Genomic DNA, 72089 nt, shown 5'->3' with positions numbered 1-72089 from the left:
TACCTTAATAAATGAGTATGCTTGTGCCAAGCTTAAATAACTTAGTACAGGGAAATATCAAAACCTACATAGGTCTCATTTGGAAATTGAAAGCATTTAAGATTTTAAACTGCAGGATAAGTGTTTTGTAATACACATGTTGAGTTAAAAGATAGTGGGGCAGTTTTGATTTAGTAGCTACAGCAAGTTCCACTTCAGGTCAGCAGGACAAAGGATGGAGTTACACAGCAGAATGTACAATCCATATAGCCTGCACAGTGGGCACGAAGACTCCTGGATGAGCTAACAGCTCTCTTCTTCCTACTTTCCAGTCACTTACTATTGTTTCCTGGTGGCCAGACCCAGCTGAGACAGGAACCAAAGTAATTCAACTTTCAGGTCAGCCTTCTGTCACACAAAGTAAAGCAAGGAAAGGAGAAGGAATGCTTGGAAGACAGGCAGAAGGAGACAGATGACATCTGAACAATACAGACATGGTGGTTGAAGTTACAGAGCCGTGCAAATAACTTATGAATGGTATCTTAGTACATGGTTGAGCCTCTTCTGTTTTGTATTCCTGTTTATAGACCAGGAAATGTAAGGTAAATGAAAATAAATAATTTATTAAAAATCATATTTCAGTATATAACAGGCCTCATTTAAAAGATAGGTTTAAAGCAGGGCATGGAGGCGCATGCCTTTAATCCTAGTACTCAGGAGGCAGAGGTAGGAGAATCGCTGTGAGTTCGAGGCCACCCTGAGGCTCCATAGTGAATTCCAGGTCAGCCTGGGCTAGAGTGAGACCCTACCTCGAAAAACCAAAAAAAAAAAAAAAAAAACCAAAAACAAACAAACATAGGTTTAGTTGGGCATGGTGGCCCATGCCTTTAATCCCAGTACTTGGAAGGCAGAGGATCACTGTGAGTTTGAGGCCCCTCTGGGGTGCATAGTCAATATTCCAGGCCAGCCTGAGCTAGAGTGAAACCCTACTTTGAAAAGCCAAAATAATAATAATAATAATAATAATAATAATAATAATAATAATAATAAGAGATCAGTTTATGTATCAACCACAATCCAACTTGTATGCATTCACTATAAAGCCATAATTATGTTTACCATGTGAAGCAACAAAAATATGATAAAAAAGTAATCCTGTTTTAAACATTTTATCTAACTGAAAAACTTTATTTTTACTAAAAATAAAATATATTGTATTATATATATTGTATTATATATTATATTATATATATATTATTATAATAATATAATATATTATTATAATATATATTATAATATATTTTTATTATATTATAATATATTATATATAATATTATAATTATTATATATATTATATACATTATATATAATATATTGTATTATAAATTAATATATTGTATATTAAATAGTTCAGTTTGTGACCCTTTCTTGGAGTTAAATGTGATTTGTCCAGCTACAGTAAAAAAGTCTCTGACTGTAGAGATGGCTTAGCAATTAAAGAGCTCACCTGCAAAGCCTAAAGACCCAGGTTCAATTCCTCAGTACCCACATAAGCCAGATGCACAAGGTTATGCATGCATCTGGAATTTTTTTTGCAGCAGCTAGAGGCCCTGGTAACCCATTCTCTCTCTCCCACCCTCTTTGTTTCTATCTATCTGCCTCTTTCCCTCTGTCATAAATAAATAATTAAAATATTTTTAAATTTTTTTTCTTACCATATTAGCTTATATGTGCACACATTTCTAATTATTTTCTAAGACACTTTCAAGGTCTCTGTCACAACAATATGTGTAGAATAACTGCCTATTTCTCTTTATATTCTAATTCAAAAATATGTCAATAATAAAATAAGCAATGAGAAAAATACATTGATAGCAAATTAATATTTATGCTTATTAGAAAAAACTTATCAGGATTATAATTGAAGTAGGTTGAGAAAAATATTAGAACAATTATTTATATTTAATTTTGCCTAAAATTTGAAAGAATCGGTTTATTTCTAACATATATTCTAGTACTTTAATCTTCTCTGCAGGTAGAGATACTTATATCAGTTCAATATCCTTACTATATCCCAGTACTCTTAAAACATCTGGGTCATCCTGACCTGTTGGAGGCATCATTTTTTCTTTTATGTTTGTCATGAGTACTTTCTAAATACTGAAATCCTTATGTTTCCATGTAAATACCTTAATAATAAATACCACAGTATGCAAAGCACATGAGTACATTCCAAATAACCTCCATGTTCTTGTGCATATTATTATAGTAGAGAAGACATGGCCAAAATAGGTGGAAGCCTTCACTACCTAATAATTATTTTATAATATAAAACACCAACTTTACCATGGCAGACAAGAAATAAGGTAAATATGAGTAAAGATTTTACTCTCTTTTATTTCCCTATGCAAACTCTGTTTTTGACTCCACAGAAATAATTCTTCATGCCAGAAGATGGAAAATCTCTCATCCTCATGAGTGGTCAACATGGCCATCATACTAAAAGCAATATGCAGATTCAAGTGCAATCCCAATTAAAATTCTAGTGCTGTTATTCCCAGAAATTGAAAACATAATCATATGGAAGCACAGACACCCACGATAGCAAAAAAAGTCCTCAGAAAAAAGAAAAAGGATCCCCATAACTGATTTTAAGCTATACTGCTGAGCCACAGAACAAATCCAAACAAAAAGTAATCAAAGCATCTAATCTAGCACAAGAACAAACATGTCTATCTATGGAAGAGAATAGAGGATGCAAGTATCAGTATATGTCACTACTGCCAATCGAGAGGCGTCTTACAAAGTGGGAAACAAAACCTTTGCCAGGTGTTCTTCTGAGAACATTTGTTATCTACAGTTCACAACTTAAAAAAAAAAATCTAAACACTAAGAAAAAGAACAACCCAATAAAAAAGCAGGCTGGGAAACTAAACAGGGAATTCTCAAAAGAAGAAATAAAAATGACTAATAAATATCATAAAAGGTGTTCAAAATCTGTCAAAGAAGTGCAGATTAAAATGACTTTGAAATTTCATTTCATGCAAGCTAGAATGCCTGCTATCCAGAAACCAAATGACAAAAACATTAGACAGGCTGTGGAGAAAGTTGTTGAGGGTAAAAAATGGGGTAAACAAATGTAGAGGTTCCTCAAAAAGCTAAAAATAGAACTACATGACCCAACTATACTACTCCTGGACATAAACCCTAAGATTCTGCACTCAATTTCAGAGGGCTTGCTCAGCCTTGTTTATTTCTTCCCTGGTCAGAACAGCTAAGAAATGGAACCAACTCTCAACAACTGATGAATAGATTTTGAAGATGTAACATATACATAAAGGAGTTATCTTCACTTGTAAAGAGAAATGAAATTTGCAAGAGAATTGATAGACATGAAACGGATCACATTGAGTCAAGTAACCCAGGCTCAGTAAGGCAAGTGCAACACATTCCCTCTCATATGTAGACCTTAGCCCTAGATTTCTAGATTAGTGACTCTCAGGTGGAGGGAGTATCAGTAGAGGCCATGGAGCTAGAAACGGGCTATGTGGGGTGGGGTTTGTGAGGGTCATAGTAGAACACACGGAATATGAAAGTAAATGGGGCTAATAGTGGGAGGGAGAGATTCCAGGTGTGACAAGGATAAGGGTACAGGGAGAGAAGAGGGTGGTGGGAGGATGAGCCCAAACTAAGAACATATGAGTAAGCCATAGGGAACCCTATTACTTGGTAATCCAATTTAAAACATACATTGAAAAAAGAAGAATACTTTTCAAGCAAGCAAACACCAAGCCATTTCCCCAGCAAAAATAAATAAACAAATAAAACCAACTTGAACAAAGGTTCTCCTGCATAACTGGATAAAGTTGTTCCAAGATGCCACAGGTTATTAATAATTTCAGTGCCAGAGGTGAGTTTTTGGTCAGGAAGGCTACAGAGGCCCTTAAAATAATATAATCTAGTACCATTACTCTTGCTTGCCAACCAAAACTAGATGGTCAAGTCCCTATTTCTGAAGACACCACCCACATTGGTTATAGGATGTAGAGAAACCAGTCTGGAACTGAGCTAGTAGCTTCCTCCCTGCTAGGTAGCTTTCTTCCTGCCAGAAGGTGATATCTAAACCACTGGGAGAGAAAAGGCACCAAGATTCCTACCCAAAGCTGTATCCTGTGTATTTCAATAGCTGCCAGGCAAGATATGCCCACTATGTTATAATAGCATGAATTGTAAGGTAGTAACCAAGTGCTGTCTGATTGAATTTGAGGCTCAATCCACAAGATTCATGCCTGGTACTACCTAGGGGAAATTGACTGCTGTGGTTATGTTAAAAGAAGCCTATGTCAAATTGTGTTCTAAATATCTATGAAGCTTCTATCACAGAATATTCTTCCTGCAATGGTCTGATATTAATGCATAACTGGCAAAATTGAGAATAAGTAACTATTGTGTCCTCAGCCCTAAAAATAATTCTTTCCAAGGCACAGAGAACCTCACAGAAGAAGGGGTAGAAAGAATGTAAGAGCAGGAAGAGGGCAAGAAAGGCTGGAGAAGATGGCTTAGTGGTTAAGGCATTTGCCTGCAAAGCCAAAGGACCCCAGTTTGATTCCCCAGATCCCATGTAAGGCAGATGCACAAGGTGGCACATGCATCTGGAGTTCGTTTGCAGTGGCTAGAGGCCCTGGCACGTCCATTCTTTCTTTCTCTCTCTCTCTTTTTCTCAAATAAAATATATATATATATATTTCAAAAAAGAAAGAAAGAGGACAAGGAGGCCTATAGAATGCTATCTTCTGGATTCAACATACTATGACACTCATGAACTCCTGCAGCTGTGGTTTCCGGCATAAGACTGAGCCTGTCATTATTTCATCATGAATAGGGGTGGGGGTTCAGAAGACTCCATACCTCCTAAGGTAGCTAATGGCAGCTAATGGTTTCTGTGGGAATGGTAATCATGTTCTTTAATGATACAGCCACTGGTAAGTTGCCCATTCTCTAGTAAATAACCTCCCACCTATGATCATGAAGGCTACACTAATTTAAGTAATAGGCCAAAAAAAAGGATGAAAATAGGAAGAAGCTTAATTGAGCAAAAGAAGAGTTTTAGTGGAAGGGAAGGGGGTAAAAGAATGGGGAACTAAGATCAAAATACATTGTATACATGTATGGAAGTATCAACAATAAATTTTTTTTTTCACCATAAACAAGTTCCATAATAAGTCAGAACTACCAACATTTTTCTTTCCTTTTTTTTTTTTTTTTTTTTTTTTTTTTAACAAAGGAAGTCACATCAAACTAAACTAAACCTTTCTTTTTTGTTGAGGTATAGTTTTTCAGTTTATTTTTTCTCTGACAGAAAAAAAAAAAAAAAACCCAGAATTTTGCAATAGTTGGTTTACTACAACTAAATGCCTCTCAAGATAATCTAAATTTTTAGCCTGACAACCATCATCCTCTTCTCGGGGCCTAGCGAACCGAGAAGTGACTGTTCATAAAGCTGGTGGTGGCCCTAGAGCTCGACAGTCTCCACTTCCAAGTGAAAGGCTTCAGACATTGAGTTAAAGCTGGAGCCAAGAGAACAGACTTCAGGTCTCATCTGTATGATAAGTTTTTAAGGAAGGAAGGTCCAGATTTCCTTTCCATCCCTAAAGATCAGCCCCCACTACTTTCTGTCAGTTTCTCCTGGTGGCATATTTTTTTCCTCATCATAGGATGGTGGAGGTAGTTCCTTGTTCTCTGCATCTTGTCACCCTGAATGCAAAACAACCGTCACTGTTGTTTCAGTAGCTCATTAGTTTGTCTGTATTTGCATGTCTGTTGTCTGACTGGAGCCAGTTTATGCTAGTTCTGTCTTAAAATAGCTTCTGTTGAGAGAAAATATAATTCATGCTGTAAACTCTCAATTTTCTCATGAATCTTTCATGGTAGAATCTTGTTTCAAAGGAAGATATTGGCCTCTTTTGTGTAAGTTAAAGAATAATGAAATGTTCACTTTTGCTTTCAGACTTTTTTTCCCATGTGTTTTACACAGAGCTAATTTTTTAAATTTATTTATTTATTTATTTATTTATTTATTTATTTATTTCTTTGAGAGCGACAGACACAGAGAGAAAGACAGATAGAGGGAGAGAGAGAGAATGGGCTCGCCAGGGCTTCCAGCCTCTGCAAACGAACTCCAGACGCATGTGCCCCCTTATGCATCTGGCTAACGTGGGACCTGGGGAACCGAGCCTCGAACCGGGGTCCTTAGGTTTCACAGGCAAGCGCTTAACCACTAAGCCATCTCTCCAGCCCCACAGAGCTAATTTTTATACATGTCTCACTAGCCTTAGCCTGAAGTCTAATAAGATGTGTTGGCCTTGTAAGAATCCAGCCAGTTAGCAGAACTGCTATATCAGGTTGATCTTCACATGAATCAACAGATCACATTTGTTTTGATATCAACCCATATAAATAAATTAGGAAGAATTATTTAGTTTTCTTCCAAGTGTAGTGGTGATGTTCAAGTATGATATTCCTTTTAAAGGGTTGCACCTTCAAAGATTTTTGGTGGGGTCAGTCAATTTTGGCATTTATCATTTGACTGCCTTTTATAAAGAACTAGTTTATCTTTGTAATAGCACAAAAATGTAATTCATAATTGTGAACCCTATGACTAAGTCAGTGTCTTCAGATCTAACTGACCTAAAAATATTGATACTTCAATATTTCACTTATTCCCAGGGGGGGGGAAAAAAACCTTTGTAAAAGGGAGGAGGATTTTTGCATATATTTTTACTCCTTAAATAAAAACACTTATACTATTATAATAACTATGATATATTTCTTTGTGGTTTTTGTGATTTTACATAAAACAGTTTTCTATTTTTACTCAGATAAAAATATTTGTGCATAAAATATAAAAATAGTAAAGGAGAAAAATAAAACCATTATACAGTAAAAAAAAAAAAAAGTTTTAACTCTTCAGAACAGTTGCCAAGAAAAGAGAAAATTATTTGTCTTAAGTTGTATTTTCTCTTTGGGACGTTTTTCTGTCATTTGCTATAATTCCCATTCAAATGTAATATCATGCCCCTGGTACATGGTACTTAATCTCTTTGCCTGGCAATGTCAAGTGTTCCTTACATTTTTGGTTATTTAGTTCTAAAATGTATCTCTCATCCTCTTTTTCTTAAGACAATCCTAGATTACTCCCAAAGCTAATACAACAGCTTTACATAAATGGGTTGGGGGTGGTGCTGGGTAGATGGTTCAGTTGTCAAAGTGCTTACTCTACTACCCTGCTGACTACAGTTCCTATCACTCACAGAACATGAAACACATAAATGCACATTTATCTGTAATTCCAATATGCCTATGGCAATGGGAGGCAGAATCAAGAGAATCCTGAAATTTATGAGGCTAGCTAGTCTATCCTTCTCAGTGGCCAAAAAAACAACAAAGAGAAATCTTTTTTAAAAAATAAAATTGATGTAAGGGTCTTTATTTTAGATAACATGACAAGCATTCCCAGTGACAGAAGATGATCAAAGTGACTTTCTGTGTGTTTTTTTAATTAGCTTAAAATTGCTAATTAGTGGCATATGCCATGCCCTGTCCTGGAATTCTTAGGTAGAATCTTTTAACTAATATACAAGGCTTGCATCTACTATTTAGCTAGATGCAAATCTTTGGATTCCCCTGAATGTTATAAGTTCACCACTGGAATCTTGTCTGAAACAAGGGAGAAAAACAGACCAATGCGCCAAGGTCCTGACCTCCATATGTGTGTTGTGGCATATGTGTATCCAGGTATACACACATACCACTCTTTCTCTCTCTCTTACACATACACACACACAAATAAAGGAATAAAAAGTATTCATGAGTAAGTACTAAGAAATAGAGTAAAAACTCTATTACATAAATTCATTGGAAATTCTGACAACTTCAGAGTTCAGTATATAACACTAAGTTCTGCTCATACTGTGCTCATAATTAATAGGTTTCTCTTTTATAAAGATATTTTTATTTATTTACTTAAGAGAAACAGACAGAAAGACAGAGACAGAGCATGTGTATGTGTATATGGACATGCTAGGGCCTCTTATAGCTACAAATGAACTCCAGATATATGTGCTGCTTTGTGCACCTGGATTTATAGACATTTCCATGTATATTACATCTGTCCTAGTATTATTCTTTCAGAGATTAATCTTATAAGACAAAGAATAGACTGGGTAAGCAGGAGTTTGTCATCCACTGTTTGTGACAGAGTCACCCAAGAAGAGCTGTTTCTGAGTGGCAGCTCAAGGCTGCACATCCATCATTCCAACAGGCAGCAGGCTGTGTCATAAGGAAGACCACAGAGAAGCAAGGAGGATACAGGGGCTGTCATTTTCTAGAGCAAAATTTGGGAAAATAATTGTGGCATATGCCTATACAGGAAATACTCAAGTAGTATTTAATTTTGTAAATGTAAAAGGTCTGAATGGCCTTTGGGTGAGCACTCAAAGGACAGATACACATGAGATTTTCTCATCTCTCTTACTTTACTACAGGATATATTTGTGCTTGCCATGGCCCTCCAACTTCTCCCAACACACACACACACACACACACACACACACACACACACACACACACACAAAGCACTGTTTACAATTTGTACAATGACAACTAGTCAGAGATCAACAATGTAAAAATGCAAACTAAGTATAAGGACAAATGGGAAGAAATAAAGTGTTTAAAATGGCAATGAGTTGTAGAAGGTGGTAGTGACTGCTAGAAATTTGTGTGTGGTCAAAATATGTGTGCAAAACATCTAAAATTAAAAGCTATGCATTTTGGACAGACTTCAATAACATTGGAATTCCACCCTCCTATTTCTACCCCTTTGTAGGCACAAGCACAAGGGAAAAAAAACTCTGTCTCTCTTTTTCTTTTTTCTCGCTGATTTAATCATAAGATCATGGGCTTTTATTTTTCTTTTTTCTAAACTGAGCAAGAAATGTCAGAATGACTTGGAGCAAGGAAGCAAATCCTTTTGCTCAAGATTGTTGACTGTGATCTCTCTACATATTTTAAATCAAAATGTTCATAGTTCTGAATGGATAGTTCCACTTCTCTTAAATCATTGACAGGATGGTGCCAATAAGAAAACAAAGGCCTTTGCAGAAATTGTAATTTACTTTAGGAAATGCTTTCAAGTAGTGATGGGCACAGGATGTGCAGTAATGACCTCGCTGCTAGAGCCATTTGGGGAGAATGGTATTTGAGATGAGCTCTGTAACCACAGGATCAGAATTATGCCTTGCTGGAACTTTACTTGGTTGATTTCCTTCCAAAGCCTCCCCAGGAGGTGTCACCTGTGCAAAGGGCTTTGTAAGTTTAAATTGTTTACATGGTTTGTTTAAACATCTTAAAGAAAGTTAATTGCCTTTGGGAGAAAACAAAAGTTGTATTCATGAATGATGTGGCAGCAAAGTAGATTAGTATTTGCCCAAGAGGTGAAGAGGACTTTTGGATCAAAGCAGGTCACTTGAAATCACCTGGCTACAAATCAATTTACCCCTGTGTTGTTTTGTTATCCCAAGTAATAAAAGCTAATGTGTTTATGTGGTTTTGAGAGAGGCCAAAGTCTGTGGATGATGACCTTGAACCATGAAAAAGGTACCAGGACTTATTTTTAATTATGCAAATTGTAAAACTAAACAGAATTTCTAAGTGATTTCTTTCTAGTTCAGAATAAATCTCTGAAACCATGAAAAGGTAGAGTACACTGAATAACAAGTCCTTCCTCTCCTATGCAGGAGGACTATGCAGTAACTGTGCATTAAGAGATAGCCTGCATTACAATATAGAAGGAACCCTGGATCTTGATCAGAAATATTCTTATCTTTCACAGAATTGTTTGTGGGGAAGCTTTTTTTGCCAGAAGTCAACAACAGAGACAAAAATAACTTGAATGTCACTTGAAATTTCTCAACTAATACAATTAATTCCAGTAGGTTAGAAGAGAAGGTGAGAATACAGAAAATTTTTGAAAGCAAATAAATTGACAGGAGTGGTGATTCAGCACTCATCTGTGTCTTAGTTAGAGAACACCAAAGTTTTAGAAAAGTCAGTGGGACTTGAGCAACTCTAAGCCCTCCCTTTCAGAAGGCAGGAGACAGTCAGGACAAAGGGCATGACTTAAAGGTAAAGACTGCCCATTTCTTGTCACTAACACAAATATGTTCACATAATCACTCAGAGTATATTTCCAGATGATATATGTTCTGTGTTGGTAAAACAATGGATGAATAATGTTTAGAGCCATCTCTAATGAAGCATAGAAGCCTAACCTAGGGCATCTTGTGATCACAGGGTTCAATCCCACTTCAAAGTTTTGAGGAACCACACTGACACTTCCTTCTGAAGTGCTTGTAGAAGGCTAATTTTGAAACTTTGTCTGAATATGTTGTATAGACATGTGACACTGTAATGTTTTCAATAATTGTATCAGTCCATATTACCAATATCTCTTATTTGAGTTAATACAATTTAGCTTTTGTGATTTGAGTAAAAATAATGAGTTGGTCATAGTCATCTTGGAACTTCAAAGAATGGGATAAGGAATACTGCATATGTTTTTGTGTACATGGCCTGGAATTGTTAACTAAAGTTGATGCATATTCAGTGTCAACAACAGCTTTCTTATACATTGCTGACTATTACTACTAGAAGGTTTTATGAATTTAGTCACACTTCTAGAAATTCACAGACATGTGGTATCTGAATGGAAGAGTCTGATTGTAACTCAGAACAGGTAATAGCTTGCACTCAACCCTTCCCCACAAAAGGACCAATGAGCTGAATTTGACAAATTTTCACTTCAATAGCTCGGCAGTTCCTATGATACCAAGGTGTCCTCAGTGTAAGAAGTACATACATTGTGCAAATAGGAGCATCATCCATGTATAAAACATCTGTAGCATGCCTAAGAGGACTGAACTATAACAACAGTTATTTCAGGTATTTTTACTTTGATACTCAAAAATTAATGTCCATTGCAGGCTATCTTGCTGGTTTTCATTTTGTTCATTGATGATAGATGGAAGAAATGCAAAAACATAAAGAGGGGTAGTTGTGCCGTATGTAAAAAGAAAAAGGAGGAGTGGAGGAGGAAGGGGGAGAAAAGGAAGAGATAAAGAAGAGAAGGGAGAACTAGTAGTACTAAAGTTTATATGTATAAATGTCTGGGTTTGAGGGCACCAAACAGAGTAAAAATTGTGTTTTTCAGAAGCTTTCCTAAAGCAAGAAATCATTTACAAAAAGTTAGTAAGATGTCATCCTCCAAGGAAAAGGAGCTAAAAATACAAGTATGAGTAAAGAAGATGCCAAACAATAATCTCAGCTGGAGCCTGACTTTTAAGCAGACCAGATCCCATAAGGTACCTCAAGGAAGAGGGGGCAGAATGAATCTAAGAACCACAGGATAGGAAAGTATATTGTGAGGCATTGTCCCTCTCACAGAAGATGAAATGGTGCATTCATGGCCCCACAGTGAATACGAGTAACTACTCTGGAGACCCGCAGTGGAATGGGGGCAAAAAAGAATATAACCTGATGGGAATATAAAACAACATGCAATGTGTTCATACAATAAAGTTCTCAACAAAAAGATCCTTGCTGAGTCATAGGTGTGGTGGCCTAAGACCCTTTGTGAAATTTTGAGTTCTGATCACAGGACTATATACTGAAAACTGGCCAGCAAAACACTTCTGGACCAAAGAGAAGAAAGTGCACATCGGAACCTCAGAGAACTCAGGAAAATGAAAACCTGGTCAAACCCACAGTGTGCAATGGGACTCCAAGCAGCACACACCACATGCAGAACAATCGGGTGTGTGGCTAGCATTCCTAACTTGAGTTAGGGGTGTGAAACGGCATCTGTGACCTGTGATATGAAGGGCCGTCCTCTGACAGAAGCAGTGCCTTTGACCCAGTCTCACTAAAGACTGCTCAGGGATGTGACAGGTGTCTGGGATCCTTGGAAGAAATGCTGAGAGATTCAAGGCCTAAACTAGCAAATAGAAAAGACGGCATTCATATTCTATACACTTAGCTCTTTCCCTTCACGTTATTTTTCTTCCTGTGTGTAACACCTGTGGCAGTTTCAATGAAAAATGTTCATCGGAGACTCATGTGTTTAATCTGTATTTAACTCATCTCCGGTTGGTGGCGCTGTTGGAGAAGATTGTGAAAACTTTGGGCGTGGCCTTTCTGGAGGAAGTATGCTATTCTGGGCAATAGGCGTTGAGGATTTTATGTTTTAGCTCCACTTGCTCCCTCCGCCCACACTTCTAATGTGGTTATATGAAACAATTTCTCTTGTCATGAAAGGATTGATATAAGTATATCCAAAGAAATCACAGAGAATGCAAGAAATTCCTGAATTAATAGAACACAAAGAGCTAAATGAAATAAGAAAGTTATCACAGGGCATGAAAGTAGAATGCAATTAAGAGATAGGAACTGCTGGGCGTGGTGGTGCACGCCTTTAATCCCAGCACTCGGGAGGCAGAGGTAGGAGGATTGCCGTGAGTTCAAGGCCACCCTGAGACTACAGAGTTAATTCCAGGTCAGCCTGGACCAGAGTGAGACCCTACCTTGAAAAACCAAAAAAAAAAAAAGAGAGAGAAAGAGATAGGAACAGCAGGGAAAACCGAAATAGTGGACAAGAAAAATTCTATAAGTAAAATAAAAGTGGAAATCTTCATGAATAGAATGGAACAGGGGAAGATAGAGTATAAGGGCTCTACGATAAGAGAGGAATTGGGACATTCATAAAATGGCAAAGATAAACTAATAATAAGAACATTCATGATCATGGGACATGGGATTGAGGAATAATGGGCAAAGGAGAAGGAAGGTGAGAAAGGTAAGAAGAAATTTCATGATTAAGGCATAGAAAACATTTTCAATAAAATCATAGCATAAAATTTCCAAATTAAGGGAAAGTGATGCCCATCTAAGTGCAAGAGGCATTTACAATACCAAACAGACAAGCTAAAAATTAAATACTTCCCAATATCTTATACCAAAAACTAAATATAAATAAAAGAGAAAATATGTCTAAAATAAAAGGAAAGGCCAGGAGATGACTCAGTGGGTAAAGTGCTTCCCAGAAACCAGGAAGATCTGATTTAAGCTCCCAAACACTGATGTAAAATGCCAAGTGTGGAATTGTTCCTGTAATCCAAATACTGAGGAGGCAAAAAATACATGTCCCTAGACCTTGCTTGATAGCTTGTCTAAATGAATTGCTGAGCACTAGGTTCAGTGTATGAACTCTTTTTGAAAGGATAAATTAGAGAATAATTGAGGAAGACACCCAGCATTGACTTCGGGTCTCCACATGCATGTGCACATATGCGCAAATGTGTTAGCATACAAATATGAACATACATACAATGCACATTCACACCACACATACATGCATACACAGATTCACAAAAAACTGCAAAAGACAAATGCCAAGTCATATATGAATCCCCCAGATAGGCAAAGCTATCCTGAGCACAAGGAATAATCTTGGAGATATCACCATAGCTGATTTTAAGTTATAGTAGACTGATAGAAGCAAATACATTATGGTTCAGGCACAAAATCATACACATAGATTATGGAACAGAATGAAGGACAAAAATGTAAAGCACAAGTAGCTACAGCTATCTGGTATTTTAAGAGATATCAAAAACAAAGATTGGAGAAAAGAAAGCCTTTTCATCAAATGATGCTGAATAAACTTCATGTCTACACACAGAGGAATTGAACTAGACCCTCCTCTCTCTCGTTTCACAAAACAAGCCTCCAAATCCATTGAAAATATCAGTGGAAGATCTGAAAGTCTGCATTTCTACAGGAAAAATTAGATGAAACCCTCCAATACATAGGAATAGCCAAGGACTCTCTCAATAGGATTGAAGTCATTCAGGACATAATGCCAAGCGCTGATAAATGGGACCTGATGAAATCCAGTCTTTGGTGTAGCAAAGGAAACAGTTACACAAGTAAAGAGACAAACTACATAATGGGAGAAAAGTATTTGCCATCTACACATATGACCAAAAATTAATACATGGAACATGAAAAAACTGTAAGAACTAAACAAGAAACCAAACAACCCAGTCAATAACTGAGATAAAGAAATGAGCAGATGGTTCATAAAAGATGAAATACAAATGGCGAATAAACACGTGGAAATGTTCAACCTAATTAACCATCTGAGAAATGTAAATTAAAACTACATTTCTGGGGTGGAGAGATGGCTCAGTCATTAAGGCACTTGCCTGCAAAGCCTAATGGTCCAGGTTCAATCCCCTAGTACCCATGTAAAGTCAGATGCACAGATGTGCATGCATCTGGAATTCCTTTGCAGCAGCTCTCTCTCTTTTCTGTCTTTAAAAAAATATTTTGACTTTATTTATTTATTTATTTGAAAGAGAGAGAGGCAGGTAGAGAAAGAGAAAATGGGTGTACGAGGACCTCCAGCCACTACAAATGAACTCCTGACACATGTGCCACTTTGTGTGTCTGGCTTGCATGGGTCCTGGGGAATCAAATCTGGGTCCCTTGGCTTTGCAGGCAAGCTCCTTAACCAGTAAGCCATCTCTTTAGCCATGTCTCTCTTTTCTTTATCCTTCTCCGCTTGCAAATAAATAAATAAAAATATTTAAAAACTGTATTGTAGCTATATCTTACCCCAGTCAGAAGAGTAGTCATTAAGAAAGCAATAACAAATGCTGGTGAGGATTTGGACAAAAGGCACCCTTATATTCTGTTGTTGGGATCCTAAACTAGTTCAACCATAATGGAAATCAGTAAGGATGCTATTCAAACAAATAAAAAATATATCTACCATACAATTCAATTATACCACTTCTGGTATTTCCCCTAAAAATCTGCAAGGCAACATATCACAAAGATACTTTCACAGTAATGTTTACTACAGCACTGATCACAATGGCTAAGTATGGAACCAACCTAGGTCCAACAATAGGTAAATGGATGAATACAATGTGGTAGGTATACATGATAGATTTTTTTCCCCAGACATAAAAGGAAACAAAGTTTAGCTAGAGAGATGGTGCTGTGGTTATGGTGTTTGCCTGCCAAGCCAGAGGACCCAGCTTCTGTTACCCAGGGCCCACACAAGGCAGATAAACAAAGTGGTGCATGCATCTGGCGCTCATTTCCAGCAGCTAAAGGCCTTGCCTCTCCCATTCTTTCTCTGTCTTTTTCTATATATCTTTCTCTCTCTCTAGCTTCCTCTTTCTCTTTCTCAAATAAAACAAATAAATAAATGAGTTTAAAAGCAAAAGAGAACAAAGTTATGTCATTTGTAGGTGAATGCAAGTAACTAACTGGAGATAAACATATCAATCCAATTTCAGAAAGGCAAATGTGCTTTCTGTCATATGTGGCTCCTAGATTTTATACAGTTATAAAAGATATAAAAATATATGACATGAAATAGAAGTGAAAGGAAACTGAGTGAGGAGGAGTGAGTATATACTTGTATGAAAATGTCCTTATGAAACATAATACCATGTACAATGAAAATTTTCAAAAAAAAGAAACAAGGATAGATATGTGAGTTTTTTACAGGGTTTTATAGAGACTTTCATTTTTGAAAATTGAATTGAATTGGGAGTGGGAAGATCACTCAATTTGTTCTCAAGCACACTGATTCAATTTCATAATTCTTAGCACCCATTTACAGACTCAAAATGGCACATGCATCCTGGGGTGTCCAAGACAATGAGAAGAAGAAGCCAGGAGAATCCAGAAGATTGCAAGCAGCACTGACACAGAGATCTTGCCCCAAAAGGTGGAATGAGAGGAGAAATGAAACACCCCAAGGTAGTTCTCTGACTTCTACATGCAAGCTGTGGCATATACACAGAAAGAGGAAGAAAGAGAGAGAGAGAGAGAGAGAGAGAGAGAGAGAGAGAGAGAGAGAGAGAGAGAGAGAAAAGAAGAAGAAGAAGAAGAAGGAGGAGGAGGAGGAGGAGGAGGAGGAGGAGGAGAAGGAGGGGGAGGAGGAGGAGGAGGAGGAGGAGGAGAAGTAAAATAACAAACATATAAAAATATTTTTAAATTAGATGGAATAAAGAAAGAGAAGTAAACAGTATTGGGGATGAAGCTCAGTTGGCAGAGTACTTGCCTTGTTCATGTGTTCAATCTCTAGGTGAATCAGAATTTCAAGGTTATACTTGGAAAGTTGGAAGTCAGTCTGGAATACATGAGACACTGTTTTAAAGAAATTGAATATGTATATGTAAATAAACTAACAAGCTAGTGAAAGTGGGTGTCTTTTTCTTGTCCCAAGTCTTAGAGGAAACTTTCTGCTTTTCTGTATTCAGTGTAATGGTAGCAGCTGTCTTATTACACATGATGTTCATTATGCTGATGTATGTACTTTCTTTACCTCAGTCAGTGCTGGATTTTATCAAGTGTCCTTTCTGTATCTTTGAAATGATCATATGGTTTTGTCCTCCATTCTGTGATGTTACATATTATGTATTCTTTTTGGTTTACATGTTGAACTATTCTTGATAGTGAATAATCTTTTTCTTTTTCTTAATTTTTTTTGTTTTAGTTTTATTTATTTGAGACCAACAGACAGACAGAGAGAGAAAGAGGCAGATAAATAGAGAATGGGCATTCCAGAACCTTCACCCACTGCAAATTAACTCCAGATTCATTCGCCCCCTTGTGCATCTGGCTTATGTAGGACCTAGGGAATCAAGCTGTGAACTGGGGTCCTTAGGCTTCACAGGTAAGCGCTTACTGGTTAACCCATCTCTCCAGCCCAGTGAATAATCTTTTCCATGTGCTCTTAGATTCAATTTCCTAGTATTTTCATAAGGATTTTAAAATCTATATTCAGCAAAGACAGTGGCATGTATTTTGCTGATATGCTATTTTATGGTGTTAAAATTGGGTAACATTGGCTTTCTAGAGTGTCCTTGGACAAATTTATTCATCTCCTTCTAGTTTTTTTTTTTTTTTTTTTTTTTTTTTTTTGTAATTAAAGAGAATTGCTATTTTCTGTAAATGTTTGTTAAAGCTCATTAGTGAAACCATCTGTCCCTGGGCTTTTCTTTTCTGGGAGAAGTATTTTACTGATTCAATATTACTACAATTTATTCATTCATTAAAGCTTTCTGTTTATCCATGACCCAATTTAGTATATGTCCAGGAATTTGTCCATTTATGTTAAGGCATCATATTTATTGGGGCACAGTACTTCAGGATAACCTCTTATGACTCTTCATGTTTTTGCAGCTTCAGTTGCAATGTCTTATTTCTAGTGTTTGATATATATATTTTTTAAATTTTTAAATTTTTTTTATAATTAGTTTTGTATTCAGCAAATACAGTAAGTTTGGTACCATTATTAGGCTCATCCATGACCTACCCCCTCCCCTTGGCTCCTCCTTGTTGAGGTATATGGGTCATGCATTGTGGAGTTAGCCCACAGTTATGGGTAGGATAAATGTCTCTGCATATCATGACCCAAAATGTAGCTCTGACATTCTTTCTGCCCCCTCTTCCGCAAAATATCCCTGAGCCATGTTGGGTTCATTTTTGGTCTGCTTCACTGTTGTGTTAGGGGCCTCTGGGTTTCTGGCCCTGATTTGGTAGGAGGTGATTTTTCTCTGTATTGATCTCCTTCCCCCTTGTGCTGAGATCTGGTTCACCAGGAAAACAGCACCCTTGCTTGTTTTGCCAATTTTCCTTAGTTTCAGCCAGGGCCCTTTTGAGGTACGATGGGGTAGCTCTCTCCATAGGCTCTAAATCTATCTGAAAAAGAGAAGCAGATTCTCCAAAGGACAGTAAGTTAGCACCAGGACAAATGAGATAACCCTTACTTTTTTTTTATAGAGAATTTAATAGGTGTAGGCCCTTTTGTTTCCCACGATTGATGGTAGCTTGATAATGGAGAGTGGGCTTGTGTTTGGATATGGTTCTGACTTGTTTCCCAGCTCCAGCTATGGGTCCCATACCACTGAGGGGATCAGTTAACCAAATCAAGAGCAGCTGGTTTTCCCACCATGGCTGTGTGACACTATTGCACTTGTGTCAGCATCACAACAGGTTATTTACTGCTCAGTAGGTTAGACCATGAGTTGCTTGGATAGATATTGGTCATTATCTCCCAGTCTCCCATGTAGCACCTTCTGGCACTAGACACGCTGACTGGCGACTGACTCTCTTCCAGCTTCCAGCCATGCCATTCCATTTTCTGTTTTGACCACATAATGTGCCTTCAGCAGTAGGATCTTACCACTAACCTTCAGTGGGTCATCAGTAATCGGACAGAAATCTGTCTTTCTTTTAGGAAACCATGTAGGTCTCTCTGATCAAAAGCTCATTGTGGATGATAGCCACATGCTGGTACTGGGAGTTACAGGTCAGTGCCCACTAAGAGAAGGAGGAAAAAGATAACTAATATACAAGAGTTAGAGAGGAGAGAGAGAGAGTGAGGGAAGCTATAAAAGATTTAGGTTAGACTTGATCCTACCCTCTCCAGTGTCTTGTGGTTCAGGTGTTCCCTCTAAGGGCCTGGTGAAGGTTCAGCCATTTGGTCTGCCTTTTAGGAAGTAGAATTTTATGGTACCATTGCCGTTTAGGTCTAGATTTGTGTTTCCCACCCCTCTGTAGCCCTCGCCCCCCTCCCCACCCATCCTATTGTTTAGTCCATGAGATGCTTGCTGGGTATGTTAGGCATCTTGGGTAGATTCGGGTTAGGTGCTGTAGATGCGTGAGACTATGTGGCATTTTCATTTTTCTGTGATTGGGTAAGTTCACTGAGAATTATCTGTTCTAGGTTCAAACATTTTTCCTCAAATTTCATTGTTTCATTTCTTTTTACTGCTTTATAGAATTCCATTGTGTAGATATACCACATCTTAGTTATCCATTCTTGTAGTGATGGACATCTGGGTTGATTCCAGCTCTTAGCTATGACAAATTGAGCTGCTACAAACATGATTGAACAAATCCATCTGGCCTGTGGTTTGAAGGGTTTAGTGTAGATGCCCAGAAGGGGAATAACTTGGTCTGTTGATATCTCTATAGTCAGCTTTTTCAGGAGTCTCCATATTGCTTTCCAAAGTGGTTGTACCATCTTACATTCCCACTAACATCCTCATCCACATCTTCTCCAGCATTTATTTTCATTTGATTTTTTAATGTTTCCTATCCTTATTGGGGTAAGTTGGAACCTCATAGTTGTTTTAATTTGCATTTCCCTGATGATTAGGGATGATGAACATTTTCTTAGGTGTGTGTTTGCCATTTGTATTTCTTCCTATGTGAACTGCCTGTTCAGCTCTTTGCCCCACTTGGTGAGTGGGGTGTTTGACTTTATACTGTTTAGATTTTTGAGTTCTTTGTAGATTCTAGAGATTAGGCCACTGTCAGTTGGATAACCCACAAATATTTTTTCCAATTCTGTGGGTAATCTATTGGCTTTGCTTACTGTATGCTTGTCTGTAAAGAAACTCTTCATTTTCATGTGATTCCATTGGTTAAGTGACTGTTTAAGATCGTGAGCTACTGGGGTTTTGTTCAGGAAGTCTTGTTCCATTCCTATATCATGGAAAGTACTTCCTAAATTTTCTTCCCGTAGTAGTCGAGTTTCTGGTCTTATATTGAGGTCTTTTATCCATTTGGAATTGAATGTAGTGCATGGCGAAATGTGTGAATTAAGTTTCATTTTCCTACATATGGTTATCCAGTTTGTCCAGCACCATTTGTTGAAGATACTGTCTTTTTTCCAGCGTATATTGTTAGGGCCTTTGTCGAATATCTAGTAGCTATCGTTGCTTCACCCAAAGTCCCGGTCAAGTCTATTCCATTGGTCTGTACTCCTGTTTTTATGCCAGTACTATGCTGTTTTTATTACTATGGCTTTGTAATATAGCTTTAGATCAAGTATGGTGATGCCTCCAGAGGTATTTCTTTTGCTGAGGATATGTTTGGATATGTGAGGCCTTGTGCTTCCCCATATGAAATTTGAGATCATTATTTCTATCTCTGAAGAACACTGTAGTGATTTTAATTGGAATTGCATTAAATCTATATATTGCCTTTGGTAGAATTGCCATCTTCACAATGTTAATTCTGCCTATCCAGGAGCATAGGAAGTCTTTCCATTTTCTCAAGTACTCCTTAATTTCATTTTTGAGTGTTTTTATGTTTTCACTGTATAGATATTTCACTTTATTGATTAATGTTATTCCAAGGTATTTTTGTTGCTGTTGTTGCTATTGAAAATGGGACTCTGTCCCTTATTTCTTTCTCTGTATCTTTGTCACTTGCATAGGGAAAGGCTACGGAGTTTTGTGCATTGATTTTGTATCCTGCTACTTTGCTATAGGAGTTAATCACTTCCAGGAGTTTTGGGATGGAGTTTCTCGGGTCTCTTACATATACAATCATGTTATCAGCAAATACAGCTAACTTAACTTCTTCCTTTCCAAATTGTATCCCTTTTATTTCCTTCTCCTGTCTTATTGCTTTAGGTAGGACTTCCAGTACTATACTGAAGAGCAGTGGTGAGAGTGGACAACCCTGTTTTGTCCTGTTCCTGATATCAGTGGGAATTCCTCCAGTCTCTCTCCATTAAGTATTATTTGGGCCTTTGGAGGTTTGTATATTGCCTTTATTATGTTAAGATATGAACCAACCATGCCAATTCTTTCCAATGTTTTGATCATGAAGTGATGTTGTATCTTCTCAATGGCCTTTTCTGCAACTATTGAAATGATCATGTGGTTTGTATGTTTAACCTTGTTTATGTGATGTATTACATTGAAAGATTTCCGTATGTTGAATCACCCCTGTGTTCCTGGGATGAATCCCACTTGGTCAAGGTGGATAATGTTTTTGATGTGTTGTCGGATTCAGTTTGCAAGGATTTTGTTCAGGATCTTTGCAACTAAGTTCATCAGGGAAATAGGCCAGTAGTTGTCTTTTCTTGTGGCATCTCTGCCTGGTTTTGGAATTAGGGTTATACTAGCTTCATAAAAGGAGTTGGGTAGCTTTCCCTGTTCTCCAATTGTATGGCACAGTTTGAGGAAGATTGGTTTGAATTCTTTCATGAAGGTTTGATAGAATTCAGCTGAGAAGCCATCTGGTCCTGGACTCATCTTTTGGGGAAGGTTTTTTTTATTACTTTTTCAATCTCCATGAGTGTGATGGGTGCATTGAGGTGATTAATCTGCTCTGAGTTTAGCTTTGATAGATGTATGGGTCCAGGAATTTGCCCATCTCCTCCACATTATCCCGTTTTGTGGAGTAGAGGTTTTTGAAATAAGTCCTGATGATTCTCCCAATTTCACTGATGTCTGTTGTGATCTCTCCTTTTTCATTTTGAATTTTGTTGATTTGAAGCTTCTCTTTTTTTCTTGATCAAATTGGCCAGGGGTTTGTCAATATTTTATTTTTTTCAAAGAACCAGCTCTTTGTTTTGCCAATTGTCTTAATTGTTTCCTTGGTTTCCATTTCATTAATTCCTGCTCTGATTTTAATTATTTCTTTCCTTCTGGGGCTCTTTGGATTGGATTTTTCTTGCTTTTTCAGTGCCTTTAGGTGGATGGTTAGGTTATTGATTTGGGATCTGTCTTTTTTATGAAGGCATTGAGTGCTATGATTTTTCCCCTGAGGACTGCCTTCATTGTGTCCCATAAGTTTTGACACGATGTGTTCTCATTGTCATTCAATTCTAGAAATTTTTCAATTTCATTTTTAAACTTCATCCACTATCCATTTGTTGTTTAAAAGTGTGCTGTTCAATTTCTGAGTGCCTTTTGGATTCTTGGTGGGTCTTTTGTTGTTGACTTCTAGCAATATAGCATTGTGATCTGATATCATGCAGGGAATTATGTCACTCTTTCTAAATATGTGGAGGCAGTCTTTGTGACCCAGTATATGGTCTATTTTAGAGAATGTTCCCTGGGCTGCTAAGAAGAATGTGTAGTCTGTGGATTTGGGATGGAAAGTTCTGTAGATGTCCATTAGGTCTAAGTGTTCTGTGGTTTTGTTTAGCTCTCTTACTTCTCTGTTGAGTTTCTGTTTGGATGATCTGTCTATTACTGATAATGGTATATTGAATTCCCCAGCTATGATGTTGTTGGTGCTTATTTCAGTTTCATTGTCAAGTCGGTTTTGTTTTATGAACTGTAGTGCCCCTGTGTTTGGTGTGTACAGATTTATGATTGTAATAGCTTCTTGATGGATCAAGATAGATCATTCCCTTGAGAAGTAGGAAGTGGCCTTCTGTGTCTTTTTAATTAATTTTTTAATTATTTTTGGTTTGAAGTCTATCTTATCTGATAATAATAAAGCTATGCCTGCTTGTTTCTTATTTCCATTTGCTTGGAATATTGTTTTCCACCCTTTCACCCTGAGGAGGTGTTTGTCTTTAGTGGTGAGGTGAATTTCTTGAAGACAACAGATTGAGGGGTCTAATTTTTTGATCCATCCTGTTAGTTTGTGTCTCTTGATGGGTGAATTAAGTCCATTAATATTTAGAGTAATGACATTGCAATTTAATTTGATCCCTGCCATATTGTGATGGCATTTGTGGCTTGGTGTTTTCATACACTTTGAAGTTTTTTGTGCCTACTCTGAGTTTGGTTATTGTGATCTGCTTCCTGTAGGCATTGAGTTTGATTATTTGTTTCTTCTCTGTGGAGAATTTCCTGAAATAGTCTCTGTAGGTTTGGTTTTGCGTTCATATAATTATAAAGCTGAGTTTTTTCATGGAAAGTTTTTCTTTCACCATCTATTATGAGGGATACTTTTGCTGGGTAGAGTAGTTTGGGTAGGAAGCCATATGTTCTTAGTCTTTGCAGTGTTTCATTGTAGGCCCTTCTAGCTTTCATGGTTTCCATTGAGAAGTCTGGAGTAATTCTGATGGGGTTACCTTTGAAAGTAGTGTGCTGTTTCTCCCTAGCTGCTTGTAAGATTTTCTCTTTGGTGTCAATGTTTAGAGTCTTAATGACAACATGTATTGAAGAGTTTGTCCTTTGGTCCAGTGTGTTTGGAGTTCTGTTGGCTTCTTTTATCTTGATGGGCCTTTCTTTTAAGAGACTGGGGAAGTTTTCTTCCATTATTTTGTTAAATATGTTCTCCATGCCTTTGGTCTGAATTTCTTCCCCTTCTGGTATTCCAATGATCCTGATATTAGGGTGTTTAAGTGTATCCCACAATTCCCTCATGTTTTGTTCACAGAAACTTTTGAACTTCCTGAAATTTTTGAACTCTCGAACTGTTTCTTCCATCTTGTCTTTGAGATCAGAGTTTCTATCCTCCACATGGCTGACTATATTCTTTAGAGCTTCTAGAGAGTTTTTGGACTTGTTCAATTAGGTTTGCATTTTCTATTACTTTTCTATGCATAATTTCCTTCTCTGTGTCAAGCTCCCTTTTCACATCATTTTCTAATTTTCTTGATGATTCTTGGAATTCATCCTTGCATTTCTTTATGTCTTCATTTTGCATGGCCAGCTGATTTTTGAGGTCTTTTTTTTCACTCTCCCTCAAATCTCTTAACTGTCTTTGAACTCCTTCTATTTTCTTATCTATTAGGTCTATTTTAGTGATGGCAGCATCCACACGATTATCGGTCCTTTGTTGCTTTTCTGCAAGTCCTACCAATAGCTTGGTCAGGGTTGCATTGCTCATAGCTTCATTTTGGTGTTTTGATTATAATGACTCTTCTATGTTTTGATTAGAGATGTAGGACTGGGTGATCTAACTGGATTTTCTTGCATTTGATTTTTTTTTGTGTTATTTCTTTTGTGATATGGTCTTCCCATCACAGTGTATGGGCATGTAGGTGGGTGTATCAGCCTGGGCTCAAGCACAGTGGTAATCTGAGGCAGCCTGGGGCAGTTGCCAAGCAGTCTGGGCTTTGGCTGTCATTTGCCAAAATCGCCTGATCTACTGCCTGACCGGGGAGCCAAAGTTGCCTGAGCTCTCAAGTGATAATGCCCCAAAGCTGCCTGCACTTGAGCTAGGAGGGACACTGAGGCACCAAGCACTGAAGCAGCCTAAACTCTGGTGTGGGAACAATGGGATGCTAAAGCAGTCTGCATTCCCCTGCCACAGGACAATGGCAGACGGCTGGTGAGGCAGACAGGTAGGGGATGGCATCGGAGCTGGTGCAAGCGACAGTCACAGTCTGAGCTTGCATGGCAGATGCTGTGCACCTGCACTTGATGAACATGCAGCAGTAGGAGCAGTAAGTGAGCAAGTGGGGGGAGCAGTCTAGGCTTCCACCAGCAGGGATTGATCGGTGTGCAGGGTGCAGTGGATATGGGGGGTACTTGGGGGGAGGAGTGGGCTACCCACCCCACAAGGGAATCAGTGATTCCTTGTTTTTGCCTGGACTCGCTGAACATTTGGTGGCCAGAGCAGTAAGTGGGCAAGTGGGCAGAGCAGTCTAAGCTTCCACCAGCAGGGATCGATCAGCACTTGGCGATGCCTTGGATACAGCGGCTACTTGGGGGGAGGGTGGGCTACCTGCCAGCGAGGGTATTAGCAATTGCCTTTTATTCACCCCCCCACCGTGCCCTCCCACTGGCAATCTATTAGAGATTGCTCTCCCCTAATAGACCCAGTGAACCCTTAATGTCTTGCCTTTCTTTCCCCAGGATCTACAGTGCAACTAGGCGGTTGCCATCTTGGCTGGAAGTCCCAGTGCTTGATATTTTTATGTACTTGAATCTCCTCCCTGTTTTTCTTAGTGGATCTATTATGTTTATCTTTTTAGAAAACAAGCTCTTTGTTATGTTGATATTTTCTAATCATTTTTCTCACTCCCTTATGTCAGTTCTGATTTTTAACTATTTCTTTCCTCTTAAATTTTAGGTTTGCATGTTTACTGCTGCTCAACTTATAATAGCTGGGAAATGGAACCAGCCTAGATGTCCCTCAACTGATGAGTGGATAATGAAGATGTGGCACATTTATACAACGGAGTTCTACTCAGCGGTAAAGAAAAATGAAGTTATGAAATTTGCAGAAAAATGGATGGACCTGGAAAGGATTATACTAAGTGAGGTAACCCAGGCCCAGAAAGCCAAGCGCCACATGTTCTCTCTCATATGTGGATCCTAGCTACAGATGATTGGGCTTCTGCGTGAGAATGAAAATACTTAGTAGCAGAGGCCAGTAAGGTAAAAAGGAGACATAAAGGGTAGAGAAAGGAAGGGAGGAGGTTACTTAATAGGTTGATATTGTATATATGTAATTACAATGATTGTAATGGGGAGGTAATATGATGGAGAATGGAATTTCAAATGGGAAAGTGTGGGGGTGGGGAGGGAGGGAATTACCATGGGATATATTTTATAATCATGGAAAATGTTAATAAAAATTTAAAAAAAATTATGTTTGGCTTTTTCTAATTTATTTTTAAGTCCCTTGAGATGCAGTGATAAATTCTTTATTTGAGATTTTTTTTTTTTTTGCTCTTTTGATTTTTCTCCAAATCCTTCATTTGCTCTGTACTACATTTTATAATGTGCTCTCTCTATTTTCAGTTAATTCCTTGAAATACTTGCATTTCTTGCTTGATTTCTTACTTTATTACCAGGTTTTTGAAAGAACATTGTTTAATCTTTGTATTTCCAGTTTGTTACATTATGATCAGGAAAGATATTCAATATAATCTGAATTTTAAAAAAATTTTTGAGTCTTGGTTTAATTCTATTTTTCTGTGTATTACTGAAAGTAATGTACAGTTGGCAACTGTTGGATGGATTATTCCATAGTCAACTGTTAAACCCATTTACACTATAACACAAGTTAATTATGCTTTTTTTGTGTTTAATTTTATAAGAAGCTATTAAACATTTTCCAAAGTGCTATGCCATTTTGTATTCCAATTAACACTTACAGATAATCAGGTCTCAAACATTTTTCTCAATATATTAAAAATTAAACTCTAGTGATTACTATTTTATATTTATCCTATGCCATGTATGTCCTATTTAGAAAGAACAAACTAGATAGATTCTTGAGCACATGTAGCAATAGATAAATCAATAAATCAATGTTTCAGTAATTTCCTGTTTTTGTTTTTTTATTAGTTATGTACACAGTATATATAGTCATGTTGGTGCCATCATTTGTCTCCTCCCTCCCTACCCTCCCTCCTCCACAGGTACCTATCTTGTTCAGGAATATGGGTCATGCATTGTGGAGTTAGCTATCAGTTGTGGGTAAGAGGCAATGTCTCTGCATAATGACCCAACATGTGGCTCTAACTTTCTTTCCACCTACTGTTCTGCAAATTTTCCTAAGCCATGTTGGGTTCAATTTAGGTCTGTTTCAGTGATGAGGTCTTGGGAGCCCCTGTGTCTCTGGATACCTGGTTTGGTAGAAGTTGGGTGTTCTCTGTGTCTGTCTCCTTCACCCTTGTGCTGGTACCAGGTTCACCAAGAAAGCAGCACTCTTGCTTATTTCCCCAGTAACTCTTAGTTTCAGAATGGCCCCTTTTGAGGTGTGATGGGCTGGTTCTCTCCTTAGCATCTGTATCTGTCTAAAAAAAGAGAAGCAAATTCTCCAATGGAGAGTAACGTTAACACCAGATAAATGGGATAACTATTGTTTTTTGTTTTTAAGAGAGAATTTAATAAGTATAGGCTCTCTTGCAGCCCACAATTGGTGGGAGCTTGATAATGGAGAACAGGCTCATTTTTGGATATGGTTCTGACTTGTTTCCAAGCTCCAGCTATGGGTTTCTTTTCACTGAGCAGATCAGTTAGCCAAATCAAGAGCAGTTGGTTACCAGCCATGGCTCTGTGCCACTACTGAACTTCTGTGAGCATCATGTCAGGTTGTTGCTGCTGAGTAGTTAGACAATGAGTTTCTTGGACAGTTGTTGGTCATTTTTCTCCCAATCACTCATGTAGCACCTTCTGGCACTAGACAAGCTAACTGTCTGGGAACTGCCAATATCCCAGGTACCAGACAGGTCATCCCATGTTGTGTACCAGCAGCATATGGTGTCTTTAGCAGTAGGTTCTTACTACTAACCTTTGGTGAATCATCAAGTACCCTGACAGAAATCTGTCTTCTTTTGGGAAACCTTGTAGGTCTCTCTGATCAACAGATCATTGTGGATTTTATCCTCATGCTGGCCCTGGAAGTTACAGGTCAGCACAAAGAAAAGAAGGAAGAAAAAGATAGGTAATATGGAAGAGATATAGAGAAGAGAGAAAAGAGGGAGGGAGGGAGGGAGGGAGAGAGATACAGGAGAAGATTAAGGTCAATCTTCATCAGAGAGAAAAAAACATGACAAGATTAAGATCAGTCTTCATCACACCCTCTCCAGGGCCTTGTGATTCAGGTGTTCCCTCTAAGGACCTGATGAAGGTTCAACCATTTAGTCGGTCTTTTAGGATGTAGAATTTTATGGTACCATTGCCATTTGGGTCCAGTTATATGTCCCCACCCCTGCATTACCCTCCCCTCCCACCCCACCCACCCTATTATCAGGTCCTCTATGCTGATTAGGTATGTCAGCATCTCAGATAGATTCAGGTTAGGAGCCATAGATGAGTGAGACTATGGCACGATTACCTTTCTGTGATTGGGTTAGTTCACCAAGTCCTGATTTTGTTTTTAACTGTATTACAAGGGAGTAATATATATGCTAGTCTGTAGAGACCTGTCTCCGTCATTGTTTTTAGCTTGTCTGTGAAGGCACACAATTGGCAGAAGCACTATGCAGCTGTGTTTTGCATTTTCCATCTTTCCTGTATAGTATCAAACAGGATGAAATAAAATGATTTTTATTTTAGAGATGTTTAATGTATGTATAATATAAATTGGCATAGCAACATAAGATCATCCTCAGTGTGTTTAGTAAAACTAGTAGTGATATGTTGTGTTAGTATGCTTGATTTTAACTATTCTGTGTAAAGGAGTACTTTTGGTTAAGTTTGGATAATTAAGTGTTTCTCTACTTTTTATACTGCACTGAGATTTCAATAAGTCTTATGAAGAAATAACTTGTCAAACTTTGTTCACCACATACCCTTCTTAGGAATAGCATAGAAAAATTTGAAATGGTGACTATCAGGAAATCATAGACAACAATGGAGGAACTCTCCCAAGATTTATTACTGGTGAGCTCCATTTAGTGTAGGCCTTCTGAGAATGGGTTCACAAATGGAATGCAAAATAGGATATACCTGATGGAATAAAGTAGGTTGGTTAGAACATTTTTATAGACAGGGTGGTGTTTGTAGCTAGCACTGATGCATAACAGGTCATAACCAAGTGTCAGAAATAATTTACAGGACAGTTAGCATCTCAGGAACTCTGGCTATAAATGACATTTCTATTGACACTTTCTTATTTTCCAGGAGCTTTGTATAGCCTGGCTGACAGGTGATAACTCTAACTAAAAAGAGGCCAGTATTCACACACCTCCACCTGACTGCAAGTACCTTGAATATCTGATGTGTTAAATCCATTATGTTCAACTCAGGTGGCAGATTTCAAAATACTCTGAACATATAACCATTGGAAAAATCATTCTTTTTGTTTCATAAAACCTGAGAATGGTGGGAAGGAATAAACAAATAAAATGCAAGTGTTTTAATATTTTAAACTCTATATTAATTTTTAGGTGTTATTGGCCTTAAAATAAGGAAATAGTGTTTGTCAGGAGTTTGCTTGGCTGGTTGGTTTGAGCTACAGGATTAGCAGAGAACAAGAGAGATGTATGTGATGCTTGTGCCTACAGAAATATATCACTTTGTACCATGTACCAGACCTAAGGCTGAATGTCATTTTGTAATGTCATTTTAGGAGGCTTGATCTTGTCAGCCTGTCTGTCTTGTCTCTCCATCCTCTAGTTTTGTAGTTTTAGGCTTTTGTTAAAACCCTGATTCTTAAAATGAGAAGAAGCAGACAATGAAGTCTACTTATCACATGACATAAATCTCTCACCATATCTCTGTGTATCTGTATCTCTGTCCCCCTTCTTTCTCTCCTTCTCTCTTTCTCCTTCTCTCTCTCTCTGTGTGTCTTTTATGCACACACACTTAAAAAAAATCTAATAACACTGGAGAGATGGCTTAGCAGCTAATAAACTTGCCTGCAAAGCCTAAGGACTCATTTTTGACTCTCCAGAGCCCTCATAAGCCAGACACACAGTGACACAACATGCAATGTTGCACATGCACACAAGGGGAACATGTGTCTGGAGTTCAGTTGCACTGGCTGAAGGCCCTGGGGCACCAATCTCTCTCTGTCTCAGTCTCACCCATGAAAAAAAAGTCTGAATCCTATGTAAACAAATATTATGCTCTCCAGTGTCAAGCTTTCACTAATCTTTGGCTAAAAGAGGGGTTACATACAACAAATTCTCCCTAAATTAATAATGATTATCCCATTTAAACTATGCTGACTTCATACTCTGTTGGAGAATCTGTTCTTCTTTTGCAGAAGGTAGTGAGACTGGAGGAGATAAACTACCCCTTGCACATCAACCAAGCCACAGCTGAATCCACAGAGGAATTGGGGAGGCAGCAAGAGTGTTACTTCCATGCTGTTACTGATAATCATTGCCAGGGTGTAGGAGACAGACCCTGAGGATACTCAACACTTACCAAAGCAGAGATCCAGAGGCTCCTAAGAATTCATCACTGAGGTAGACTGAAAAGTCACCCACCACGGCTCAGGGAATTTTACAGAGGAGGGTGTGGAAAAATTATAAGAGTCAAAGGTTGAGACATCATGCTCAGAGGTATTTCTTCCTCCCAGAAATAAATGACTACTGTTCCTACAATGAAAAAACTAAAACCCCATGGGAAATGCCTGCAACCCCACTGAGAAGCATCTGCAACAAAATGGGTGCAGGGATGAGGGAAAAGAGGATACCAACATAAAATGATATATCCATGATAATAATAAACATTAAAAACAGGTCTGTCTGTTGGGATTGCTTTAAAAAACATCAAATAAATGCTGTTCTTGGGCAGTCAAATCTACATTCTAAGGTTAATGGTACAGCAAAGGTACTTGATTATGAAACAAAGCCTAACTGCATAAATTTATGTTACAATTCCACCCATTGATTGTAAAAGATAAAATATACATTTGAAGTGCATGTGAAAGTAATTTAGGATTGAGCTTATTATTTTCTAAGGTGAGGAAACCTTTACACAATATCTTGATTCTTGTTCATTGCTTCATGGATCAAAATCAGTTCATCTATCCATTTCTGCCCATGTTGTAATTCTTAATTCTAAATCTAAGTTGTTGCTTTATGATTCTAATACCTATAAAATTAATAACTATAAAGAGATAAAAGCAAGAAGGCACAATGCACACTTGAGGAGATAACTCAGTTGTAAAGTGCTTGCCACCCGAGCTTCAATAACTGAGATCAGTGGTATATGCCTGGTTTTTTTAGCTCTGGGGAGGCAGAGACAGGGGGATCCCTGGGTTTTACTGCCAAGTCAATCTAGCATAATTAGCAAGCTGCAGGTCAATGTGAACCTTTGTCTTGAAAGAGATAAATGGTGTCACTGAGGATGACACCCACAGTTGTCCTCTATGCTCCACATCCATGTGCACATATGTGCATCCACACATGCATAAGCACCTGTGCATATAAACGCACATACATAAAAATGACACATATAAGTGGTCATAGCATGTACATGATGCTGAAATTTCCTTGTGTTGCACAAGAACATTTTGATTAGTTTTATTTTCTCTTTATCCCTATGAATAGCATACATACTTTTTTTTTTTTTTTTTTTTTTTTTTTTTTTTTTTTTTTTTTTTTTTTGAGAGAGAGAGAGAGGAAGGGAGGGAGAGAGAGGGCATGCCAGGACCTCTGCCTCTACAAATGAACTCCATGTGCTTGCTCCACCTAGTGGGCATGTGCAACCTTGTGTTTTTCACACCTTTGTGCTAATCTGGGATCTGAAGAGTCAAATATGTGTCTTCAGGCAAGTGCCTTAACTGCTAAGTCATCTCTCCAGACCCATACATACTTTTAAATTAAGTTTCACAGGGAATATGAACCATTAACATGTTAGTAGTGAAACTGGGTGAAAAGAAAATAAGCTTACCTTAGTCTTTAATGTTCTCCTTATGCTGAATTATGAAGAGTATAAAATATATTTCTCTCTAGCACTGTCTTTGAAAATATATTTAATACAAATAAACTACTGTCAGAATCACCTATGAAATAAAGAACAGAATATATATATTTATACTAAAATTGAGAATAAGGAAAGCATGCACTCACTTTAAAAGCCTGACAGCCTTGGTTTGATTCCTTAGTACCCACATGAAGCCAGATGCAAAAAGTAGCACATGCATCTGGAGTTCGTTTGGAATGCCAAGAAGCCATGGTGGGCTTAGTTTCTTTCTCTCTCTCTCCCTCCCTCTCGCTGTGTGTGTTTGCACATAAATAAAAATGTCTTCAAAACATGAAAAAGGAAATTATTTGACTTTTGTTCTGTGTATTTACTTTGATTATGTCTTAATACATTTCTACAGGCCTGGGGTAGAAGATCTTCCATGACATTGGAAACAGCATGCTGAAACTCTAAGTAATAAAAATTAAATCAACCATAATGTACTGACTACCAATACCAAATACCTTGAATATATCTTATAATTGTCTTGAGGATATGATAATGTATGTAGCAAAAAATGGAGGTTAACAGACTGTGCCTTAGACATATGTACAGTATGACTTCATAGGTGTGCATTGATTTCTTGGGAATAAAGAAAAGAGACGATAAAGACAAGGAAAGGACAGTTTTTGAGACATTTCCGGTGTTTTAATGAACTTCCATCTGGGTGTAGCTGAGTATAAGTGGGCTGAAAACATCTGAATGGAAGGAATTAAGTTTTATTTTGGAATAAAGAAAGATATTATTAGCAACACATGGTTGGCACATGCTTTTAATCCCAGCACTTGGGAGACTGAAATAGAAGGATCACAGTCAGTTTGAGGCCAGCCTGAGACTACATAGTGAATTTCAGGTCAAACTGGGCTAGAACAAGATCCTACCTCAAAAACCAAAGAGAGAGGGAGAGGGAAAGAGGGAGAGGGAGAGAGGGAGATTATGAGCAATTATCCAACAATTGATAAGTAAAATTAAACCTGGGGAGAAGCAAGAAATCTGAGGAAAGGAGGAAAGGAGACTTTTGCAAGGTTCATAATAGATACTAAACCCCATCCAGGTGGCTGTAGCTTGAGGTTGAAGGAGCAAGGTGGTCAGCTGAAATGAAATATGCTGGAAGCATTCCTGACCTTTCCAGAAAGCTGAGAAGTGCTATTTAGAATTCTAATTGTGTTTTTGTTGTTTTGTTCCAAAAAGCATCAAAAGAAATATGTGTCCATGATACATAAAGGAAAAAGTAAATGCAAATATATTGGGATTAAAGTGTTGTAGGAAGAGTTAGAAAATTACTTTCTGTGTAAGCATGAGGATGAGTTTGAACCCAAATCCCATCTAAGTACTAACCAGTTCCTGCCCTACCCTACTCAGCTTCAGAGATTAGATGATTCCCAAATACCACATAAAAATCCAAGCGCATTCATTTCTGTCACCCTAGTGCTGACACAGACAGACCTGGGAGAATCACTGGAGTCTTCTGGTCAGCCATTCTGACTGAAAAACAGCAAACTCTAGATTCAGAAGAGATTCCATCACAAGGAAACAAAGCAGAAGAGGAATAGAGGAAGGCACCTGACATTCTTGTCAGGCCTCAACTGCCTCCACACAGGCACACACATCTTATGCATGGAAACCTATATTAACACACGTGTGCGCACACACAAGTAACCAAGTGCTCAGGGTGGCGACTGTCAATAAAAAGGTTATATGCATGCTCACAGAAGAGAACATTGGGGTCATTCTTATGACTCCAGTGTTAGTAGGAGAATTAAGTAGCATAGCTTTGTTTGTTTGGGTCTCTATATTCCTGGTTGACATGATACTAGATGTATAGGCAAGGCATTATAGTATGTGACAGATCAAGCCAAGCCTCAAACTCAAAAGGATTCTTCTGCTTCAGCATCCCAAGCACTAGGATTAAAGATTTGTGCCACCACCCCCAGCTCAGGCATAGTTTTAGAAAGGAGAATGTCTTTTAACATGCTATATGATTTTGTAATCTAGGGTCCTAAAATATTCAAATCTGGCTTCCTCAGGGAAGGAAGGGTCTGATGTTATAGCAATTTTGTAACTCATCCCAGCGTCTCTGTTCTGCAAAGTGTTGCACCTCATATTTTCACCTGAGGTTCTAAGAGAAAGGTCATTTTTTTAAAAAACTTTATTTAGTCTTTCGAGATCATGTCTCACTCTAGCCCAGGCTCACCTGGAATTCACTATGTACTCTCAGGATTGCCTAGAACACTTGGTAATCCTGCTACCTCTGCCTCACAGGTGCTGGGATTATTATTGAAGATGAATTATCAAACCCACAGGCATCTGGAAGCATTGTTAACTATGGATTTCTTGAATTTCCAGCTGTGTTTATCTCTGATCTGAATTAGCTGGAGGAGGGTATAGTGTATATCAAATTTATCATTTAAATAGGATAAAAGTGCAACAGAAATGGGGTAGACTTTTCTGAAGCATATAGCTTACTGAAGTTTTGGAGGCTATCCTTTTTATTAAAAAAATATTTATTTGAAGGAGTAAAAGAGGCAGAAAGAGAGAGAGGTAAAGAGAAAGAGAGAGAGAGAGAATACATGCACACCAGTGCCTCTAGCCACTACAAACAAACTCCAGACACATTTTCCACCTTGTGCATCTGTCTTACGTGGGTACTGGGGATTTGAACCTTGAGTTTTAGGCTTCACAGGCAAGCGCCTTAACTGCTAAGCTCTCACTCCAGCCCTAGGAAGCTGTCTTTAAGAAAAAGGATTTAAAATTGCCACTACATAATTATGGGCAAGGATACAAAAACCCTTAAGCTTAAACTTTCTTGGCTTCATGGGAAAATAACCTCTTGTGGCTTTAAATTTATCACCTTTCATACTATTTCTATGTTCCTCTTCCATTTTCCTTTATTACTTGCCATTTGCTCACTACACATAATAACTTATTTTAGTTATTATGTTATTTTTATCTCCTTAGAGAAATAGTAACAGTTTATCTCACACTAGTCTTTGAACAAGCCAGGTATGGTAGTACACCTATGATAGCGGCATCCTGGAGGCAGGGGCAGAAGGATTGCTGAGAATTCAGACAGCCAGGGCTATAGCCTAAGACCCTTTCTCAAGAAACAAGTAAAAAGTGCTAGAATGCAGAGAAAACCTTGGTATAAAATGGGATAATTACATCTTCAGAGATGGGCTGTATTCCCTTGTCAAAGTTCAAATTAATCTTTCCAATTTAAAGCTATTTTGTTCACTACACCACAAGAGGGAGACATAATGCCAATGGACTAAATTTTCTGTCTTCAGGAAATCCTGAGGGCTGATTTCCACCCAGAGCTTACTGTCACAGCATTTACCAGAATTTTGTCCATGAGGATTTCGTTAACTTCTAAAGTCATTATAGTATGTGACAGATCAAGATTTAAAATATTTGGTCATAATTTTCTATTATGTTTTTGTTGTTGCTTAGTTGTGTTATCATTAAGTAAATTGACTTAAGGTAAACCAATTTAAAATAAAGAATTGATTAGAACACTAACCCTATTTACTATAATATGTAAGTATGGAAGCACAAATATGACAAAAAGCCACTCTTATTTCATTTTCCCCTGACCCTCATTCAGACAGCACTTCTTCTTTAACCATACATTCATATTTTAAAATTGAGAACTTTCATGTATGCACTTACTGCAAATTGGTCACATTCCCATTGGGTTATAATCTTATTTCCCCCTCTCCGCTGCCCTCATTTCACTCAGTGAGGATGTTCCAGTGGGATTACGCATAATCACAGTGGTGTCATGAATTCACCAGTTAGAATGGATGTGGTGGGAGTTACTGTGAACAATGCCTCAGAGTAAGCCTTCCTACCCAGTGGCTCCTACGATCTTTCCTTTCCTACTGCCGTGGCAATGTTCCCTTAGCCTTGGAGGGTGCATTAGAAGTCTCCTTTAGGATTGAGCCTAGGTAGCCTCTAATTTTCTGCTTTGATGAGTCTGAATTTTTGGGTCTCGTCAGTGTTAACAGCAGTCTCGCTAGAGGAGGTTCTTAGGCTAGCAGTGAGTGCAGAACTTGTATTTAATTCATCACTTCCTCTGAAATGCTTCCTGGGCCCTGGCAGATGTGATAGAGATGGTTCATCTTTTGTTAAGCAATAGGTTTTACTTTTCTTGTCATTCTGGTGAGTCTTGAGTCTTGGTTATCCCAGATATTCACAACAATCTTTAAAAAGCAGATTCTCTAGTGAAGAATGAGAGAAGCATGAGTCAAAGTGGATAAACATAGACATTGAGAAGATTTTGTTAACAGCTATAAGCTGTCATTTTAGCCAAAGACTGTAGAAACTTCTCTCTATGGTCTATAACCTTCCAGGCCATAGGCTTCTGACTTGGCTATCAGTATCAGCCATGACTTTCCTCCCACTGAGCACCTTATATCTAATTAGACCCATAGCCTGTGTGCCACAATTGTACCAATAGATATACCAGGCATATATGGTTGATTCTGTAGCTTAAAGGATCCACTTTTTTTTTTCACTGTTGGATACTTACACCCTAGCCGCTCATACAGTTCTTTCCAGAAATATAACACCTATCCCTCAAGGAACTTGATTCCACCTAACTTTAGATAGATCTGTCAATGTCCCACAACCACAGCCTGTGTTGCCTTCGCCAATAGGGTCTTATCATTTAATTCTGGTAGGTAACCAAGTGCTTTGGCCATGGCCTAAATTGTTTGGGGGCCTCTTGGACCTCAGTGTCCAATAGCGCAATGTGGTGAGGGGGTGTAATCCAATTCTGTCAATGGCATTTACCAGCAGTAGCCTATAGTTTTAGGGACCTTTCTTGTTAGGGAATATGGGTCATGCATTGTGGGTTTAGCCATCAGTTTTAGATAAGAAGCAATGTCTCTGTACATAATGACCCAACTTGTGGCTCTAAAATTCTTTCTGCCCCTCTTCTGCAAACTGTCTTGAACCATGTTGGATTTGCTTTAGGTCTACTTCAGTGATGAGGTCTTGGGAGTCTCTGTGTCTCTGGATATCTGGTTTGGTAAGAGATGAGTGTTTTCCTTCACCCTTGTGCTGGTACCAGGTTCACCGAGAAAGCAGCACTCTTGCTCATTTCTTTCTCAGTATGTTCATTGTTGGTATATAGTAAGGCTACTTATTTTTGTACATTGATATTGTTTTTTGTTACATTGCTGAAAGTATCTGTTAGTTCTAAGAGTTTTCTGGTGAGCTCTAAGGACTCTTATGAATAGGGTCATGTTATCTACAAATGAAACTACTTTAACTTGCTTCTCTCCTATTCATATCTACTTCCTGTCTTTTGTCTAATTGTTCTATCTAAGAATTCAAGCACTATATTGAATAAGAGTAAAGAAAGTTACCCCCTTGTCTCAATCTTGATAAGTGGAATGTTTTGAGTTCTCCCATTTAGAAAGTCAAATATCACATGTCTTATCTCATTTGTGTATACTAGATTTTATATACACTCATAAAATCATTTATACATATATGCATGTCATAAAAGTAGAAACTGTCCAGGGGGACAAAGGACACTAGTGAGAAGGGTAACAGGATAAAGAAGTATGAGGAGGTAAATAGTCAAAGTACATGGTAGATTTGCACTAAAATATTTTCATGAAAATTATCACTATGTATAATGAGTCTATGTGAGTAAAACATATATTAAAGTAGATATATGTAGTTTATTGAAATTTGAAAGATTAGGTAGTACTAAGCAGTTGAAGTCCAACATGGAAAGTTGGAAAATAATAAAATATACAATCTTCTGGGTGATACTGGGCCTCCATTGACAAAGGCTTTAAAAAATCAGTATTTTTCACATGCTCAGACATCTCCTCAAAAATAAAAGGTAAATTATTGGAATTTGTGCCTTCCACCAGTGATGGGAATATGTATAGTAATCAGTGTGCTTTGAAGAGTTTGGAAGGAGTATGTTACAACATTGGGAACACTGATATGTGGTTTTGATTGGGTTCCAGAACAAGAAGTTGCTAGCAGGTCTAGGCAGTTATGACACAACAGATATCTACAGAGAAAACAGTCGTCATTCTGAGTCCTAACAGGCCAATCTTATCGCAAGTTCTTTGCTCTAAATGATCTCATCTCATCTCTAACACAGTAGTACTTCTTAGCATGCTATATTTGGTCCTAAAAAAAAAAATAGTATGCTTTATCATTAAACAAATGATATGGTCAGAACATCCTATCATGAATGGACAGTATTAGGTGCATCATTTTATGAAATTTTTCCCTGGAAAGATGCAAACACACATCTATTCATCTGAGAGAGCTTGGATGACAGATTAAAGAAAATTGCATCAAAATTGTTGTTAGGTGAAGTAATGAGTTACTTTCCTAGCTCAAGTGAGGGGTTACTTACAGGAGTGGGTAATCAACAGAAACCACATCCCCACAGTCCCACTTCATCTTGAATTACCTTATAGAAGCTACATCATGGAAGCCTCCTTCTAGTTAACATTCTACTTCCCATATAATCTAATCCCTCCCAAGATCACATGTAGCTAGGGGAGGACAAGAGGGAATAATAGATGTACTTCCAATTGAGGGTCTTGTGAACCTCCCCTCCTCCATCTACTAGAGAGTGTCAATAGGCATATCAGCACAATCATAAATCTGGCTATAACAGTATTGTTCTGTTGTAACACTGAAGTTAGTATGGCCAAGTTGTTTCCTACCCCAAGATGGAATCATATTTTGCCAAGAGAAAACACATACACACTCACACACACATATACACAGCCTCAACCAAGTCAGGCAAACCCAGCACGGTCTTATTAGAAGTTATAAATTAGCGATGCAAAATTATCCACAAGCATATATCAACTGGGTAAACAGATGATAAAGTCCTTCATTGTACTTCTCTCTATTACACTGATACTTGTCCTTAGCACAAGTCACCTATAACCTCATGGAGGTTTCTTATGACTAGATGACTGAGGAGAGAAAAAGAAGCTCAAGTTTATATCACAAATTTGTTGACCTTTCATACTGTGGTAAATGACATCACTATTCCACTTATGGTTTCCAGTCCCCTTTAAGAATACACGTGGATTGCCGGGCGGAGTGGCGCATGCCTTTAATCCCAGCACTTGGGAGGCAGAGGTAGGAGGATTCCTGTGAGTTCAAGGCCACCCTGAGTCTACATAGTGAATTCCAGGTCAGCCTGAGCTAGAGTGAGACCCTACCTTGAAAAACCAAAAAAAAAAAAAAAAAAAAAAAAGAAAAAAAAGAATACACGTGGACAAAGTGAATAGACTTTTAGGTAGTACTTCCTGCCATCACATTAAGTGGCCTAGAGTAAGAATTTACATAGACTGATTAATATTGAAAATATCTCACTTGACTAGTCAAAGGAAAATGATCAATATTAGAAGATCAAGTATAAGAGGAGATGGAAAAGAGGTCTGTGCAGTAGGTCTATGGGAACAAAGTATGAGGATATATCTAATCACATGTAAATGCAAAAAGGGAGACATTATAACCTCCAACTTAATAGGATTAAATAGCCAGTAAATTCCAGATTTCCTCTGACTTCAGTTATATTAACCTATTCATGGACTGAGGTACTGCAATTGTGAAGGTAGAGGTTGTGAGAAGAGCTGGGCTGCCTCTCACTTTGTCTGTTTCTATGTCACCTTGTGAATGAAGTTCTATGATCATGGAAGTAGGTACTGTGACAACAAGTGCTTCTTCTCCTCTGGTCTGCTTCCACCATTTCATGGTAATACAGCTCTCTCTGTTGCTGAATATCTGCCATTCCAGTAAAGCACACCAATGCTGCACTCCTAATGTAACAAAATTTCTCACAGAGACCCTTGGTGGGAGACTGATTTCATCAAATTATTTAATTCTAGAAAGAACATTAATTAATATTAACTAGAGATAACTTATATTATGGGTAAATTTTTCTTAGGTGCCTCTAATTTATTAGGCTGCACCTACTATCTAATTGATCATAAAATATCTAATGACCAAGATGAGATCTAGTAAACAGTACCTCAGACCATGAGATTAATTTTTTGTAAAATAATCATAATGATGTACCATGAATATGAGGTCATGGTACTACCACATCCTGATTCTGGAAATAACTATGCCTATTCCAAACATACTTAATCTCATGGAATGATTGAATAGTTTCACTATGTTCAGCTGGGATGTTGTGGTTGGAATTCCTTTTACCCCAAAACTTATGTGTTATAAATGCTTGGTCTTCAGCGAATGGTAATTTGTGATGTAAAGCCTTGCTAGAGGAGGTATGTTGTTGGAGGAAGGCTTAGGGGTGATATACTCAGCTCCCCCTTGCCAGAGATTGGCTCACTCTCCTCTGATGTTTTCTACCTGCTGTGGAAGAGGTGAGGTCCAGCCTCTGCTTATTACATGCCCTGTATGTAAGATAGGCCAGCTGTTTTCTGCATGTGTCCTGAGAACTTGTGCAGGGTTGTACTTAGAGAAAATGGACTGATGATAGCAGAGGGATATGGCACAAAAAGAAATAAAAGTTGGGCTGAAGACTGAAACCATTTCAGCTGCAATTGCTTGAGACATTACCACTAATGGCTAATTGGGCCAGTTGTTATATATCAGGAGAACAGAAAGAATGCTGACTCTTGAAAGTAGGAAGTCTGAAGGAAGAATATTTAAGGCATTTTCCTGCTCTTCAAAGTCATCTTTATTCCCCTATAGATTAAAAAAAAAAATTGGTAGCCTACCTGGTAATATTGGAGTATAACAAATGCAGGAATGAAATGGGTCAATAGACTTAAAATGTGTTATTTTGGAAATGACCACTGGGTAATATGAGGCAAGGTCATTGGAGTCCCTGAACAGAAGCTGAATGGAGCCATAAAGATAAACCATGGATTGCAGTTGAGACCCTAGGATTTAATTGAGATGCCAGGACTATAGAACAGCTGCCAATGACAGATGCTGGCTCAGGATGGATTGTTTTCCAGGCTGTAGGCAGCCCAGCTGGAGGGAAAGAATTGGAACCCCACAAACTTCATTGTGGGTCCCAGATGGACACAGAATTGCAGGTTTTTACGTTATCCTGTTAGTTTTAGATCTTGTATTGCTTCAATCTTTCTTTGCAATATAATTATTTGCAGTATAAATGATTGCTCTATGCCATTATGAAGGTTTTGGTTTTTTAGGCTCACAGTTAAGAGACTTTAGACTATGGGGACATTTGAACAATAATGGCATTGAAAAAATGCACATTTGGAACTTTTAAAGTTGGACTGAATACATTGCATTTTGTATTATGAATGGCCATGAGGTTTGGGGAGTAGGAGCAGAATGTGGTGGTTTCAGTCACATGTCCACCATAAACTCAAATATTTTGAATGCTTGGTCTCCTGGTGGTGGCCATCTGGGAGGCAGATCCTTGATGGAGGAGGTGTGTTTTTGTAGAGAAGGTGGATTGAGGGGTGTTATAGCCAGTTAGAGTTCAATTCTCTCTTGATGGTGGTGTCTACCTGCTGTGGCAGAGGTGGTGTCCAGCCTCTGCTCATGCCATACTTTCCCCTATAAACCAAAATAATGATAATAATAAAGCCTTCCTCTTGTCAGCTGCTTTTGGTCGGATATTTTGTCCCAGCAATAAGAAGATAACTACAACAGATGCCAACTTAGAGAGAATGCTGCAGTATCCTCCAGTGTAGGCCATATATCTTGAACCAATGCCAATTGTATGTGATTGAGTATAAAGTATAAAAATATGTTCATCCTGAAAGCAAAGGATGGGTGCTTTAATGGCATTGCCATCACTACTCAAAAATGTTGCTTCTGGGCTGAAGAGGTGGCTTAGTGGGTAAGGCACTTGTCTGAGAAGCCGAAAGACCCAGATTCAAGTCTCCAGGTCCCACACAAGCCAGAAGCACATGTCGGGGCATGTGTCTGAAGTTCCTCTGAAGTGGCTGGAGGCCCTGTGCTCCCATTTCTCCCAGCTCTCCCCTTGCATCTTTTCCTTCCTCTCTCTTAAATAAATAAATACAAATTTAAAAATTAAAAATAAATAAATAAAATCTTCTTATTTTTCTTTGTAGATTCTGTACTTCTAATGGTCCTTGTTTCCAAAAGCAGGGTGCTTGCACCAGAAGAAACAAGAATTACTTTAGAGACCACAAACCAGATGAACTGTGAACAACAACAACAAAAAGATTCACTATTCCATCAGGGGCAGATGATTGGCATTGGTCATGGGGCAGTAAGACAGGGAGAGAAAGGAATCTATTTGGAATTAAGATGACAGAGTTTCTCCCACTAATCCTCTACTGAACTGTTATTGCAATGAGCATGAAGAGAGAAATGCATGTTAATTATGAACTCAGGATTTGTACAGAGATGGGCATTCAGCATATTTACCTGAAGTGTCGCCTACACTAGTATAATCCCTCATAAATATGGTGGTAGGAAGATGTAACATGAAAATTCTTTATAACTAATATAACATATGATGTGTTGAATGACTGCATGGTTTGCTCCATGAATTTTAATGTGATAATTGTATTAATCAGTGTTCTCTAGATACACAGAAACTATAGAATGCCCTGCACACTCATGCAAAATACCTTTTTTAATTTGCAACATCCTTTGCCAAAGAAATCTTATGTGACCCAGATATATTACTATATATGTATACAAATAAAACTCATACTGATAAATAATCATAATGAAATTAATTTTAAAAGCAACCATTTGACATATACAATTTTAGAATTTATTAAAGATGAAAGAAAATGAGTAGTAAGGAAACGGATGCATTTATTTATTTTTACATAATTAAATCTTAGCTGGGTATGTGATGCTGCAGGACTTGAAACATATTCAACATCTTTCAGAGTTATCAATATTTTGATTTTATAATCATGAATTCTGAAAAGGCCACTTCACATAAATATGTAAACAAAATGGCAAGAGTATTTTTAGGGTCTTTTCAGAAATTGTTTAAAGTTATATCCTAATACCAAGCCAAATTAATTTAATGAGATTTTTTTTTTAACTCTAGCTTACAAAGAACCAAGCAACTCAAAAAGTATTTTTTTTTAATCAAACATTTTTACTAGCTGTAGTGGCTTGCCACTATACTAATTTTGGTGGTTTCTTTCCAATTATACTCAGTATATGTTTTCAATATGAAGATTCAACTCTTGTTTCTGGATGGATTTGTTATGAACACACATATACATGCAAAATTGCACACATACATATGTCAGAATTTTTTTGTATATCTGAATCTTTGATATCTGAACTCTATCTGAATGTAGCAATAAAAGACACAGATCAATATTTGCTGTCTTAACCCGACATATTTAGTCTTCATCTTGTCTCCTATCATACATATTAGGCACTGCTGGCTATAGATTGTAGGTCTGTGAGAAAGCAAAAGGCCAGCACTGTGGCATCATGAGAAGAGAATCTCAAAAGCGATGAGTCTCTTTTGTATGTTAATGAGCAAGCTGACACCTGCTAGCACTTTCATAGCTTTATAATGAGAGCTGGTCACAAGAAAGATGGACTAATACTTAGAGAATGGTGACTTTTATTTAATGTGACCACAAGACATGATTGAGAAGGTCACTCAGCTGGTTTCTGCTGGATAGTCATCTGCAGAGGTCCTGCTTCCAGGGAGGAATTCCCACATGCATTAGAATGACCCAAGGAGTCTTTTTTTTTTTATTTTTTTTATTTTAAAGTTAGGGACTCCCTCTAGTCCAGGCTGACATGGATCTTACACTGTAGTCTCACGCTGGCCTTGAACTCACAGTAATCCTCCTCCCTTTGCCTCCAAAGTGCTGGAATTAAAGGCATGCACCACCACACCCAACCTGAGGAGACTTCTTAATTGCACTATGAAAGTATAGTAGGAAAAACAGTATGGTTGTATTTTCCCATGCACTCAAAGACAGAATGATATCAAATAAACACACATTCTCAGAGTTATTTTGTTTTTTTCTTTCATGATTTCCTTTAGAGGTATGGAATATAAATATTGATTTTTTTAGTTTTTATATCAACCATTGTCTCTTCTCTATAGCTTTAAATACGTCCCAAGTTTCTGCATTACGGTGCTCATGTTTCCTACTTCTAATCAAATGGTTTCTTGGTTTCTTGAATTTTTAGTGGTGTCTCTTCTCTTTGTTGCTTCTGTTTTATATGAGGTATATTTTTTACATACTGCTTACTCACTTTATGGCTTACAAAGAGACAGAACACCCCACATACAACTTTCCCAGCCAGATTTATCCCTTATAAACAAGCAGCCAGGGTCCACAGAAGTCTAGGATTTGTTGGGAGCCAGTTCACCAAGTAATGTCACCTGGGATGGACGCTTTCTCACCTCATGTCCTCCATCAACAAAGAAATTCAGAAAACCATTTCTTTTTGAGCTTTATACTTTGGGGAAATCTGACTCTCTGGGTGGAAACACTAAAAGCTGTGTTGTTTCTATGGAGGACTGAGCAGAACCAAAGTTGTTCAGAATAGCACTTCTCCATTTCATTATGTTGTATACCAGCACAGTCCACAAGCAGTCTTACAAATGTAAGCAAAAGGTGGGAGAAATTAGGCTTAAGGTCACCAAGAGAATTATTCTGAAGTTTGCATCTTCATTAATATGATTTTATTTTATTTCCCTCTTCTTTCCTAAACACCCAAGGAAGGATTAAATATCTCACTCTCATTCTCTCCCTTTAGCTCTAATGTTCTCTCTCTTATCTTTACACACACACACACACACACACACACACACACACACATGCACAAACATTCACACTGTAAGGAGATCTCAAGATTCTTTGGCATGGGAAAACAGGAGGCAGAAGACCATGGTCACTCAGGTCATTGCTATAGGTTTCTTCATATTTCTTTAATCCAAAAAGATAGTAAATAAACCTACTGAACACATTATCCTTATCAAAATTCTTACCTAGAATGTCTATGCAAGTGATTGCTAATCAGTGTTTGGTGCTGGTCTTATCAATGCAGTTATACTAAACAGTTTACTATAGCCTTCTTTTATTTTCTTTATTACTTATGTACATACTCAGTGTGTAAACAACACATGTTGGTACCAACATTAGCCTCCTCTCCATCCTCCCTCCTCCAAAGGGAACGTGGGGATTGTGGGGGTAGCCATCAGTTACAGGGAAGAGGCAATGTCTCTATGCATAATGTCCCAACTTGTGGCTCTAATAATCTTTTGGCCCCTTTTCTACGAATTTTCCTCAGCCTTGTTGGGTTCGTTTTAGTTCTACTTCAGTAATGAGGTCTTGGGAGCCTTTGTGTCTCTGGCTCTCTGGTTTAGTAGGAGTTGAGTGATTGACCTTTAAGTTTCCATTCTCCCTGAACTGACTTCTGGACTCAGAGCTACACAACATATACTTCATGATTTCTGAGTATGTGGGGTATTCTAGATTGATGTTCTCATTGTTTAACTCCACAGAGGTCAGAATGCATACTCTATGATTTAAAAAAATCTTTGTATTTTATTGAGATTTTTATGACCCATCATGTGAACAATCTTAGTGAATTTACTAGTTATTCTTAAAAACATACATTTTGTTAGTTACATCTTCAGTGTTCTATAATTATGATCTAGACTATGGTACATAGAGTAACGACCACTAAGGATCTAACCATCCTAATCCCAGAACCTGCTCTTATGTACAAGAGGGATAGGATGGAAAAATGATCTTATATTATTTGGTTGCCCCAAATGAGATCACTATGCTGCTTATAAGAGTAATGCCAGGGAAAGGTAAAAGAAGAAACAGGAGGCTATAGAAAGAGAAGAGTTTGGATGTATCAAATTTTGCTTGGAAATGTAGAGAATGGCCTCCAGTATTTAGTAAAGAAAGGAAAATGGATTCTCTCCCAGAGCTTCAAAAAAAATAAAATGCAACCCTACTAATTCCTTGATGTTGGACACAAAAATCCATTTTGGATCTTCAAGCTCTGGAACTATCTATCTATCTATCTATCTATCTATCTATCTATCTATCTATCTATCTATATATATATATATATATGCCATTTAACTGGTGATGATTGTACAAAGGTAGTAGAAGCTAACCAATAGTTTGGATGTTGGGTCCATCTATGACTTACTGTGCAGTTTTCTCACATGTTTGGAACAGAATGTCAAAATTTACCTGCTTTGGGGCTGCAGGAATGGCTTAGCCGTTAAGGCGTTTGCCTGCAAAGACAAAGAACCCAGGTTTGAGTCCACAGGACCCACGTAAGCCAGATGCACAAGGTGGCACATGCATCTAGAGTTCATTTGCAGTGGCTGGAAGCCCTGGCATGCCCATTCTCTCTCAAATAAAGAAATAAATAAAATCTTTTTTACAAAATGAACTGCATTTGTAGAAGTGTTTTTTTGTCTCCATAATTTGACACTTCTCCCTTTATATGAGTTTGAGACAGGACTTTTGGGGGATTCAAACAGAAACCCCAATAGCAAGCTCATGTCTGCTTTACCACAGAATTAAAATAAAGCAAACTGAGTAGGATTATTTTAGTGAATTATTACATTTTATTTCATAAAACCCAGAAACCAAAGGGTGAGGAGTGTATATGTCCACATGATCTAAGGGCCCATATAAATAAAGTTCCATGGGCCTAGAAAAAAATGTTGAATAAAAGAGAGACTTTTAAAAATCAGTTGACAACACATCTTCCTTTCCCACCCAGGCAGTGGCAAAGCTACCAGGGTCTAAAGGACAGGACCTTACCAGCGGTGGTGTAAACCTTGAGTGCTGAGAGATGGGCAGCCTAGAAACCAGAAAATGGGGTTAAAAAAAAGCTCACCAAAATCCTCATTAGTGTCAGGCTTTTTATCCAGGATCCAAGGCTGAACCCAGAAGTCAGAACACCAAGGTGCAGGGTCAAGAAGGGGCCAGACCAGAACTCCACATGCACCTAAGTAATTCCATATGTGTGGCAGCTGCTGCAGACAGCAGGGTGAATGTGCAATGTTAAGCAGCCATAGCCTGTTTCACCTTCACTTGGCAGACAGGAATCGAGGTCTCTTTCCCATGGGCCTTCCTTTCTAACTGCCTTCCCTCAATGCTACACATGTCCCTCTCAAGTTGATGCTCAGTGAGGAGACACACACACACAAACATACATATTTGTAGTGGAATTCCCACTCTGACTTGTGTGACATCACACATATCAGTTTAATTTTCTTATGTACCACTGTGGTCATTCTATGGTCATCCAGGTAAGTATATAGCATTTATTAAAAAAGGGAGGGGGGGTTCTATTTCTCTTTTCTATCTGAGATTCCCATCTGGTTAAACACTATTCTCTATTTCTAACCATCTACATTGGAAACTTTACATATGCAAGTTTGAGTTGTTCTACTCATTACTACTTCTATCTCACCTCAGCTAAAAGCCAGCAAGAAGACATGGGGTCTATTTTGTCTTTGTAATCACTGACTCCCCTGTAAATCTGTCCTGTCAATGTAATGAATCATAAACTGGTGCCTCATTATATTCCAGTCCTATCCACCTAAGAAATTACTGCAGTAGGTGTGTAGGATAACCAATGGACAGGAGATATTGAGGAACATTTCCAAATTTTACCTACCCAAAATTATTGTGCATAAATAACATTAGCTTTATGAAATTTTACTTTCTAACTATTATTCCATCATCAGGGGCATGTTACAATCTTCCCTTCTGCTATCATGTGTCCATGCTCTGAGATAAGGTGATATTTAGATATTTTGCTCTTGGCTTAGCGGCTAAGTGCTTGCCTGTGAAGCCTAAGGACCCTGGTTTGAGGCTCGATTCCCCAGGACCCACGTTAGCCAAATGCACAAGAGGGGCACGCATCTGGAGTTCATTTGCAGTGGCTGGAGGCCCTGGCGTGCCCACTCTCTCTCTCTCTCTGCCTTTCTCTCTGTGTCTATCGCTCTCATATAAATAGATATTTCTGCTCTTAAGGAAAATATTGTGTGATTATTCATAACTATAGTACATTTAGAAAACATAGGTATGTTTTACTTTTTAGTTATGCTTGCTGTTTTCATTTATCTCCTCTGCTCTAAAACCATGCATTACTTGTATCCTTTCCCACATGAACAATGTTGACATATTGTAATGTTTTATACTTGTGAATGAAACTTAGATACATCACGATTTACAGAGCAAATCAGGCTCATTATATAAAAGTTCAAGCATAAAATTGATCCCATGAATTTCTAAGTCATTTGAAAGAAAAATGACCTATTGTAATATTTAAGTGTGGCATTCAAAAACTATCTACAAAGACTTCAGGAATTATTGTGTATTCAGAGAAAGCCAAATGTAATTTATGCAGCTTTTCTTAGGAATGTTTTTGAAAGGACTGAGTACACTGTAACATTCATGTGCCCTGGGGGTGTCCATATGCTGTGTTATTGCTCAGGAGTTGCTTAAGAACACAAGAACATGGGACACAAATCTTCTTTAGAATAGTTTGCTTGTATAATAAGCCTGTCAAAATAATGTTTCAAACAAATCATAAACGATTAAAAATCTTGACAAGTTATCAAATTCAGTGTTTCATTTCTGGGACATTATATCATACTCTATATACTTCATTGTTCTTAACAAAATAAATCTTTTAAAAATATATATTTATTGTGTGTGTATGTGCATGTTGTATGCATGTGCCTTGGTACTCATGTGAGGTCAGAGGACAACTTTCAGATAAGTTCTCACATTCTACCTCATTTGAGGTAAGGTCTCTTATTATTCATCTCTTCTTTTTTGAACTTCTGGAAATGCTCCTGTTGCCACTTTCCTTCTCACTGTAGGTAAACTTCACTAAGGGAAGCCATCCACAGCTTCTGGCTTTTATATGGGGCCTGGGGAGCCAATTCAGATGTTCAGGGTTGTATGATAAGCAATTTATTCATTGACCCACCTCCCCATCTACTACATAGAGGTACTTATACTAGACCTGCTAAGACATTTTGTAAGGAATAAACTAAATTAAGTATTTGAGTGTAAATCCTGGCCTTCAGTCTTTTCCTTAATAGTGACAGATACTCTCCTTTGGCCCAAACCAATGAGGCTCCTGGGATTCCTCTATTTTCCTATGCACAGCTATGGACTTTCAGCTGTTAATGGATGTCCCATTTAGTCTGATGAAAGAGACTCCTCCTGTGAGTTTAATCTCACACTATCAGCATCAGACACATCTCACCCACCCTGGTTTGTTTCCAACAAGAATCCTAGCAAACAAATTTAATCAGAACTCCTTATTTTAAAAACATTTTTATTGGGCTGGAGAGATGGCTTAGTGGATAAGCGCTTGCCTGTGAAGCTTAAGGACCCCGGTTCAAGGCTCGATTCCCCAGGACCCACGTTAGCCAGATGCACAAGGGGGCGCACGCGTCTGGAGTTCATTTGCAGTGGCCAGAGGCCCTGGCGCGCCCATTCTCTCTCTCTATATGCCTCTTTCTCTCTCTCTGTCCGTCATTTTCAAATAAATAAAAATAAACAAAAAATTATAAAAAATAAATAAAATAAAATAAAAACATTTTTATTGACAATTTTTCTACCTGTATATTATGTATTTTGATCAAAGTCTTCTTTCTTTTACCTTTTCTTGTCAAGCCCCCTTCCATCCCTAATATGTGGAGCCACTTCTTCCTTCTAGTGTAATGTCTCTTTTAATCCTACTATACCATCCAAGACAGTACAATAGGACCATAACTGTGTAGGTCTCATGCAGGTGGTGATAGTCACTGTGAGGTAATGAATGAAAGGGCCACTTAATGTCCAGAACAAAGTGTTCCAAAGTATGCCTTCCCATGTATGGGTCCATATTTCAGCTCCTTCTTCCACAATGTTTCTTGAGCCTTGGAAGTCATAATAAAGATGTTTCCTTTAGCACTGAACACATAATAGTCACCATATTCTCAGTACGCTAACAAGGTTTGAGCTCTCTCAGTAGTCACTGCCACTTGTAAAAATAAGATTCTTTGATCAACATTGAGAACATTAAACATTACTAATCTATGGACATAAGCATAAAATTTAGAGGGCACAATCCACCCTCCTGCGCCCAACAAGCATATATACATTTGCAATGAAATAAGTATTTTCCCTCTGATAGTGTTCCTAGTTCTCAGAATCTGAGATAATTGCTCTTCTCTGCTACAGTAATATGGTTCTCCTTGCTTTCCATGGCTACTGCTGGTGCTGCTGCTGGCACAGGGTTGGTGTGGAATAGTACTTCCTGGTGGCTGGCCTGAGCTGATCAATGTGGATTAATAGCAGCTCCCTCCTGTTTCTCCTTATTGGTCTCACCTGTCTTAATCAGTTCATTTACAGATCTTATCTCTTGTTCAAAATGATTATAATGTATATTATCTTGCTTCTTTTGTCTTCCAGGTTGCATGGGCTAGGCTCCTTATTCTGCTGTCTGGAATTCTCAGAACCTCTCATTATTGGTGTTTCCTCTTAATAATTTTCTGTCTGCTGGTTCTATTCTGTTCCTTGGTGATAAGTGCCCCCTTTGTCCTTGTTGGAGTCCATTGGGTCTACTTTCTCCCCTTTCCATTTTGAAACCCAGTTACAATGGTTTCTAAACCCATCCTTATTGACTGTCTTGAATAATGTTGGCTTTAGAATTATTAACAAGCATTATTAATCTTTTGTTTAAAGGTTTGTACATAACTTTGTATCACTTTATACATCATAGCAACAATTTTTTAAATTGAAAAATTGAAGCCATGGAATAATCAAATTAAGGAATCTTTAGCAAGCTCAATCTAACTCCACCATTCCTTAAAGTGCATCCATATAGTCATACATGTCATCTTATATAAATGGAGTTGCTAAGCAAAACAGGACTACCTTTTAAACCATATTATAATTGAATAAGCCTTCCAGAATTAGATTTTATACAGTTGATTTTAATGAAAGGCCAAAAATTGATCATAGTTATATTTTCTAAGTAAGAATATTAAAAAAATATGCTACCATTCTTCATCAGACATTTCAATTTAAAGAACACTACTCATAGTGGGAATTCAACAACTATACACAGTTTACTTTGTACTTGACCCTCATGCTATCTTCTCTTAAAGGTCAGTTCCCAGTATAAAGTTCTCTACCTAGACATTCAGCTCTTATGTAAAGCTTTGTCCCTTCTACCAGGCTACATGGTCAATGGACACTTGAATTATTATGATGGTGGGAAGCAACAAGGAACCTCAACTCCCAAGTTAACCACACCATCACCAGGGTATACAATCAATACTCTATACTATGTTGTTATATAAAATATTCCCTATTCAGGCTCATGTAAAATGATTTTCTTCCATTGTAAGCCCATTTAAATGAGCACATTAATGATAAAGTAGGCAAAGCTATGAGGTTTGGAAGGTTAGGTGTACTAAATATATTGTTAATATAATGTTCTGTTATCAACTTAGATGGATTTATATGGGTATAACTTTCTTAGATGCTGAGGATCCAATACACATTGCAAAAAATAAAAAGCAAAGGAGGCAGTCATGTAATCATGTAATATGGACTTGAGCTTTCTCTTATAAGTACAAGGCAACAATGAATCAGTAGGAATTTATCCACTGGAGAAGGCAGAACCGGCAGCATAGCATATCATGTGCTGAGTGAGGTTTCAGTGACCCTTTTTTGCTCAGTGGTCTGGAAATTAATGTTATGCATAAGTCCTGCTTCAGGAGAAGTCAAGGGTGTGATAAAGACTATATAGAATTTACAAAGTAGGGTAAAAACCTAATCCTGATATAGCCCAGTCATTTCTTTTACTGAATTAAGTACATTTCCATTTGAATAATTACATTTAAATTTTGTAATACATGCAAAGAAAAAATATTAAGGAATTTATATAAATATAAACTGAGAGAGGGACACATACTTATAATCCCCAATTTGGGAGGCTGAGGTTGGAGGACCACAAGTTTGAAGGTAGTGTGGGCTACATAGTAAGACCTGTCTTTAAAAAAGGAAGGAAGGTTGGAAGAAATTGGTTAGTGGTTAAAATGCTTGCCTGGAAAGCCACAGGACCCAGGTCCAACCACAAGAACTACATAAGCCAGTTGCCCAAGGTTTCACATGCATTTGGAGTTCATTTGCAGGGGCTAGAAACCCCATCATGCCCATTCTTTCTCTTTCTCCCTTTTTGCCTCTTTCTCTTCCTCTCTTTCTCCCAAATAAATAAATGAACAAAGAAAAATTTTAAGCAAGAAAAATAAAAGGAAGAAAAGAAAAAATAGTAAAAAGAGAAAGTACAAAATTATGTAAATATTAAGTTGTACTTTTAAGAGTTTTAAGATATTTTCTTTGTTGCTGTATTAAATGAAAAAAAAGACTTGCCATAATGTAACATACACAGTACCTTAGAAATAATAGAGTATCTGTCAAATTGCAAATGTTTTTTTTTTTTTTCTTTGCTGGAATTGAGTGTAGGGTTCAATGGCCTTGTCTTCTCTGCCAAGAAAAACATATTGAAATGAATACCAGTAAGTTTTGTTCCTTGTAAATTTAGACCTTGAAAGAACAGTACTAAGCACAATGAAATCTTAGAGTATGATATGTGTCAGTGTACACTAGAAAGTATAAAAATTATGAAGCATATAAATTATACTATAGTAAGAATCATAATTTTGTAAATCTCTCTTTATACTTAGACCAAGATATGAATGCTATATGCTGTGGATGTCTGAAGAATTTACTGAGTTCTATGCAATATAACTGCAGTTTGATTTTATTGAAAGCATTCTTACACCATTAGAAGGATAAAGAATTGTAAGTCTAATTTTGGAAATACTTAATGATTATGATCATGAGAAGCATATGTCCTTGAGCATACGAATAACTGTGATGATATCTTGGCAGTATGAGATATAGAACCACCTAGGACAAAGCCTTGAGGATATTGTTGATGCCCCACCCATATTTCCTAGACATACTCATTAGGTGAAGGTCCTCTTTCAATAAATCATTCATTTTTCCCATTAGTACATCACTCAGAAATTAACAGACAGTTGGGAATCAATAAATAACATTTATTTTCCCTCATATTTTTATGATCAACTCAGCCATTTTTTATTCAAATATAAATTTATATATTTGTTCCAATTGAAGATATTTAGGAACAAATTTCATTGAAAATAATTTTAGCAAGCTATAGTAACCCTGGGGGAAAACATGACCATTCATGATTGTCAGTGTCAGACTTAGAAGAATTAATAACAATTGTTATTGGTGATGGAGACAGTGTCCTATGGGATGATCTGCTGTTGAGGAAGTGTCCAGATTTGCCTTGCAAAATCTGTGTAGTGAAACAGGTGAGAAAATTGCTGCTGAAACATGTGCTTCATTGCATAATTGTTCAGAGGTCTTCTAGTTATTTTAACTCACTTAAGAGGGAAAAATCAGTATTCGTACAGGCTTAAAACACCAGAGCAGAAATTATAGAGAAAGATATGGAGTCAGGAATGGTGGCATATGCCTACAATCCCTGCATTCAGAAGATGAATGCACAAGGAGTAAGAGTTCAAGGCCAGCATGGGCTACATTTGACAGAGACAGTGACAGAGAGACAGAGAGAGAGGGAGAGAGAGAAAGAGAATGAATGTGCCCACAGCCTGCAGCAGCTGCAAACAAATTCCAGAACTATGCTCCAGCTTGTGCATCTGGCTTACATGGGTACTGGGGAATCACACCTTGGTTCTTTGGTTTTTCAAGGCAACAAAATGTGGGCTAAGTATTGTTTTTTCCTATTGCTTATAATTTCATAATCTGAGGGGTGAACTCATCTATACATAAGTAAATTCTTGTTGGCTCATTATTTGAGAAGAAATGATAAAATTCACATTTCAAATTTCTTACATTATCAATCACTTTTGCCTCTATTTTAATACAGTAGAAGTCATTTTTAGTACCTAATGACTTAACAAACAATTTGCGATAACCACCAAAATGAAACTATGGAGGCAAGAAGGTACCTTATTTGGTAAAATGCTTGTTTTATAAGCATGAAGATCTGAGTTTTGAATTCAGCAGCAGTTTTAAATTCAGATTACATAAGAAAACCTACATTTAAAAACTAAGTGTGCAGGAATTGGGGAAGACATTTGATATTGACTTCTGGGCCTCCACACATGTGCAAATACATCCATACACACATATGTGTTCATACACATATAATTGCACATACACATCACCCTCCATACATAAAAATGCAATAATAAATAAGCAAATAAAGAAATAAATACTAAAAGGCATAAGGCACATAAATCATAATAATAGTAATATCATAAAATATATTTTTTTAGTTTCATTCTAAATTTCTGCACTTTATTCATTTTTTTTCTCTACTTATTTTTAAATTAGTTTGTGCTCAGTGAATACTGTCAAGTTGGTACCATCATTTAGCCTCCTCCCTGTCCTCCCTCCTCCCCTGACCCCTCCTTTTTGAGGTATATGGGTCATACATTGTGGGTAGGAGGAAATTTCTCTGCGTATCATGACCCAACGTGTGTCCCTGACATTCTTTCTGCCCCCTCTTCTGCAAAATTTCCTGAGCCATGTTGGGTTCATTTTAGGTCTGTTTCAGTGATGTGGTCTTGGGATCCTCTGTATCTCTGCATATCTGATTTGGTAGAAGCTGATACATTTTTAAAAAATTTTTTGTTCACTTTTATTTATTTATTTGAGTATGACAGAGACAAAGAGACACAGGGAAAGAGAGAGAGAAAGAGAGAGAGATATTGAGGTGCACCAGGGCTTCCAGCCACTGCAGAACTCCAGATGTGTGTGCCCCCTTGTGCATCTGGCTAACGTGGGTCCTGGGGAATCAAGCCTTGACCTGGGGTCCTTAGGCTTCACAGGCAAGCACTTAACTGCTAAGCCATCTCGCCAGCCCAGATACATTTTTTTGAATATGTTCATAAGTGGTTTAGAATAACTTTCTAAGAGGTTAGATAAAGTTACCAAAATAGTGATATTGGTCAATGAAACACTTTGTTTTCTTTTTTACATGCAAAGTACTGGCACACCATCAGTATCTCATTCAAAACAAGGAAAAAGTAAGTTATTGAACTTAGCAGATTTTTGAGATTCATGAGGTCATAAGCAAATCACTGCCTTGCAGCATGCAGGCTAGAGGCAGGTGAACATAATTAACACTGGCGGGCTTACTGAACAGATGCTGCTGAATCTTCCAGTGTCAGAGTTGAAAAACGTGAATGCAGTGGTGGGGACACTGAAGTGATACCTTCAGTTTTAGAGAACAATAGTGTAGACCAATTCCTACTATCCCATCATTTTATGGCAGTATCTGCAAGCTCCCAGCAGGTTCTTAAGGTTAAGGTCAGAGAAAAATAAACAAACAACAATAGAAAGCAAAACAAAAAACCACTATGCCTTGTGTTTGGCTGGGAGAGGGAACATGTGTTGTTCGAAAGAAGCTCAGAAAATTCACTACAAAATCCCTGCCCAGTGAGAGAGAAAACTTCACCAGGATCTTTCTGGACTTGAAGGAAGTTAAATTACCCATTTCATGTCTCTGCAGCTTTCCTGTCCTACCTAAGGGTGGGGGGAGGGAGAGAGAGAGAGAGGCTGAGAATACCATGTGAAGGTCACAACCCAGGGGAAAAGGTTGGGAAGGCAGATGATGTTGAGGCTGCACAGAAGAAACCCATATCTGGCGCTGTAAACCTGGTCAAAAGCCTGTAGCTCAGGAGAAGATAGGTCCTATTAGGAAATATACTCTTGTTTTGCTAAATGGGTATGATGTGTCCATCAACTTGTGCTTCTAAATAATTATGTTTATACCTACATATTAGTGCTGCTATCAGCTTTGGTCAGAGAAATTCCTTTTACAGTGGGCATCAGTACCAACAATAACTCATAATGGGTCAAAGTGTTGAGACTAAGAAGCCACAGCAGGAAGTGGGAAAGCTATATCATACCCTCCAAGATATGGGAAGCGCTGTGGAAGAGAGGGCAGAAAAATGTTAAAGTCAGAGGAAGGAGTAGAGTTAGGTTTAACATTGTCTTTGGAGCAGGGAGGTGACATTGTGCACTTACTCTCACAGCAGTTATAATTATCACCAGAAGACTTACATAAGATTGGGTCTCTTGGTATCCTACCATGGGGATGGAAAGGCCCATGAGAGTTTTTAAACAAATAATGATAGATATGAGAAAGATTCACAAAACCCTGACCCACTCTGAAGATCTACAGATAGTTAAATGGTTGCTGGAGGAAGGAGAGACAACTTCATCAGTAAGGTAGCCTCTCGTACAAAAGGTCCATTTTTGTGTACATAACCTCTCACTGAGGATTGTGTGGGCTGCAACCCTACTGAAATTTATTGCATAATTATGAAAGAAAGAAAGGGCTGGAGAGATGGCTTAGTGGTGAAAGTGCTTGCCTGTAAAGCCTAAGGACTCATATTGATTCCCCAGGTGTGATGGTTTGATTCAGGTGTCCCCCATAAACTTAGGTGTTCTGAATGCTAGGTCCCCAGCTGATGGCAATTTAGGAATTAAAAACCTCCTGGAGGCAGGGTATTGTTGGGGGAAGGCTTATGGTTATTATAGCCACCTTCCTCTTACCAGTGTGTGGCACACTTTCCTGTTGCTATAGTCCACTTTACATTGGCCAGGAAGTAATGTCCACCTTCTGCACATGCCATCATTTTCCTCTGCCATCATAGAGGTACTATTCGAGTTTATAAGCCAAAATCAACACATTTTTCCCACAAGCTGCTCTTGGTTTGGTATTTTCTGCAAGAAATACAAACCTGACTGCAACAATAAAGTTGGTACCTGACTATGTGGCTTTGGCCTTTTGGAGTTGAGTTTGAGAGGAATGTTGAAGGATTTGAAACCTTGGCCTAAGAGATGCCTTGAAGTGCTCTAAGTACAGTTTTATAGACTATTCCAGTGTCAGAGTTGAAAAACCTGAATGCAGTAGGAAGTATATAATTGTTTTCATTTTATAAATATTTTATTTATTTATTTGAGAAGAGAGAAAGAGGGAGAGATCCTGGGGAATCAAACCTGGGTCCTTTGACTGGGCATGTAAGAGTCTTAACCACTAAGCCATCCCTTAACCCCAGAGAATGTTTAATATTCATTCTTTGTATGCATAAAATTACTTACATACAGAAGTTTCCAATGGTTTGCTGATTATTTAGAAAAGAGAGATTCCAAACAGATTACTCAATACCTCTTCTGCTTTCTAATACTATAAAAGGTCTTCCTATGATGCAACTGATAAATATATCAAAATATTTTTATTTATTTATTTGAGAGAGAGAGGAGAAATAGTATGGGTGCACCAGGACCTCTTGTTGCTGCTAAGAACTCTAGATGCATCTGCCATTCTGTGCATCTTGCTTTATGCGGGTACTGGGGAATTGAACCTGGGTTGGCAGGTCTTGGAAGCATGTGCACTTAACTGACTCCAGCTCATCAACTGATAAATACTTTAAACATCAAATAAAATAAAATATCTCTTTGGCAATAAGGTAGAACTTTTTAATTCATACAATAGTGATGTATCCCTTAAAGAGTAAACTTATGATTTAGGAATTTTGAAAATGTTTTAAAACCATTATTCTAATTTAAAATGTTCATTAATTTATATGTTTCATTTGTATTATATCCTTAAATGGAATACACCATTTATTCTTGTTCTTTGTGATAGCCATTTCCCATGAATTTGCAAGAAACACTAGTGTAGGAAACACTGAGCCAAATCCCATAAGGAACAAAGGCTCAATGAGCACTGACACTCCCTCCACTCACAATACATTGATGAATGAATACACATATAACCATGGTTTCAGTATGTCTTCTTCATAACAGGGTTTTATGTACCTTTTTTTTAAAATTTAATTTATTAGTTTTCTTTTCAGCAAAAACAGGCAACTTGGCACCATAGTTTAGGCTCATCTATGATCTACCCCCTCCCATTGGACCCTCCTTGTTGATGTAATTGGGTCGTGCATTATGGAGTTAGCCCACAGTTATTGGTATGATAAATGTCTCTGCAAATCATGATGCAACATGTGACTCTGACATTCTTTCTGCCCCCTCTTCCACAAAATTTCCCTGAGCCATGTTGGGTTCATTTTTGGTCTGCTTCAGTGCTGAGGTGTTGGGGGCCTCGGAGGCTCTGGCTCTCTGATTTGGTAGGAGTTGATTTTTCTCTGCGTTGATCTCCTTCCCCTTTGTGCTGGTATCCGGTTCACAGGAAAACATCACCCTTGCTTGTTTCGCCAGTTGTCCTTAGTTTCGGTTGGGCCCCTTTTGAGGTATGTTGGGGCAGCTCTCTCCTTAGCATCTGCATCTATCTGAAAAAGAGAAGCAGATTCTCCAATGGAGAGTAAGTTAGCACCCGGAAAATTGAGATAACGCTTACTTTTTTGATAGAGAGTTTGATAGGTGTAGGCCCTCTTGTACCCCATGATTGATGGTAGCTTGATATTGGAGAGTGGGCTTGTGTTTGGGTATGGTTCTGACTTGTTTCCCAGTTCCAGCTAAGGGTCTAGTACCACTGAGTGGATCAGTTAGCCAAATCAAGAGCAGTTGGCTGTGTACCACTATTGCACTTGTGTGGGCATCACATCCGGTTATTTGTTGCTAATTAGGTTAGACAATGAGTTGCTTGGACAGATATTGGTCATTTCCCCCAGTTGCCCATGTAGCACCTTCTGGCACTAGACACGCTGACTGTATGGGGACTGACTCTCCTGGCTTCCAGCCATGTCATTCCATTTTACATGTCAGCTGCCTATGGAGTCTTCAGCAATAGGGTCTTACCACTGGCCTTTGATGGGTCATCAAGTACTCTGACAGAAGTCTGTTATTATTGTGGGAAACCTTGTAGGTTTCTCTGATCAAAAGCTCATGGTGGATGGTAGCCGCAAGCTGGAAGTGGGGGTTACAGGTCAGTGCCCACTAAGAAATTGAGGAAAAACATAACTAATATATAATAGTTAGAGAGGAGAGAGAGAGAGGGGAGAGGGGAAGAGGGAGGGAGGGAAGATGTAGAAGATTTAGGTTAGTCTTGATCCTACCCTCTCCAGTGTCTTGTGGTTCAGGTGTTTCCTGTAAGGGTGTAGTGAAGGTTCAGCCATTTGGTCTGTCTTTTAGGAAGTAGAATTTTATGGTACCATTGCTGTTTGGGTCCAGATTACTGTTTTCCACCCTTCGATGCCCTCCCCACCCTCCGCATCCATCCTATTGTCTAGTCCATGAGGTGCTTGCTGGGTATGTAAGGTATTTTGGGTAGATTCAGGTTAGGTGTTGTAGATGAGTGAGACTATGTGTCGATTTTTTTTCTGTGATTGGGTAAGTTCGCTGAGAATGATCTGTTCCAGGTTCACCCATTTTTCCTCAAATTTCTTTATGTAGTTTTTTTCTTACTGCTGTATAGAATTCCATTCTGTAGATATACCACATCTTTGTAATCCATTCTTCTAATGATGGGCATCTGGGTTGATTCCAGTTTTTAGCTATTATGAATTGAGCCACTACAAACATGGTTGAGCAAATCTCTCTAGCTTTTGTTTTGAAGGTTTTAGGGAAGATGCCCAATAAGGGTATAACTGGGTCTATTGGTATTTCTATAGTCAGCTATTTCAGGAGTCTCCATATTGCTTTCCAAAGTGGTTGTACCATCCTGCATTCCCACCAACAGTGAATGAGTGTCCCTGCTTTTCCATATCCTCACCAACATTTATTTTCATTTGATTTTTTGATGTTGGCTATCCTTATTAGGGTCAGGTGGAATCTCATAGTTGTTTTAATTTGCATTTCTCTGATGATTAGGGATGATGAACATTTTCCTAAGTGTGTGTTTGACATTTGTATCTCTTCCTCTGTGGATTGCCTGTTCAACTCTGTGCCCCATTTTGTGAGTTGGGTATTTGTCTTCTTATTGTTTAGACTTTTGAGTTCTTTGTAAATTATAGAGATAAGGCCTCTATCAGTTGGATAACCTGCAAATATTTTCTTCCATTCTGTGGGTATTCTATTGGCTTTGCTTATTATATGCTTGTCGGTAAAGAAACTCTTCAGCTTCATATGATCCCATTGGTTGAGTGACTGTTTAAGAACTTGAGCCACTGGGGTTTTGTTCAGGAAGTCTTTTTCCATTCCTATATCGTGGAAAGTCCTTCCTAAATTTTCTTCCAATAATATTCGAGTTTCTGGTCTTATGTTGAGGTCTTTGATCCATTTGGATTTGAGTGTAGTGCATGGTGAAATGTCTGGATCAAGTTTTAGTTTCCTGCATGTGGTTATCCAGTTTGTCCAGCACAATTTGTGGAAGATGCTATCTTTTTTCCAGTGTATATTGTTCGGGCCTTTGTCAAATATCAAGTAGCTATAGTTGCTTGACCCAAAATCCGGGTCCTCAAGTCTATTCCATTGGTCTATACTCCTGTTTTTATGCCAGTACCATGCTGTTTTTATTACTATGGCTTTGTAGTATAACTTTAGATCAGGTATGGTGATGCCACCAGAGGTATTTCGTTTGCTGAGGATATGTTTGGATATGAGAGGCCTTCTGCCTTTCCATGTGAAATTTGAGATCATTTTTTCTATCTCTGTGAAGAACACTGTATGGATTTTAATTGGAATTGTGTTAAATCTATATATTGCCTTTGGTAAGATTGTCATCTTCACAATGTTAATTCTGCCTATCCAGGAGCATGCGAGGTCTTTCCATCTTCTCAAGTCCTCCTCAATTTCTTTTTTGAGAGTTTTTATATTTTCGTTGTATAGATCTTTTACTTCCTTGGTTAACGTTATTCCAAAGTATTTTATTTTTTTGTTGTTGTTGCTATAGAAAATGGGACTATGTCCTTTATTTCTTTTTCTGTTTCTTTGTCATTTCCATACAGAAATGCTACCAAGTTTTGTGTATTGATTTTGTATCCTGCTACTTTGCTATAGGAGTTAATCACCTTCAGGAGTTTTGGTATGGAGTCTCTCAGGTCTCTTACATATACAATCATGTCATCAGCAAATAGAGCTAACTTAACTGCTTCCTTTCCAAATTGTATCCCTTTTATTTCCTTTTCCTGTCTTATTGCTTGGGTAGGACTTCCAGAACTATATTGAAAAGCAGAGGTGAGAGAGGACATCCCTGTCTTGTTCCTGATCTCAATGGGAATTCCTCCAGTCTCTCTCCATTAAGTATTATTTGGGCCTTTGGAGCTTTGTATATTGCCTTTATTATGTTAAGATATGAACCAACCATACTGATTCTCTCATGAAGTGATGTTGTATCTTGTCAAAGGCCTTTTCTGCATCTATCAAAATGATCATGTCGTTTTTATGTTTAAGCTTGTTTATGTGGTGTATTACATTGACAGATTTTTGTATGTTGAACCACCCTTGTGTTCCTGGGATAAATCCTACTTGGTCAAGGTGGATAATGCTTTTGATGTGTTGTTGGATTTGGTTTGCAAATATTTTGTTCAGGATCTTTGCATCTATGTTCATTAGGGAAATAGGCTGGTAGTTTTCTTTTCTTGTGGCATTTCTGCCTGGTTTTGGGATTAGAGTAATACTAGCTTCATAGAAGGAGTTGGGAAGATTTCCCTGTTCTTCAATTGTGTGGCACAGTTTTAGAAAGATTGGTTTGAGTTCGTCCATGAAGGTTTGATAAAATTCGGCTGGGAATCCATCTGGTCCTGGACTCTTCTTTTTTGGGAGGTTTTTTATTACTTTTTCAATCTCCATGAGTGAGATGGGTTCATTGAGGTGATTAATCTGCTCTGAGTTTAGCTTTGGTAGATGATATGTGTCCAGGAATTTATCCATCTCCTCCACATTTTCCAATTTTGTGGAGTAGAGGTTTTTGAAATAAGTCCTGATGATTCTGCCGATTTCACTTATGTCTGTTGTGATCTCTCCTTTTTCATTTTGAATTTTGTTAATTTGGAGTCTCTCCTTTTTTTGCTTGATCAAATTGGCCAGAGGTTTGTCAATCTTGTTTATTTTTTCAAAGAACCAGCTCTTTGTTTTGTCAATTGCCTTAATTGTTTCCTTGGTTTCCAATTAATTAATTTCTGCTCTGATTTAAATTATTTCTTTCCTTCTGGAGCTCTTTGGGTTGGATTTTTCTTGTTTTTCCAATGCCTTTAGGTGCATAGTTAGGCTATTGATTTGGGATCTTTCTGTCTTTTTTATGAAGGCATTGAGTGCTATGAATTTTCCCCTGAGGACTGCCTTCATTGTGTCCCATAAGGTTTGGTATGTGTTCTCATTGTCATTCAATTCCAGTAATTTTGCAATTTCATTTTTTATTTCATCCACTATCCATTTATTGTTTAGGAGTGTGCTATTCAGTTTCCAGTTGCCGTTGGGGTTCTTGTTGGTTTTTTTGTTGTTGATTTCTAGGAATATAGCATTATGATCTGATATCATGCAGGGAATTATGTTGATTTTCCTAAACATGTGGAGGCAGTCTTTGTGACCCAGTATATGGTCTATTTTAGAGAATGTTCCATGGGCTACTGAGAAGAATGTGTAGTCTGTGGATTTGGCATGGAAAGTTCTGTAGATGTCTGTTAGGTCTAAGTGCTCTATGGTTTTGTTGAGCTCTCTTACTTCCCTGTTGAGCTTCTGTTTAGATCATCTGTCTGTTACTGATAATGGTGTATTAAAGTCCCCAGCTATGATGGTGTTGGTGGTTATTTCTGTTTTATTGTCAAGTAGGCTTTGTTTTATGAACTGTGGTGCCCCTGTGTTTGGTGCATACAGATTTATGATTATAATATCCTCTTGATGGATTGTTCCCTTTATAAGTAGGAAGTAGCCTTCTTTGTCTTTTTTGATTGTTTTTGGTTTGAAGTCTATTTTATCTGATACTAATATAGGTACTTCTGCTTGTTTCTTATTCCCATTTGCTTGGAATATTGTTTTCCACCCTTTCACCCTGAGGAGGTTTCTGTTTTTAGTGGTAAGGTGGGTTTCTTGAAGGCAGCAGATTGAGGGGTCTAATTTTTTGACCCACCCTGTTAGCTTGTGTCTCTTGATGGGTGAATTAAGGCCATTAATATTTAGGGTGATGACTGTGAGGTTTGATTTGATCCCTGCCATGTTGTGGTGGTAGAGGTGTGTTGGCAATTCCATGGAATTTGATATTTTTTCTGTCTATTCTGGGTTTGGTTGCTGTGGTCTGCTTCTTGTAGGCATTTGTGTTTGGTTATTTGTTTCTTCTCTGTGGAGAATTTCCTGGAATACTTTCTGTAGGTTTGGTTTTGTGTTCATATAATTGTAAAGCTGAGTTTTGTCATGGAAAGTTTTCCTTTCACCATCTATTATAAGGGAGACTTTTGCTGGGTAGAGTAGTTTAGGTTGGAAGCCATAGTTTCTCAGAGTTTGGAGAGTTTCATTCCAGGCCCTTTTAGCTTTTAGGGTTTCCATTGAGAAGTCTGAAGTAATTCTGATGGGGTTTCCTTTGAAAGTGGTGTGCTGTTTTTCCCTAGCTGCTTTTAGGATTTTCTCTTTGGTGTCAATGTTTAGAGTCTTAATGATAATATGTGTTGGGGAGTTTCTCCTTTGCTCTAGTTGGTTAGGAGTTCTGTTTGCTTCTTGTATCTTGATGGGCCTTTCTTTTAAGAGACGGGGGAAGTTTTTTTCAATTATTATGTTAAATAAGCTTTCCATGCCTTTGGTCTGAAATTCTTCTCCTTCTGGTATGCCAATGATTCTGATATTAGGACGTTTAAGTGTATCCCACAATTCCTGCATGTTCTGTTCACAGGACCTTTTGAACTTACTGAAAATTTTGGACTCTCGAACTGTTTCTTCCATCCTGTCTTCCAGATCAGAGTTCTATCTTCCACTTTGCTGACTCTATTCTTGAGAGCCTCTAGCGAATTTTGGACTTGTTCAATTAAGTTTGCATTTTCTACTACTTTCCTATGCATCACTTCCATTGCTCTGTCCAGCTCCCTTTTCACCTCATTTTCTGATTTTCTTGATGATTCTTAGAAATCATCCTTGCATTTATTTATGTTTTCATTTAGTGTGGCCAGCTGATTTTTAAGGTCCTCTTTTTTTTCACTCGCCCACAAATCTCTTAGCTCTCTTTGAATTCCTTCCGGTGTCTTATCATATTGCTCTAGCTTAGTGATTGTAGCATCCACACGATTATCTGTCCTTTGTAGCTTTCCTGCAAGTTCTAGCAGTAGGTTTGTCAGGTTTGCATTGCTCATAGCTTCCACTTGATGTTCTGATCCTAAACACTCTTCTATGTTTTGGTTAGTTGTGATCCTTGTTGGACTGGGTGATCTGTCTGGATTTTCTTCCATTTTATTTTTCGTGTTATTTCTTTTGCGCTGTGGTCTACCCATGTCAGTGTATGGGCAGGTATGTGGGTGGAGCAGCCTGGGATCTAGCTTAATGCGAATCCAAGGCAGCCTGGGGCAGTTGCAAGCAGCCTGGGTTTTTGCTCACTCTTCCCAAACCCGCCTATCTATAGCCTGACAGGGGCACCAAAGTTGCCTAAATTCTCACCCAGTAATGCACCTAAGCTGCCTGCCTTTGAGCTTGAAAGGGGATTGAGGTAGCAAGCCCTGAAGGTGCCCAGACTCTGGCTGGGTATACTGGGGTCTGTAAACAGTCTGTGCTCTCCCACCTCAGGGGAGTGGTGGATGGGTAGCGATGTACAGGTAGGGGATGGCACCTGTGCTGGCGCTAGTGACTCAGTGTGGACTTGTGTGGCCCTTGCTGTGGGACTGGGCCCTCAGTACATGCAATTGTAGTGCAGAGGCAGCTGATGTGGGCACGGGATCAGGACACAGCAGAGGCTGGCTGGCGGGCAAGCAATCGGAGCACAGCAGCAGGGGTCTGGCAGCCACCTAATCATGGCAGAGGTGGTCCCCGCAGGCATGCAAACCGATCACAGCGTGGCTGGCCAATGCACATGATCATAGCACAAAGGCGGAGGTCCCCACATCAGCGCAGCAGGCTGGTGGGGTGTGATGGGCTGGTGAGCACGCAATCGGAGCACAGCAGCTCGGCTTGGGGTGCAGGGTGTGGCAGCTGTATGTGTGGGGGTAGACTACCCACCGAGAGGGGGGATGCGTGCTTCCCTGGTTTTCCCCACTCTGTGCCCTCCCACTGTCAAGAAGACCCTGATAACCCTTAATTTCTTGACTTTCTTTCCCAGGTATCTGCAGCACAGCTAGGCGGTCGCCATCTTAGCTGGAAGTCAGGTTTTGTGTAGCTTGTTTACCTAAAACTACTATGACCTTGAATTTCTGATACTCCTGTCTCCACTTCATGAATGCTAAGATCAAAGCATTTTACCACAACACCCAGTGTATGCTAAGAAAGCATCCTACACCAACTGAGATACATCCCTGGTCTTTGTGTTTCTTAATGTGTATTGTGATCCATTGGCACTGAAATTATGGTCAACAATATTTCATTTCATAATTGAATGAACTAACACATGTATGTTTTTATTGTTCTGTTATAGCCTTCTTATACCCAGGAAGCAATTGGATAGCACTTAATTGCTACATTTGGGAGCATTTTAAATACTAAAATCACCAACAGAAATATAAACACATGGTATCAAAAGTACCACAAAAGACACATGATATTGATGGGAACTGAAACAAGAAGGTAGAGTGTGACCTTGCTCACCCTCAGCTGCATAGCAGGCAAATCAAAAAGTTTGCTCTACTGGGTGTATATTTATGAATGTGTGGGAAAGCATCAGCAAGATTGATTTTCTCACTATAAGTAAGTTTTAGTGTATAGGAAGAACTGGAAATATGGAATTCGCAAATAATGAGGATAAACTATATGCATTCCATGTTTTAGTATGATAGAGCTAAACCATTTCACTTCTGTTACATCCCCAATGGTAACTTCGTGTGGAAGAATACATATAAAACATCAATTGTTATATTTTTTTGCAGTGATTGGTAGCAGTTAAAGTTGCAAAGCCTAAGGATCTTGGTTCAACTCCCCAGTAGCCTTGTAAAGCCAGATGCACAAGGTGATGCATGCATCTGGAAATCATTTGCAGTGGCTGGAGTTCCTGGCATGCCCATTCTCTCTCTCTTTCTCTCTCTCTCTCAAATAAATAAATAAAATAAAAATATTTAAAAAGAGAATTTTTATATATGTATATGATCTCATGCAAGAGTGAGGTAACCCAGGCACAGAAAGCAAAACATTGCATGTTCTCTCTCATATGTGGATCCTAGTTCCAAATGATTGGACTTCTGTGTGAGAAGGAAGAAAACCCAGTAACAGAAGCCAGTAAGATATAAAGGAGATGTAAAGGGCATAGAGAAGAGGGAGGGGGACTTAATAGGATGGTAATATATATATATATTATATATATTATAATATATATATATATTAATATATGTATATATATTTATATATATTTAAGAAGAAGAACAGATTAATGGGGGTGAAAAGGCCTAAGTGAGGTCAGGGGAAGTGATTGAGTAAAGAAAGGTGGAGGAAGGGCTAATCAAAATCTAAGAGGATATAAATAAGTCATATGGAAACCTACTTTTTTGGACAATGGAACACTCGAGAGACATAGATTGTTACTAGAAGATTTTCAGTGCCAGCCATGGGATACCTTCTAGTGAGATGTTGGCCAGGGAGGTTCTTGATGCCCCCAAAACATTACAGGCCATTGCTGAGGCCTTTGATTTCCAACCAGGAATAGATGGTAAGATCCTATTGCTGAAGACTCCACATACTTGGGATGCACTGTCACAGAGAAACCCTGCTGAAACTGAGCTGAAAACCTCCTCCATATAGACCAGTTGATGGAAAGCTGGAAAAAGCCGCACTGCATGTAGTTCAACATAAGAGAGAGAACTCACCAGTGAAGTTACTCAAGAGAGGACAATGGAAGCCTTATATTTGGCCAACCAGGCCAAATGAGCCAATGGGTGCAATAGTTGCATGTCTGTTATGGGGGAATCCAACCACCCTCTACTTTGACTGGAGGCTCACTCCATGGAGGGAATACATCCCTGATACTGAAAAACTGTAACAGTGGTAGTCATGAGTCCTAGGGGTGTAACATTGGCTCCTGTCTGCCTAAATGTATATACTATGCTCATCAAACTGCCCAGTAAGCACTTCTCTTAATGTCCATACCCATATATTAATGCCACTCTCACTTTTGGTTAGAGAACTATCTCTTTTCAGATGGCAGTGACCTTAGGATGACTCAGAAGGTACCATGGTGCTGAGAAGAAGTGACAGAGGAGTGCTCAGCACTGAAGTACCTCTACCACATCTTCCAAGGCTTGGGGTCCATTGTGGAACATGTGGCAGAAAGAATGTAAGAGCCAAAGGAAGGGTAGGACTACTTACAAGGTACTCCTCCAGACACAAAATGGCCTGGAAATCCATGATCTCACAGTGCCTGACACTACCTACACAAGACAATCATAATAGGAGGAAAAGATGATGATATCAAAATAAAAGAGAGACTCATTGAGAAGGGGAGGGGATATGATAGAGAGTGGAGTTCTAAAGGGGAAGGTGGAGGGAGGTAGAAAATTACCATGGAATATTGTTTGCAATTGTGGAAGTTGTCAATTAGAAAAAAAGAAAATGAAAAAAAAAAGTTGTGTACAATGTATGATATTATCATTAATCTTTTGTATTTTATTTCTATTTATTTATTGGTACTAAGGGCTGAATTTTGCATCTCTCTTATGCATGCTAAGCAACTACTCTTCAAATTGTCTTTTCCACTTTCTTTTTCTTACTTTTTACTTTTGAGACAAGGTTTCACTTAGCTGTCCAGGCTGATCTTTAACTCATTCTGCACATTTTGTAACCCAGACAGGCAAAGACCATGTGATTCTCCTGCCATGTAGATGTACTGAATTCAAAAGTCTTAATGTCCTAGCCAAAATCTTGCTCACTGCCTTGTGTATTATAGCAGTTCTATATTTTTGTCTTAAATTAATGAGTAGAGATATATACCTGATCTCAAAATATGAGCTTAATAAAGCAGGCATTTAGATAAATCCAGATAATGTCTATATTTAAATATATGTTAGTTTAACACAATTATTACCCTTTATGTATATGTGACAAAGTAGAAAATTGAATGCTGTTTTTTATAGATAAACTATGATAAAATACACAATAGCTAAATTTATTTGCATTTTTGTCATAACATGAAATTTTTAACCTGCAAAATGTCTTATATACAAGAATAAAATATAGTATGACTTTTACTTATAGTGATAATAACTTTTAGTATTTTTTAACTTGTGGATTGAGAGGGGAGGGGATATGATGGAGAGTGGAGTTATAATGGGGAAAGTGAGGGGAGGGAAAGAATTATCAAGGTTTCTTGCCCATAATTATGTCATCAATGATTTAAAAAATAAGAAAAAAGAAAAAAAAAACCTTATGTAGCCAAGTGTTTGAAAGTGTCTGACACAGCACTAGCAGACTTAACTTTGAGCTTTGTGAACCTGTCAGCAAAAGGTAGAACTCAACTGTAAGAAGTGAGGAATATGATGGGCATGGTGGTGCACGCCTTTAATTGCAGCACTCGGGAGGCAGAGGTAGGAGGATTGTCATGAGTTCGAGGCCACCCTGAGACACCATATTGAATTCCAGGTCAGCTTGGGCTAGAGTGAGACCCTATCTCAAAAAATAAAAAATAATAATAAAAAAAAAGAAGAAGAAGTGAGGAATACAGGCACTCACTCTCAGACTGGATGAGAATGGGCATCGACTTGAAGAAGACCCTTTATAAAATTTAAGTTTGGGGCTGAAGAGATGGCTCAATCAGTGCTTGTGGTACAACCATGAGGACTTGAGTTCATACTCCCTGCACACATATAAACACAAGATTTAGTGGTGTGTGTCTGAAACCTCAGTGATGGTGAGATAGAGACAGGAGGATCCCTGGGGCTTGTTAGCCAGCTAGTGTTGTCCAAAAGGTAGCTCCAGGTTCAGTTATCTGAAGGGGCTAACAGAACAGGGACTCACTCCCAGTTACTCTCAGCCACAATCCTTCTTCCCCTCTCTCAGCAGCATGATGAGTACCCTTTTTAGAGACCTCCACCCAGGCCCATGTCAGGGTTTCTGGCTCCTACTGAATTCCAGAACAGTGAAGCCAACTGGACACCATCATAGAGTGAAAGTGCTCCATAAGCTGGGCATGGTGGCGCACGCCTTTAATCCCAGCATTCAGGAAGCAGAGGTAGGAGGATTGCAGTGAGTTCAAGGCCACCCTGAGACTACATAGTTACTTCCAGGTCAGCCTGGGCTAGAGTGAGACCCTACCTCAAAAAACCAAAAAACAAAACAAAACAAAAAATGTGCTCCATAAAAGAGAAAAGAGAGAAAAAGTACGTCTGATAAAATAGGCATGGGTTCTCCAGAGTTAGATTCACTGAGGGAAAGAACAAGACATACCTGAGTATGCGTACAAGCTCCTCAAGGGAGGGTTGTGCTCACGTGTCTTTATAATGAGTACATATAGGGAATTTCTGACTTCTAAGTTACATCCCTGGAAATTCCTAAGGTAACATTCTTCTCCTTAATTTGTTCAAAGAGTGTAACCTGTAACAAGTTTAAAAGTTTCTCTAAATAAACAAAGTTCATGGGGGCAGTTTCCTTTTCTTCTCATCCAGTCAGAAGCAATTTGTGGAAGGGAAGGATTTATTTCAGGCTTATAGACACGATGGGGAGTTCCATCATGGCAGAAGAAGCTGGCTCATTTCCATAGATCCAGAGCAGAAAGGTAATAGCCAGCACCCTAAAGCACAGCAGCCCAAGCTCAAACTGCTCTTGACATACTTAGGCAGGGCTAAACTAAAATATCGGCCCCAGTGATACCTCCAGCAGGCTGCCGGAGTCTAAGTTGCAAGTTTAATCTTAACCTTAATGAAAAGTTTTTGAGGCTCTGGGGGACAAACATTTATATTTAAACCATCACACTGTCCCAGACCTATGAATGAGAGAAGAGTGCTAATGATTCAAGGTAAATATCTGTGAGATACATCTGGCCTCTGTCACTGATATTTGGAATCTGAAGTTTGCAGATCAGATCTTAAAAACAGAGCCTATTTCCCTCCTCCCATGTCTTTATAACTTTTCCTATCTTTATATCCTGCCTCATAATGAGAGATGCTGTCTCAAAGGAAAAGAGGAAAATGACTGAAAAAGACATTCAACTGTCAACCTCCAACCTTTACATACATGTGCACTCACATGCACGTGCACACACATGCACCTACACATATACTAACCTACACACGCACACACTACACACATATATAAGCAACAAAGAGAAAAGTGCAAGTTTGATTGCCATTTTCTTCCACTGAAATAAAATTCATAAATTAAACAAAATATAAAAAAATGGAGTGTTGTCATAATGTAGAAAATGGCTACCCCTTTTTGTGGTAGTGAATTCCAAGTGAAAAAGTGTTTGTTTGTTTCATAATATTTAGGTTACTCAAATAGAAGAGTTGAGAAAAACTCTTCACTTTGGGTTTTTATTGTACTTTTTTTTTCAAAGTTAAAGAAGATTAAGGTTGACATTTTCTGTGTTCTGGGAAATACAGTCCTTTCACAAATATGCACAGATCACCTATACTCAGATAGACACAAGTATTTATTAAAAGCCCTAGTTTACTAAGTAGTGTATTGTATATGGAGGATACAGTAAATAAAATCGGCCTCCTATCTTAAAGAGTTAATATTATGCAGTTGCCTACCTGGTCACAAGAAGCAGAGATAAGCCTGTGCATTTGTGCTTCATGTCCTTAAGGAATCACCTTGAAAGGTCAGAGGAAAGCACTGACAACCATTCTTTGGAGTTCTCAGCACAGATTGTAATATTCCAAATGGAACAATATGACAGCTTCCCTGTACATTTCTACTCTGTGCCAACACTGAATCCTGGATGACCTCCACACACCTGACTTCCCTGTAGTCCTTTCAAGAACAAGCTTATTCATTGTTCCACACCCCAGTTCCCTAAAGCCACTGCAATGTTATAGTTGATTGCAGCATCCAGATCAGTCACCCTTTAATTGTTCTCCCTTTTTCCACATCTCTTAAAGAAGGAATTCTTCCTCATAGTTAGTGTGACATATGATCCATAATTTATAGTCCTTTTTATTTCTCTCTAGTTTCCCCTGTTTGGGAGGGTTTCTGTGTGCAAGCAGAGGTTGTATCAGAACACTTAACTGCATTGCTGTAATCTTAGAGTCAAGTCACTCCCATCTTTACTTTGTTTCAGCACACACTCCCTATAGGCTGCAAATGGGAAGATTACTATCACTCTGCTTCTCAACCCAGGAATTCTATCATCAAGCAACTCCTACATTCATCAGACTTCCTTCACTATCCTTCCCACAGTATCTTTGCTCTTTGATTATACCTGAAATCTTTCATCCCCTTATCTATGCCCGGTATATACTTCCTTCTCTATGATTTGAACATTTTGAGGTTCATAATTTCCATACTTACCCTGCAGCCCTATGTTGTGGGACACACTTCTCCTCCTCAGGTCATAACCAGCAGTACCATCTTCATCACAGCATCTGTGAATATTCTTAAGCAAGTCTCAACACCTGGCCCATTGAGCATTCTTCATTAGCAGGGCAGTGAGAGACAGTGGACCCTCACATGAACTACCAGCCACTCCCACTGCTCTGTCTCCTCTCATCTGTATGGAATTCTGCCTCAGTTGCATGTTGTCTCAGAAGGGGATACGGAGGTTACCCGAAAAGGGACCCATTTATGCAGCCATGAAGAAGTCATCATCTGTGATGAGGTGAACCTTTTGGTAATACGAATGTTTTGGGGCCACCCCCACTTCTGCAAATAACTTCCATCCCTGACCTGTAAGAAAGCCCATTAAACCCATTGTTTTGCCAAGCTAGACGAGAGGAATGTGTTACTTTAATAATTCTTTTGCACCCTATCTGGGAGGCATAGTTGTAACATGTCCCCAGGAAGACTTCATATAACACCCTCCTAAATCTTTCACCCCACACATTTCTTCTCTGTGGATCTGCAGATACCCAAATCATCCATCTTCCTCACATCTGACCAGCTCATGCAAAGGCTGACAGTGACCGTGCACACCCTCTTACTCATATCCCTGAGCTGAACAACAGAAAGCATCCAGGCTCAGCTGCTTTTCCGTTTCTGTTCTTCCAGCTCTAATGAAAACCTCTCACCTTACTCCCTGCTGAGCAGACTTTCTAATTAGCTAGCAAATCTGCTTTCACTTAGATGTGAAGGATTCTCCCTACCATCATCTCTTTTTCTTTTTCAGGAAAAGAACTGCCAATAATCTGAATAGAAAAGTCTTGCTCTATTATCTTCTGTTGGCTTCCTGGTCTGTTGGTTTACTTACTTGGGCGGTGATGGGGGTAGTCCCAGTGTCTTGCACATACTAGGCCAGCACTCCACTGCTGATATACCCCTGGTTAGCTTTCCCTTAATCCTACTTAGTTAAGCCCATTGCTTTCATTTTGGGTAGGGAGAAAGTCCCCTTAACACCTCACGTAGTTACTGCATGCCAACGATTCAGTCTTCTTTTTGTTTGTGTTTGGCAATCACATTTCTTGGCAGTATAATTTATAAGCAGATTCTTTATTTCCTCACATATTTTTACTTCTCATTTTCCAAGAATGTGACTACAGGAAGGACAATACAAATTTTTCCCTGGGAAAGTTGCCATACTTACAATGCTTCTCAAACACCTAGTTAAGGAATGCTTATGATACTTCTTCATAACTTCTTGTTCATCTGTTTCTTAGTAAACATACCAGAATCATAGTTTTCGAAACTG

Source organism: Jaculus jaculus, chromosome 2, assembly GCF_020740685.1.
Source record: "Jaculus jaculus isolate mJacJac1 chromosome 2, mJacJac1.mat.Y.cur, whole genome shotgun sequence".
Taxonomy (NCBI): Eukaryota; Metazoa; Chordata; class Mammalia; order Rodentia; family Dipodidae; genus Jaculus; species Jaculus jaculus.
This window is presented reverse-complemented; position numbering follows the sequence as displayed.